The sequence below is a fragment of the Zootoca vivipara genome, chromosome 11 (assembly GCF_965207765.1).
Source record: "Zootoca vivipara chromosome 11, rZooViv2.hap1.1, whole genome shotgun sequence".
In the NCBI taxonomy this organism is placed as follows: Eukaryota; Metazoa; Chordata; class Lepidosauria; order Squamata; family Lacertidae; genus Zootoca; species Zootoca vivipara.
Genome location: NC_142594.1, coordinates 47,114,323 through 47,177,039, shown reverse-complemented (window position 1 = coordinate 47,177,039; position 62,717 = coordinate 47,114,323). Strand labels below are relative to the sequence as shown.

At 47.1% G+C, this 62,717-nt stretch overlaps 1 protein-coding gene and 1 long non-coding RNA gene across 2 annotated transcripts; one reads left to right on the top strand and one right to left on the bottom strand.

The window, feature by feature from the left end:
- Positions 1 to 3,116: 3,116 nt before the first annotated feature.
- On the bottom strand, positions 3,117 to 34,793 carry SHH (sonic hedgehog signaling molecule). The gene is made up of 3 exons (XM_035129645.3): positions 34,031 to 34,793; positions 25,556 to 25,817; positions 3,117 to 4,030 (listed from the first exon to the last, which is right to left on the bottom strand). The coding sequence occupies exons 1-3, from the start codon at positions 34,331 to 34,333 to the stop codon at positions 3,327 to 3,329; spliced, it is 1,269 nt and encodes a 422-aa protein (XP_034985536.3). The 5' UTR covers positions 34,334 to 34,793; the 3' UTR covers positions 3,117 to 3,326.
- Positions 32,046 to 37,887, top strand: LOC148684300 (uncharacterized). The gene is made up of 3 exons (XR_015946309.1): positions 32,046 to 32,168; positions 35,609 to 36,072; positions 36,983 to 37,887. It is a non-coding gene; the product is annotated as an uncharacterized LOC148684300 (long non-coding RNA).
- The last annotated feature ends 24,830 nt before the right edge of the window (positions 37,888 to 62,717 follow it).

Here is a 62,717-nt window from a genome sequence, read left to right as displayed (position 1 = left end):
GTTTGGATAAGTGCATGAGGACTCATGTAGATTTTCCTCCCCTTCTCGCTCATGGATTCCAGGATTTGTAGCTATGGTTGGAGCATCCTTGAAATGTCTTGGAAGAGGGGTGGGATGCAAATCATATATGAAATGAAGAGTGAAGACCACAAGGGATCAGTGATCTACTTACTCATACAGTGAATTACGCAGGAGTGTGGATGACTTCCATTCGTGGAAAGTATATTCACGGCTTCCAAATCAAGGTTGGATAAACTACAGCTCTCCAGATGTGGCTGGACTCAAACTTCATCATCCCTGACCATTGGCCATGCTGAACAACATCTAGAGCAGGCATCCCCAAACTTTGGCCCTCCAGATGTTTTGGACTACAATTCCCATCTTCCCCGACCACTGGTCCTGTTAGCTAGGGATCATGGGAGTTGTAGGCCAAAACATCTGGAGGGCCGCAGTTTGGGGATGCCTGATCTAGAGGGTCACATGTTCCCCATTCCTGCTCTAAATAGTGGTTGTCTCTAGCCCAGGAGGAAATGTGATCTTCAATGTTAAATTTATGTCTCTTGCTTGTCCATAGTATGGTCTACAAGTCAATTTATTATGGTCAATATGGTGCTTCTCAAAATAGCTTAATTCTTCAAAGTTTGGAAAGTGGAAGATTATACCACCAGTATACACCTGATAATGAAAAACCTCTATGGTGCCTATTTACAAAGACATTAGGGAGGGAATTTTCAATCACGAGAGAGAGAGAGAGAGAGAGAGAGAGAGAGAGAGAGAGAGAGAGAGAGAGAGAGAGAGAGCACCCCAAAATGTACATAATCTAAACTAAGTTTATAACCTCAGATGTATTAACATTCCATCAACAAAGAGTTTACAACCTTGATGATATTGACACATCACCAGGTGAACGGAGAATGATTTTAACAGGCCTAAAGGCCATCACTTAGTTTGGAGAGAGTTCTCAGTTCCCCACTTGAAAGTGGGTTTACAACCCTGAAATTACTGGCAGACTCAAAAGCCATGTGTGTAATAGCACACACAGTTAGAGTGGAAAGGAGAGATACGAGTCTTGCTATGGCCTGTAATTGAATTGAGGTCCAAAGGTCCTCTTCAGTGTGAACTGAGGATAATCCAAAAACCCTCCTCCATAGAATGAACTCGGGTTCAAACAGCACAGTACGTTAAGCATGTGGCTTCTGCCAAACCACAAGACAAATTCCTTCTAGGTGCCCATAAGATTTAGGGACCTTAGTGGCAGCCCTGTTTAGGGAAGATTTTAATGTTTGATAGACTACTGTATTTTAATATTTTGTTGGGAGCCGCCCAGAGTGGCTGGGGAAACCCAGCCAGATGGGTGGGGTATAAATATAATAATAATAATAATAATAATAATAATAATAATAATAATAATAATAATAATGTTGTTGTTCCGGATGTTGCTGTTGGATTCCATCTTCCATCACCCCAGCCAGGGATGATGGGAGTTGGAGTCCAGCAGAATATGGAAGACCCCGTAGTCTAGGGCAATACCTGCATCTTGATAGTAACCAAAACACAATTATTTGAAATTCACACATCTCCCAATCAGTTCTCCAACCAATCAATGTGTACAAAAATATGTATGCAGTATTTGGATAAAAAGTGTGCGTGCAAAGGGATACATTAGTGAGCATAATATAGGGGGGAAAGCATTGTGCTAGAGGAAACGGCTTGTGTATATTAGTCAAAATTGCATATAAAAATGTGTACATTTGAATTAATTTGCACTAAAATACTGATGGATCTTCATGAGGACTTTTTAATTATAATTTTTTTATAAAAAAATGCAGATGGCTGCAGAAATTTAGAGGAACTGAAATTGACTGATTCATCCACCCTCAGTTACCTAAAGATCAGAGATTTTAGCACAGCTCTGAAATTGGTCGCAGGAGTGTTCAAAGGTGACTACGTTTTTTGAGAAGGTGACTACGTAATAGCGAGAGAGCTTTGGCCATACAGCAGCCCTTGGAATGATGATGTCAGATATTCACATTTTCCTACCTCAACAACAGTTTAAAAAGAAAAAAACAATGTGATCCACCAGGAATCCTTTGTTATTATATACTAACCAGACTGTGCATGGCACATTTTATTTCTATAAAACTATTAAAACTATTACAAAATATTCAAAAATACATTTTAGTAAATTGACAGCGGTTATTTATCAGTTTATTAATGCAAAACATCCTTTTTTCCCCCTCCTCTGTACAAACTATTCTCCATTGTCACATAATAGCCAACATGTGCGCTTTTTAAAAAATATTTTCTCATAAATTTCTTCCTCTTGATTTTGAAGGTAAAAATAAGAGAGCTTCTCCCCACCTCCCCAGAGTTTTGCAAATGAATTAAGGTGTGTGTAACAGTCTTGCGTTCCAAGAGTGTGGTTGAAAGGGGTGGCTGTTATCTTTTATACAAAGCAAAATATTTCCAAAGACAGTTAGAAACAATACAGAAGCTGACATTACATTTGATACTATTTAAATTAAAATAATATATTCTTATATTTTACACTATTTCAAAAAAAATGAAATGTGACTGTTAAGTATTGATCTCTCTCTCTCTCTAAAAAATTGAATTTACAATTCTGTGTATAAAAATATAATTTACGGACCCCTCCCCCCCTCCCTATGGAGTAGTATGTCTTTCGTTTGTTCCAGGACTCGCTGTTGTAGAAGAGCAAAGCAACGTACAGATGGGAGGGACAGAAGTTTTACTTTTGGAAAGTCTGGACATGTGTCACACATAGAAAAATAGAACTCTGTGCACTTTTGCTTGGCCTTGCAAAATAATTTTCTTCTCCCCGTTGAGTGTACAGTTCACATGATAATAAATTATCAAAGAAACTATTTAAGGCTCTTGAAGGTCGGGTTCATATCCTTTAAAACATCTATTTCAAAATACCAAACAAATAAATATCCAGGAGATGAGGACAACGAAACAATCAAACAGACAACAAAATAGAAATCAAATAAAAAATATATATATTTATCAACTAAACTGGGGGGAAAAATATTCCTGGGCTCTTCCTGCTCCTTAAAGTCTACTTTGGACTTTCCTACTATTATTATAATTGTTTTAAAGTCTTTCATTCTCTTTCTTTTTTTCTTTCTTCATCTTAGTTTTCTCCCCCCCCCCTTTGTACTATTTTCATCATCATCATTGTTCATTTGCAGGCCACTTTCCCATGGTAAACCATGCTCCAAGTGGCTCACAACACCAAGAGGTTTACATAAGGTGATTATCTGTTCTTATGACAGGTCAAGGTGGGGTGTGGAGAGCCGTCCCCCTCAGCTGGCCATGCCCAGTGGGTGTATCATCTCAGAATCCAATACCCAGCGGCCAATGTGGTAGAGGAGGCGGGAATACCAGTGGACTCCTGCTGGGGCGTCGTCCAGGGCAGCGGCTGGGAAAAGGACCGGGGAGGAGAGGCCGCTGGGATACAGCATCGCCAGGAGAGCGTGAGTGACTCGGAAAGGGGCAAACGCCCAGTGGGCCCAGCTATGCTCCTCGATGACCGCATAGCACGACGCCAGCACCTGATTGATGAGGATAGTGCCCTGAGTAGTGAGCGGGGCGTAGGCACCCAAGGCTTCTTCCCGCAGGGACACGCTGTGCACCTCGGCCTGCAACAGTGTCTGGCTCCCTTTGCCCAGCACGTAGACGCGTTGCCCCGGCTGAACGCGGCTGGCGAAAACAGGCTGGGGCTTGGAATGGTTCTGCGGCGGCGCCACGAAAAGCAGGTGAGCCGCCGTGAGCAAGAGGCGTGCCTGGGGCTGCCGGGTCTCGATCACGTAGAAAAGCTTGCGAACTGGAGGCTCCTCCCGGTCCAGGAAGGTGAGGAACTCGCTGTAGAGCAGCTGCCCTTGCACGTCGGCTGCCAGGACCCGGTCGCCAGGGTGGAGGTCCTTCACCAGCTTGGTGCCCCCTTGCTCCAGGTTCACCCAGGCCGATCCAGGGAAGCAACCGCCTGATTTGGCCGCCACTGAATTCTCTGGATGTGGGGAAGAAGGGAAGGAGTGTTAGAAGAGAGCAAGGACACCAACTAGAAACAGAACAAATCAAGACAATTGTCAGGGACCTATCAAAATCTGGATCCTGAATCTTACCAGGAGCAGGAGGACAGTATAGATTTGGAACAGTGGTTTGCAGAGGGACATAGTTCAGAAGGCAGAAGCTGGGAAATATTAAATGGGGAACAGCTAGGAGAATAAATACTGCAAGAGAGTGGGTTAACAGATTCTCTGGACAGCTTTCACACACACCCTTCTCCAAAGTCACAGAGAGCTCAGAAAGCGGCAGAACAGAAAGCACAGAGGATACAAGCTCAGATTACAAGATGTAGGAGTGATGTAGATTAATAGGGACAGAAGGGGGTGGGATTCTTAATTGGGAGCACCGCCGTTCTTGGTGCCACGGGGAAGGAAGCCGATTCCCGGAAGCCTGACAACAAGCAATTCCTAGCAACAACACAAGTGAAACTTGGAGTTATCAGGGATACTAAACTGCCGCCACCCTGTATCTCTCTAGCTCCTCCTTCCGCACAATTTCTATGACATCACATGGTGCAACATGACATCATCCTGCCTGTGTGTTTCCCTAACCCACCCAGCCAGTCATGTTAGAATTGGGTGGGGAGGTGTACAGTGTGGCGGCAGAACTTCTTGCATTATGTTGTAAAGCATGGCGAACCTTGCCCACTGGAGATCAGATGCAGCCCTCCAGCCACCAGGGCTGTCCCTAGGCCATACACCTCACTGGTGCTGCTTTACACTCTGCCTGGGTGTTTTTGCCTGGCTGGAAAGCGTCCTTGATCCCCATTAATGATTTTTGCTCGAGGATAGAGAGCTTGTGTAGAAACTAGCCTACCAAACAAAGGCAAAATTCACATTCACTGAATTCATTTTTAACTCTCCTCTGACCACCACTGGCAAGTTGCCCCAGAAAAATTGCCCGGGAATAAGTGTGGCCCTCAAGCCCCGTTCCTGCAGTGGAATTTACAAGGAAGAGGGTTATAAGAGACACACAGGCTTTTGTAACTCTCTAGCCAATTGTTCTGATATAATGTGCACCAAAGTCAATAGTTCCCTCTCAAATTTGGCTCAATTTAAAATAAACATTGGAAGCATCAGAACTAATTCTACTGTGGCTTCTCTAAAAGTAAGATGGTAATGAGAATAATAATAATGTTGTTGTTGTTGTTAAACTGCCCTTCAACGCAAAGTTTCCCAAGACAGGGTACAAATATTCAAATAAAGCACAACAACAGCATTAAGACCAAAAAAAAAATTACTCAACAAGATGGCAACAAAGCACAGCTGAAGATACTTCCTACAAGATAGCCTGCCTGCAAGCTTTTCTGTCCCTCAAAGACAGAAACAACAGTTTCTGATGCTCAGGCTGTGAAAGCCAATTCTTACAAATCGAAAATGGAACTTTCCATGCACAAGTGGGCAATATCAGCAGGCTTGTGGGGTGAGGGGTACCCAATATTTGCAGAAGTACATAAATTCTGTAGGGAAGGAACCCTAAAAAGTGAGGGAGTTTTTTAAAAAAAAACACCCCAACAATTCTGTTTCTGATAAATCAATAAAATAGATATTTTAAAAAATGAGGACCAAGCATACTCAGAGGCCACAGAATGCTGACTGCTGGCTGGAGGACCCTGAGGTCAAGCCACACTCTCTCCCTCTAGTCAGTCCTGCCTCCCCCCTCCTTGAGTGTTTGTGGTTGCCTGGAATGTGTCCTTGAACTCAGTAGTGTTTCCTGGTGGTGATGATGGAGGATAGAGAGGGGTGAGAGAGAGAGTTTGTGTAGAAACCAGCCTGTGGTGCACTGGGAAGAGATACACTGGCTGCTCAGCTCACTTTTGCCCCTGGTACCACACACCACTTGGTGGGAAAGGTGCCCCACCTGTGCTCTAGACTAGAGCACTGGGGGAAGTCCAAAGGGTGGGTAGATACAGCGGTCCAGGGACTCAGCTACATTAGTAAAGAAAAAGCATTTTATATGCGTTATAACACAGCGACACCAGATGGCGCTGTGAGGGTCCGTCTTTCACCAACGTGATATATCCCACTTTGAGGTTTACAACGCATTTTCCTGAAACGCTTTTTTGACATGTCTAGATCCAGCCAAGCATTGCCTGAAGCGCTGCCACCACAACACACTGACGCAGCAGGATCCCCCACTGTTGCCGTTTTGCTCAGGGCTCCCGTCAAACCTGAAGCCGGCTTTCTGGCAGCTCTCTAAGAGACTTGGGCTGACTCATCCTTCACTACCCCTTCCTGGAAATGGCCCCTGACTTTCCATTCAATTATTGCCATTCAATCCCCTCCAGCAGAACACAGCCATCCTTTTGTGGCTGGGGCGGAGGCTCTGTGTAACTGCAACAAATGCACAGTGCTGCTTCTATTGCATCCCCTGTGTGGGGGTGCAAGATAACAGGTGCAGGAGCCTTTGGGGGGACCTCTGCTCTGCAGCAGGAGAGTGATGGGCAAATGGGCCTTCAGGTGGCCCTGCAAGCCGATACCTTCACTTTGGCCTGCAGCTTATTCACCTTGCTGCTAATCTGGCACTAAAGTGGAGCTGCTTCTGGAAAGCTCACTCTCCTCCTGGCTCGGGTCCATGTCTGCTCCTAGATCACTACTTGTAATTATGATTCTAATACATTCCTAAGTGCAAGGGAAAATCCAGGGCTTAATTTGAGTAGGGATCAGCCCAGGAACTTGCCTTGAATGCCAGAAGAATAATTAAGAAGGGAGTGCTTGGAACGTGCGTAAGGAAAGCCTTGTCTCCTCTCCACTGGACATAGATATTAAATATCTCAGGTTGATTATTTCCTGCCTGTCCTTTTTGTATTTAAATGCTCCGTGCCTAGGTGAGACTGGGAAAATCCCAGCTGCGGCCACATTACTGATTCTCAGAGCTTGCTGCCGTCATTTCTCACAACCACAGCCCTTACTGCTTTTATCCTCACTGGTACAGCGGAACAGGCTAAATGCTAAATCACCAGCTAAATTAAATGGGTCGGAATAGCCACGGTCTACGTCTGCGTATCTGGGGTGAGGAGACCAGCTTCCAGATTCAAGAGTGTAGCTCTGAGCCTCGCAACTACGACTTTTTTTTAAAAAAATAATAATAATTAAAGATTAAATGCTGGGAAAATCCCTACCGTTGGCAACAATGCTGGGCTGAGTGGAGGTGCATTATAATGCCAGACGAGGAGTTTCTAGCAAAACATGCCTGCCTCCTTCCCAGGACAGGCTAGGAAGCTTTGAAATCTAATCTCCCTCCCGCCTTGTTCCTTTCCCACCCGTGCATGTTTGTACACCTGCTCCCTTACCTATGAAGTTAGCACGCATCACAGTGGAATGAAAGAAGGAGCAGGGAAAGTGTTAAGGGGCTCCCCCTTCTTCTTCCTTTCTCAGCTGCCCAGATGCTACTCACACAAGTGATTACAATGAAAAGCAGGGGGAGGGAGGGGAACCCCACCCAAGGCAGCGTTGCCCTTTTCCCTTTGTCTTTAAAGTTCGCACATTCGAGACACCTGCCCCGGGCTTGTAAGGTGTGCGATGGGGACACAGATTGGCTTTCACTCGGGATGGGAGGGTGGACCTGTCAAGTTTGGCTTCATTGATGTCTCTTGTTTTTCCACTCTTAAGCTCAGCTCGTTTCTGCTGCAGTTCGTAACTCGTGGAAATTAGCCAGCATTTAAGCGTTCATATCTTTGGGTGCAGTTGTCCCTGTTGATAACATTTTGAAAATGTTTATATTCCCCCAATTTTAGCAACTCTTTCATATATGCCCTTCGTAGGCACATTTTTGGGTTGAAGAACTGCATTGCAAAATTCAGGGAAGTAAACATTTCTAAGGATGGCTGCATTTCAGTGCTGAAGGCAACTTAAATGTAAAGGGAACTGGATTTCTTTCCTATCCCAGGCTTGAACTCAAGGATGTGAAACCAGCTGTCCTTCTAAACAGTGCTGGACTTACGTATAAGCTAAACAAGCTATACTTAAGGCCCCACTCTCTTGGGGGCATACCTGCCAAGTCTCCCGCTGAAAAATGCGGGATCAGCAGCGGTGCGGCACCGGAAGTTGCGTAGAAGCAACTTCTGGGGCCTCTGAACATGTGTGGGCACTGGAAATAGGGCAGAGCGGCACCGGAAGTCGCTTCTACACATGCCCGGTGGCCATCTTGGTGGTGGCCGCATGGCGGCGGCCATCTTGGTGGTGGCCGCCGCTATGCGGCCACCACCAAGATGGCCGCTGGGCATGCATAGAAGTGACTTCCGGTGTCGCTCTGCCCTATTTCCGGTGCCCACACATAGGCAAAGCAGCACCCAAAATGGAGGCTCCCTGGCAGGTAGGAAATCTGGGGGATTTCCGGGATTTTTCTCCTTTCAGGAGACCAGTGGGAAACGGATTAAAATCCGGGGGTTTCCCGCAAAAATCGGGGTACTCTGCAGCTAAGCTTGGGGCCCCCAAAAATTTAAAGAAAAAACGAACCTGGATGTACATTTCCAAAATATAAGATAAAAAACAAATAAAATAAAAACCTACATAAAGCAACAGTGTTTTGTGTTGTGTAGGCTCCTACGATGTAAGTCAGGCATAGGCAGCCTTGGCTCTGCAGATGTTTTGGAACTACAACTCCCATGATCCCTAGCTAACTGGGCCAGTGGTCAGGGGTCATGGGAGTTGTAGTTCCAAAACATCTGGAGAGCCAAGGCTGCCTATGCCTGATGTAAGTCCTGGGCCCCGCCTGCTAGCCTGCTCCCTAAAATATCACTGGTTTGCTCATTTCTATTTATAGGGTGCCTACATTCTCCATGGACTTTTCAACAATTACTTTGATAAAATACATATTTTGTTATGTGCAAATGGTTTTAGATACCTATTAGGTCCATAAATTACCATATAGCATATATTCAACACAAAAAAACAGAGACAATTTGTTGTTGATGTTGACCAAGGACAGCTGGGCATATAAAGGGCCCCATTACCTTCAGTAGCTTAGGGCCTCATTAAACCTAAATCCAGCTGTGCTTCTAAGGCTGGGTTGCCACATTTCTACGCAATGGTGCTGTCAGGGAACAATCGTGAGGCAGAAGTCCTGAGCCCTCCTCAGTAGGAGAGCAGGACTCACCACATTTTTGAGTTCACTAAGTGAAGGAAAACACATCAAACGGAAGGGGTTGGGGTCTGTACATAAGCATTAAGTCCAGAGTCTTAAAATCAGCTCACTTAAGCTATAGTTTATAGACAGGGTTTCAACTCCTCTAAGTTCAGAGATCCATTTATCACACACACACACACACACACACACACACACACACACACCGTTTAATATTTTATTATCATTGAATTAAGAGTTGCATGTGAATGGATATGGTGAATCATATCAAAAACAGGCCCCGAGTGACCGGAATTTGTTGACTGAACTTATATTTTAAAATGTCTTAACAACAACAGCACAATGCTTAACATTGTCTGCCTTGCTCTGTGCATTTTTAAAAATTATAATCAGAAACATGTACATTGAATAGGTCAGTTTTTATATTCTTAAGGTTTAACCTAGTTATATAATGAACATATTCCTTCACAGTGAAATAATAATAATAATAATAATAATAATAATAATAATAATAATATTTATACCCCAGCCACTCTGGGCGGCTTCCAACAGAAAAACACAATACAATAATCTATTAAACATCAAAACAGGGCTGCCTTCAGATGTCTTCCAAAAATCTGGTAGTTGTTTTTCTCTTTGACATCTGATGGGAGGGCATTCCACAGGGCGGGTGCCACTACCGAGAAGGCCCTCTGCCTGGTTCCCTGCAACTTGGCTTCTCGCAACGAGGGAACCGCCAGAAGGCCCTCGGCGCTGGACCTCAGTGTCTGGGCAGAACAATGGGGTGGAGACACTCCTTCAGGTATACTGGGCCGAGGCCATTTAGGGCTTTAGAGGTCAGCACCAACACTTTGAATTGTGCTCGGAAACGTACTGGGAGCCAATGTAGGTCTTTCAAGACCGGTGTTATGTGGTCTCGGCAGCCGCTCCCAGTCACCAGTCTAGCGGCCGCATTCTGGATTAGTTGTAGTTTCCTGGTGACCTTCAAAGGTAGCCCCACGTAGAGCGCATTGCAGTAGTCCAAGCGGGAGATAACTAGAGCATGCACCACTCTGGCGAGACAGGCTGCAGGCAGGTAGGGTCTCAGCCTGCGTACCAGATGGAGCTGATAGACAGCCGCCCTGGACACAGAATTGACCTGCGCCTCCATGGAGAGCTGTGAGTCCAAAATGACTCCCAGGCTGCACACCTGGTCCTTCAGGGGCACAATTACTCCACTCAGGACCAAGGAGTCCTCCACACCTGCCCGCCTCCTGTCCCCCACAAACAGTACTTCTGTCTTGTCAGGATTCAACCTCAATCTGTTAGCCGCCATCCCTATATATCTCAACTCAGGAGGGTCAGAGCAATCCAGACTCCCTTATGGCGGGCTGGAAGGCAGGAGGGGCACTGGAAGAACCTCCCCACCTAAAAAAACCCACGGGTCATTCTGAGAGGAGGAGGAGGAGGGGCTGAATTAGCTCTGGATCCCAAGCTGATTTAACTGCAATCTAGTCAAAAGGAAACACCAGGTGAACATGTGCCCTACAACTCTTTTTTAGAGTTTTCAGTTTCAAGTCCATCAAGAACTGTAAAAAGGGAGAGAAGATGCAAAATGCCTAGTAATTGTTATCAGACACACAGGTATCTGATCGTGGTGGTGTCATGTGTTGTGGCTATATTTCAGCTTTAACAATGCTTTCTAAATGTGAATCTATACATATGAATGGGCAAATGTATCCTTTTTCTGAGCCATGCATTCCATCTTTTGCTAATGGAAAAGTGCCCCCCTCTAGTTAGCCTTCCACCTTATCCTCACACCCCTATAAGCACCCTGCCATGCTCACAATCATAAGGAGCTATTCAACTAAACCAGGCATTGGCAAACTTGGCCCTCCAGATGTTTTGGGACTACAACTCCCATGATCCCTAGCTAACAGGACCAGTGGTCAGGGATGATGGGAATTGTAGTCCCAACACATCTGGGGGGCTGAGTTTGCCTATGCCTGAACTAAACCCTCTGAAATGAATGAACATGACTAAGGTAGGTCTATGAATTTCAACAGGTCTACACTGAGCAAAATAGAGCTGAATGCCACTCACAGAAATCAAAAGGGGATTTTTTTTAATTTCCATGAACACTTCAAGCATGTAGATAGTGATCTTGAAAAATCCACCCTGAGCCAAGGAAACATTTGTGTGGGTGCTGCTTGGTCTGCCAAGTGGGTAATGTTTGGAACAATATCAAGGGCATCAGTTGCCGCTGATTATTATTGTTGTTTTTTTAAACCAGAAATGTTCCAATTCTAAAATGAAGCCCTCATCTTTAAACAAAAACTGTTATGTCACAAATTTTAAAAACTTCATTAGAATTCTATTCCACCTTTCTTCAAAGGTGGCACACATGGTTTCCCCGCTCCCCATTTTCCCCTCACAGCAACCCTTTGAGGTAGGGTAGCCTAAGAGAAAGTGATGGGCCCAAGATCACCCAGTGAGCTTCATGACTGAGTGAGGATTTGAACCCTGGTCTCCCAGGTCCTAGTCCAACACTCTAACCACCACACCACATTTGGGCTGTGTGCTTGTTTCTGAACATTCCTTAGCCTTCTTTTGTAGCTAACAGAACACTTTTTTCAAGCACTTCCCCACTAGCTGCGGCCTACTTTGAAACCCCACCCTGCTGCAATTAGGCTTTAAAGAAACCCCTTCTATCGACTCCAATAGAAGACTATTCAACTGTTTGCTGTCCAATACTTACACACACACACAAACACACACACGGTTTTGCACAAGACTCATGTTTGTCTTTCCAGTGCCCAACAAAGAAAACTATACTGCTGCCATACTTCCCGTGGCGGATAATATACATGGGTGACTCTTGGAATCAAGGAAATTTGGGAGGGAGGATTGATGTGGCAGGAGGATAAAAAACAAATAAATGTGCTATTCATTCTTCAGAACAACTCATACTTTAAATACGTGCCTCCTACTCTTCTCCATCAGCTAAATCTGTACTGTGAAAATATAATTCATACATTTGTGGTTCTGTCTTTGTCTCTGTGATTTATTTTGCTTTGGTTTTGGTAATAATTTTTATTATTATTTGTATATTTAATTCCAGATCCAATCCTATGCATATAAAGTTGCTAGGGTGGCCATTTACACATTACCAAAGAAGAGGAGATTTGCCAGCACAAGAAATGAAGACACCAACGGGTGTAAAATTTGCACAAGGACAGGTGACTTCCATCCCTGCTTAGTCTGTCGTCCAGGTGCTGAAATTGTTGATGGGACAATTTAAAGACCCTTGCAAGTCTCCCTTCTGATGGACCTCTATCTATGCAACAGACAGTCCTTCAAATTGACCATCTTCTGATCGCTCTTCAAGATAGAGGGCTGACCGTTGCAGATTAGGGCTCCAGTTCTGCTAAAAGCAGCATATGCAAAATTGATGCAAATTTGGATCATGGGCCCTGAGTTTTTAAGTACCAAGCAATGATCCTGTTTGTGTGTAAAATTAGAACTTACCATACTTGGGAGAAAAGACAGCTTCTTTCAAAAATAAAGTCTAAACATTCTTTTGCCACTCTGCAGGTGGCGCTGTGGGTTAAACCACAGAGCCTAGGGCTTGCCGATCAGAAGGTCGGCAGTTCGAATCCCTGCGACGGGGTGAGCTCCCGTTGCTCGGTCCCAGCTCCTGCCAACCTAACAGTTCAAAAGCACATCAAAGTGCAAGTAGGTACCACTACAATGGGAAGGAAAACGGCGTTTCCGTGCGCTGCTCTGGTTCACCAGAAGCGGCTTTGTCATGCTGGCCACATGACCTGGAAGCTGTACGCCGGCTCCCTCGGCCAATAATGCGAGATGAGCGCGCAACCCCAGAGTCGGTCACGACTGGACCTAATGGTCAGGGGTCCCTTTACCGTTGCCTTTAATGTCTTAAAAGAGCAAAAAGGTGTGGCCAATTGACCTCAGCGAGGCAACTCTCACCCTAGGGTCATTTTGCCATCTCTATCAGATATATCTGCTAGATATAAATTATCATCATCATTGCATCAGGCATTGAGTGCAGCTGTGTGGCAGGTGCAGTAAAAACACTGACTGTAGGGGCTCATATTTCTGTTTCTTCCAAAGCAAGCAAATCCATGAGCACCGCCTACACTTAAGGACCCACTGAAGTCAATAGACATGTTAAGTCATGTCAATGGTTCTACAGTGAGTAGGACTTAGCAGAATACAACCCTTACATTGTGTTTGTGTGTGTTTTTCTGTGTGTGTGTGTGTGTGTGTGTGTGTGTGTGTGTAAGAGCGATAAATTTTATAAGCATATATATATGTACATAAAACCTGTGCAACTGTTGCTGGAATAATGTAGGGGCAGTATAAAACTCGGGAGCTGTACTCTGCAGTAGCCACTGAAACTCTGTTACTATGGAAACGCAGTTGCCAGGGAGAAGAGGGACCTTGTGCCCTCGGATTTGCTTCAAACAGCAGACAAAATCCGTGGTCCTCCTAATGGCTTCACAGGTCCCATGTCAGCACACTTTTAATTTGACTCATTACTGGCCCAGTTTGAACAGGCATATCTCAGCTGATAGAAGATGAATGCAGCCACTAAAAGGTGTGCACGCCAAGATTTCTTCCTGCTCATCCCTGAAATAAAGAGACCACTTATCCTGGGCCTGTCATTTTGTGAGCTGTCCTTCACCCAACCCCAAGCCTGCATCACCAAATCAAGACTGTAAGATCTTTGGATCAGGGATTTTTGACTGAATGTTCTTGCATTTTGCCTGGACATGAGCTTTTTCACTCTCTTGTAACATAAGGCCAGGCCCAAGCTAAACTGACTGTGTTTCGTCTTGAGCTGATTCTCTTTCAGCCAGGACAATGCTGAAGGGCAGGAGAACAAAGAAAATAAAAGAGTCTTCTGTCTCTCCCAGAACCTGAAGCCTCAATTCCTTCTCATAAACATCAGCCAATACCATGTCTACTGTAATAGACCAACTTCCTTGGACATATTTATTGCCTGAAACAATTTAACACCTTTCTCCAAAGAATCCAAACATATCGGGTGGGTCTCTGGCTCTACCCAGGAAGTTAAACATCAGAGCTCAAACAAATGCTTTTCAAGTTCAAACAAGGAGCAGTTTTCAAATTCAGATTCAGATGTGGGTTTTTTGTTTCTTGCTGAATACTTGTATTCAGATCAAAAAACCTTTGAGGACTTTCTCTTGCTTATAGACACCCCAAATTCACCCAGGGTCAAGCTACTCTCTCACGGAGGACACAGCACCCCCCCCCAGGGATTGTGAGATGGAATCCCTGTTCCTTAGAAAACTTGGAGGAGATACTTAACCTTGTGCCCTCAATATAGCTTTGCTTTGGATCAGCATAGTTCACATGGGCCAGTTTTACAACATTAAAAATAAAATAAAAATTCCTTAGCATCCATAGGACCAGGAATAATAAGGTAGTAATAATAGTCCATCACAAGTTCTCCTTAGTAATTATTCATGGTCAAAGCAGATCTTCAAGGAAGGTGACAGATACTACAGTTTTATGAATGAGGAACTTCCTCAAGGGTACACAGAGAGTTCATGGATGAAAAAGGATTTGAACTCAGCAAGCCTCCCTACTTCAAAGTCAACACTCAGCTTGTTGCAAGAGTTGGACAAGAAAGAACATAAAAACCACGCCATGATCCCAAACACACTTGTTTGGAAACAAGTGTTTCCCCCATGACATAGAGATACCAGGATGTGGATCTTTGAAAGGCCACCACAGGATGATAACTTTAATGTATCTGGTGCCATAAACACTTCCTATTCCTGGAACTGCCTTCCGAAACACCTCTGTGCCTGTCTCTCCTACTTCAAAAAACCCAGCTCCAAAGCCACATTTTCTGCATAAGCTTTGGCACAACCAAGTAGCCACTGGTTGAAACACACCACTTGAGAGAAGCTTTATTTTCAGAACCACCTGGATCAGCCTGTCTGCTGGCAATCTAATTGGAGTCATCTCACAAGTCAGAACATTCCATCCAAGGAGATCTGGGTTCCAGCTTCATTGCCATGTTTAAAACTGCTCTTGGCTAAGTGGGTTAACTGGTTTAGATAGATGAAGGAAGGTGGGAGCCTGGCACCAGAAGGGAGCCTCAGGAACAGTTAGCAGCTGCCAGGCCTTTTCTCAGTCAACTGGAATGAAAGACTCAAAGGTTGCTTAATACCCTAAGAACTGGACCATCATCCTTGAATGCCATAGAAGCAGCAACCTTTCTACACCAAAGACAAACAGTGCGGTCCTGTAGGTGTTTACTCACAAGCAAGTTGTACGGCGTTGTAAATTGCTTCGGGACTTTTTGTTGTGGGAAGTGAGTCACAAATTTAATAAACCAATAGATATAAACGGTGTTCAGTGGGGCTTATTTCCAGGGAAGGGGCACCACTCTCAGTAGGTATCTGAAGGACTTGAGATACCTGTCACATTTGTGACATTGTCACAAATCTATATAAAAATTGCACGTGGTTGCAGGTAGTTTGGTTCTTACCAGAATTGCACTTTGCACGTGCATCCAAACTACAGAAAAATATTAAAGGGGAGGGAAGCAGGCAGATTTGGAACTTGAAACGAAAGATTGTGGCTTTAGTTTCCTGGACCAGCTTTGTTTCCATGTAAGTGTGCATAGTGTTGCAGTCTTAGACTGACTACTCCATCTCCCCAGAAATCTTGGTGAGTCAGAAAGGGGAAGAGGGATGGCTACTAAGGGTATCAATTAGAGAACTATCAAGCACCCCCATAAAACTATAATTCTCACCATCCTCTGTTGCAGTTAAACTGGTACAAATTTGGAATTCAACAAAGAGTTTCAAAGGGTGGGCTAAGAAGACCCTTCTGAAGATTGCTGGACACCCCAGACTCTCAGAAAATGGCACCAGAAGGCAGGATGTGGGCATAAGCTTCCCTCACAGCTTTCTCTCAAAAGGAAAAAGTAGAACTGAGTCCTTCTTCTGCCATACTTTCCAGACATGAGATATCATGGTAGATAATGAGTACAAGTCTTCCTACCCCAAGGGTAGCCAAGATGGGGCCCTCTAATGTTGTACCCCAACTCCCATCACCACCAGGCAGCATGGTCCATGGTCAGGGATGATGGGAGCTGGAGTCCAACAACATCTGAAGGGTGTCCTGCCCCACCTCAACATCAGGTGTAGGGTGTGCAGAGCCTCACTCTGAGTGAGAAGGAAGGCGCTCAGATGCACTAGGGAAAGATTCCCAGATACATTTTGCCAAGGATTCCCCATATGACCATTCGGTCCAGTATCTAAAATTACCTCACGGTCCCACCCTCCGACATCAAGAGGTTTTGCAAAATAAGCTGCGTGAGCTGGCTGAAGTCAAGTGCCATGATGGGTTACAATGGAGCCAGGATGTTGAAACCCATCTGCCTTCTCTGTCTTTCAAGTTCCCTCTTCCTTCCTGAGTGGGCTATTTCCAGAGCAAATTTCCTCCTAAAAGCAGGCTGGGTCAGGGCAGCTAGTGGCTCCCTCCCTCTGTGGCTAGCCGGCTGAGCAATTACATTTCGAAATCAACCCTTGGAACCTTTCCTAATGCCTTTTCTCAGGAAGGGGTAAAATAGGAAAAACAAAACAAAACAGATTGGTATTGATCAGCTAACAATTTTATCTCCCCGGCTTGGGAGCGGAGGGTGGGGAAGGAAGCGAACAGAAATCTTCGGAAAGGGGGACATGCCAACGAAGAGGCAAGGAAGCCCTTTGCAAGGAGGCGGAAAGAAAAGTCCCTGACACCTTCAGACAACCACCCTCCCCACCGCTCCCCGCCAGCCACCCGTTCCCCCCCAAAGTCCTGGCTTCTTCAGCCTAGGCTTTATTTGCACACTCAGAGGGGCCTGATGAATAGGTCCAGTTGTGTAGCAACTCAGTAAACATGCCAGCAAGCTGGCGGAGGTGTGAAAATCTGCTTCTTTGAGCAGGCCCTTATTTGGGTTCTCTAATTAAAATCCAATAAAAGGCCAGCATTGTCATTCTGATCTGTGCAATAAAAGGGAGGCACTCTCAGAAGAGAGGACACTTCCAACACTCCACCCTGGCCCCCCCAGGCCCCCTATTTGTTCAGGTGTGGGGGGGGCCTCTATGCCAATTCACACACGCATACTTTTGCAAAAAGAAGACCCTACACAACCCTGCCTCCCCACCAAAGGGCCTTCCAAGAGCTATTTGCACAGACCAAGACCCTTTTCCCAAACACTCAAGATGTGTATTTGAAATTGAAATGGAGGAGTTTGCTTTCAGTCTCTTCACCCCCACCAGCCCCCACGATCTGTCTTGTCTCTTATATGGTGCCTATCGCCTCTTGACAGTCATTCAGGCCTTGTTGGGGGGGGGGGGCAGCTCGCCTCTTTTGCATTCCAATCTCCGGGATCATACTTTTTGCAAACAGAGATGGCAGCTCAGAGAACCTCCCCTGCCTGGAACGCTTTGGTTTTTTTAATCTCCTCATCACATTCTCAGTCATGAAACCAGAGCTCGGCCATTGGAAACCAGCTGGAGCAGACGGGATTCAAGGCAGCGCTGGGGAAATCCACGTTGTATAGTCACACGACCTTGTGTGACATGCCCTCCAAGTTACCCCCCCTCCCTTCCCAAATCCTGAGCGTGCCCTGAATCTCAATGCCCAGATTGAGCCTGGTGGGGCGATTTGCTTCTGATGGAATTGAAGATGGAATTGGGTGGTGCTGGAGATGAGTATGGCCACCCAGCTTAGGCTGGCCAGGAGCAGCCTTTACCAACATGGCACCCTCCGTGCTACAAACCAGGGCTGATGGGAGTTGTAGTCCAACCATCTTTGGAGGGCACCCAGTTAGTAAAGGCTGCTTTGGAGTGTAGCGCTTGAAATGGTTGTTGAGAGCTCTATAAAGGGTGAATTCTTCCCTGATGTGAAGGCCCTATAAAACAATTTATTATTCTAGTATTGTTCCTTTTGTGTTGATCTTGTGGGTGGTAGCCCGGCTAACAGATAATTCATTCCAGAAGGCAGGTGAGATTGAAAACTTGGATTAGAGCTGATTTGACTCCTCTGGCAGGAACCAAACTTTAAAAAGAAATCCTGATTAAGCGGGGGTTTAGAACTGGACCTAGGAGGCATGGGCATGGCCAAAAGGGGGGTGGGGGGGCAGCTGCCCCCTTAAATCAAGTAAATCAATAAAAATACTTAACTCACTGAGGTTCTCCCTCTGCCCCCCCCCCACAACATAAATCCTGGCTATGCCCAGGCTAGGAGGCAAGCTGGAGCAAGATCTGTTGCTCAGACCTCGTAAGTTCTTCTCCATATCCCATCTGCCCCCGTTTCCCTTTCCTATTTCAGGTCTCACTATGTAACAATTTGGGCATGAAAACTATGGTTCCCTAATTCCATTTAAAACAGCAACAACATTATAGAAATTATAGAAGTAAGGTTTTTTTTCAGGGGTGAGAGTAAAAGTAATAACTTTGGCACCTTGGTATTAAATGGTAGTGCCTTAAAATTAAATGAGCAAGACTTCAAATCTAAGTTTCATTTAAAAAGTAATTCTGAAAGACGAATTTCAGTGAGAACCTGGAAATGTTTGAGAGATCCATAGAAATTCTGAGATCAATGGGAATTTTTAGTTCCAACTTGGACAAGATTTTGTTGCAGTTCCCCCAGTTGTCTAATTTTAATATTATCATTATCTTGTGATCCATCTTTGAACAATTATAGGGTGGAAATGCTGTATGTACATTTGTATATAAGCAGACTGTAAATAAATATTTATAAACTAAAACTATTTGGGTTCCTTTATTTAGAAATGAACAACTTCTTCAATACTTATTTTGTGCCCATGGTGTGGAGGAGACTCTTGAGCAGGGGTCCCCAAACTAAGGCCCAGGGCCTGGATGCAGCCCAATCGCCTTCTCAATCTGGCCCTCGGATGGTCCGGGAATCAGCATGTTTTTACATGAGTAGAATGTGTCCTTTTATTTAAAATGCATCTCTGGGTTATTTGTGGGGCCTGCCTGGTGTTTTTACATGAGTAGAATGTGTGCTTTTATTTAAAATGCATCTCTGGGTTATTTGTGGGGCATAGCAATTCGTTCATATTTTTTTCCAAAATATAGTCCAGCCCCCCACAAGGTCTGAGTGACAGTGGACCAGCCCCCTGCTGAAAAAGTTTGCTGACCCCTGCTCTTGAGAGTCCCATGGACTGCGAGAAGTTCAAACCTATCCATTCTCAAGGAAATCAGCCCTGAGTGCTCACTGGAAGGAAAGATCCTGAAGCTGAGGCTCCAATACTTTGGCCACCTCATGAGAAGAGAAGACTCCCTGGCATAGACCCTGATGTTGGGAAAGATTGAGGGCACAAGGAGAAGGGGACGACAGAGGACGAGATGGTTGGACAGTGTTCTCGAAGCCACCAACGTGAGTCTGACCAAACTGCGGGAGGCAGTGGAAGACAGGAGTGCCTGGCGTGCTATGGTCCATGGGGTCACGAAGAGTCGGACACGACTAAACGACTAAACAACAACAACAACAACATGTGCTGAGTTTTCCACATGTCACTGGAGCTAGTGAATGTGCACAAGTGAGACAAAGGGAACTGGCAAGCACTATTACATCATAAGAACAACACTATTATACCATTCCACATTATTGCACTGTTATACAGTGCAGTGGCTTCTACCCCTCCAATGAGCATCTATTCGGGTCATCTGTTCTGTGCTATCATTGTTCTAGCTCTTGTGGAGATAGAGAGAAATGTGATCCGAAGAAGAGGCAAGGCACTGCGGCAATTGTCCTTCACTTCAAAAGAGTCTTGGGGGAAGACCCTTTTAACCCCCACACCACCTAGATTCTATGGCTTGCCTCCAGCTACACTCTGTTCAAAGTAGACCAGCTGAAATTCATGGTTTCTAATCAAACTAGGTTCTACTCAGAGTGGATTCTAATGGATAAACCTACCGGAAAGTTAGACAAGTCCGTGCACTTCAGTGGGTCTACTCTAAGTAGAACTTAGTTGGAATTAACTCAGTAGTCCATTTTGTTCATTAATTCAGCCTTCGCCCACCTGGTGAATGATGTTGGACTACAACTTCAATCAGCCCAGCCAACTGGCTGGAGCTGATGGGAGTTGTAGTCCAGTAACATCTGGACGTCATTGCATTGGCAAAATCTTCCATAATCTACAAACTACAGTACAAGTCTGTCTGTCTGTCTGTCTGTCTGTCTGTCTGTCTGTCTCTCTCTCTCTCTCTCTCTCTCTCTCTCTCTCTCATTCATCTCCTGCACTATTTTTGTATGTATATCTTAAAGGACAAACATAGGTGGTTATTGGCTGCCACCACAAGATGTTCCATGCTCACTATGAGGATCATTAAAAGTATGTGAAACAGAAATTGCCGCAGCCCATTATTCTTCCTATCTACAATGAGGAAGTCTCTGTCCTAGACTTCTGGATGCTGTTATGGACCAATCTAGTTGTTATTAACTCTGGGTCCAGATTTTAACCATTTCCATGCCCTCTTCAGTGATTGAGTAAGGCTGCAATCCTAACCATGCCTTCTCAGACGTATGTCCTGTCGAATCTAATTGGGTTGACTTGCAGCCCAATGGCAGCCTAAATCGCAAGCATCTTTAGATGTTTAGAAACGGTACCTATACACAAACTTGACGTTGTCCAACATAAACCACCAAGTCCTTTGGACATTTCCAGTGATCCTACAGCACCCAACATGCACCACAATCATTATTAAACTATCTTTGTGTGTGTGTGTGTGTGTGTGTGTGTGTGTGTGTGTAGGGACTTAAGTTCCTGTTTTGGAAGCCAGGTTTTGGCGGATGGGAAAGTCTACACTATCGTATCCACAATACAAATGTTTAACGATAGATAATTTGCAAGAGCTACAGGGTGGAAATCCAGTTGCAGTGCCCTTTTGAAGGGAAATGAATAATTTAGGCCAGTTGTTAATTATAGTAATAATTATTAACTGGGAGAGGGCTATCAATGGCTACTAGCAACAGAGGCTACACTCTGCCACCATAGAGGGATGCAGCAATGCTTCCAAATAATGGTTACTGGAAACCACAGGAGGGAAGAGTGGCCCCTGTGCTCGGATCCTGCTTGCAGGTTTCCTACTGGCATCTGGTTGGGCACTGTGAGAATAGGATGCTGGACTGGATGGGACATTGGCCTGATCCAGCAGGTTCTTCTTATGTTCTTAAATCCAGGTGGATTTTTCTGAAAGTTATGGATGAGTATCCCTGAGCATTCCCTGCATAGGAAAGTTAACCCTCCGTCCTAAATATCTGCCACTTCCTCTTTGTTTAAACTTTCTTCTTCTTCTTCTTCTTCTTCTTCTTCTTCTTCTTCTTCTTCTTCTTCTTCTTCGGCGCGGCAGAAAAACAAGGAATATTTAGGTGCGTCCTCTGCCCGGGGAGGGCAACCAGTGACTCTCAAAATGTCCTTGGACTACAATGCCCATCACCCCTGATCATTGGCCTGGCTGGCCGAAGCAGACAGAGCTGAACAACATCCAGAAGGCTAGCTTATGCACATATTCTTACGCATACACGAAAATACACGCACCTTTTCATCTTCTTCCTGTAAACTAGCCTTGTAAGGCTCAGGTGCTTTGTTTTCACTGCTTAATTAAATAACTTGATGCTGCTCAAGACTTTTAAAATGTTACCTCTCATAGCCTGAAGCCAAAGAAATGTAGTATATGCCATCTCCACATGCCCACGAACCCTCTGCAGATAGTTATTTAAACAGGGGCAGTGAATTTCCTACTCATTTCATGGTAGGGTGGGGGGCAGAGATGGAGCTCTGTGTGTGAGGGTGTGGAAGGGGAGAGGGGGGGCATATATTTAGGGATAGGAACTCTTTTCCTTAGAGGCTAGTTAGAAGAAACCGGAGCTGCTTCCATCCTCTTCTCAATGGAATCATCTCCATTGACTTAAATGAGTGGCTGGTCCCCGCCCTCCTCCCAAACACGAGCACGCCGTTAACTCGTTTCTTATGTCAATCGATATATTTAGAGCAAGTTCATTATTTTTCTTTCGCGAATGCATGTTTCTTGGCACGTTTAAAGTGGTGGGGTTTTTTTTGTTGTTGGGGTGTTTTTTTTGTTTTTTTTTGCCCCAGCTGAAAGCTGCCATTGAACTACTGTTTAAACTCCAGGCAACAAACAAACGAGAGGAGGTGGCAAAACAAGCGGCCTGACTCCTCCGAAATAATTCACCGTTAACTGTTTTGCTAAAAAGCGACAATTTATGCAGATAGCTTGAGGGGGAGGGGGCCGGCCACATGAGTGCATTTCTCCGCCGGACCAGCAGGTGGCGCTGCAAGCACGGGGGATTCCCAGAACCGCCAGGTGGATTATAAGAAGGAAGCTGAGAAGGTGTGTGGGGGGGGGGGGTGCTTTTGGCCCTTAGGTTTTGGCTCATCTAAACGGTGGCCATTTGTGATCCAGATTAAAAGAATTTGCCTCGTGTAAATGTGCCGATTTACAATCCGGATTTGAGAAAACAACTTTTTTCATCGGAGCTAGGGTGGTTTTATTGCAGATGACAGAGAAGCAGGAACAAAAAGAATAATGAGGAAGGAGTTTACTAATTAACCTATTTTAGGATGAATATAGGGCGAGGCGTGGTGGGAAAGCATTTGAAATCCAGTCGACACAGGACTTGGCCTCTTCCAGCTTGTTGCGAAAGAAAAATGGGGTCTTGGCCACACCCCATCTGTCAGAAAACAGCACTGGCCCTATGTAAGAGCAATTATGCCGGGTAAATTAGTTTGTGGGTCGCACTGCCTGTTGGAGAGTCAAACGCATGAGAATTCTCTACTAGAATCTTTTTCTTCTTCCCAGAAGAGCCACAAAGGGGATTGCCCTTCTACAAGACTGAAGGATGAGCAGCAAAGGACTGAGCTGTCCCTGCCTGAGAGTTGTTTGCATTTGAAGTGAGGGATGGGCTTGAGTTGGGGGTGCCAGCTGCTTACAATCCCAATCTAGGTCAGGCCTGAATGGGCTGAGTCAGTTCTAAGTCTGAAGGAGCTGGAATTGGATTGTAAAGCCTCTAATCTTTACAATCCAAGCCTCTAATCTTACTACAGGTGCAGCAATGCACTACTATCCCGGTTTGAGCGCTAGCATCAACTTTCTGGTGCTCACCAGGGAGTTAAAAGTGAGCTGAGGAGTGAGTTAAACCGCATCAAGGGCGACCCACATTGTAGCCACAAGTAAACCAGCCTCTCTCACTCGCTGCGCCTAAATCCATCTTGCAATTTGACTGGCAGCCTCAAGTGCATTTGCCAATGATTCAGCAGAGAAGGAATCCCGACTGCTAGGGGCAAGCCTGGCCTATGACCAGTGAGCTTTGACTCTTCCTCGGGATAGGGTAGGGTGCGCGTGGGATCTAATCTCCTTCTAGTGAGAACCCAGCATCTCCCTGTCTAAACACAGTCCTGGAAAGTAAAATGCTGTTGCTTGCAAACTAGTCAAAATAAAGCTGCGCAGACTTCGTACTCGGGAGTTGGAAGCAGAAAAGCAAAGGGCTTAACTGGCTTGAGGAGAGAGGTTTTCAACGAGCTCTCTGTATTCAGATTCCTAGACAGTTTTCCTTGGCAGTAAGTCAGTGACTTAAATGGAGCTGGCTTCAAGTGGGCAGCAGGACTGCAGTCTTTAAATCTGACAGGCAAGCCTGGGATAGCCTTTTCTCAGGTGGTTTCCAGAGGAGGGTGGGAGCCGCAGCTCAGTGGAGTCTGGGGCAAGGTCTCCCCATGGCAATGAAGGGCAGATCCGTCCGTGAGAGGTGGATTCTCCCTTACATTGTGGGTTCAGTGGACATTGACTGCAGATTTCACATTGGAGTTTTGTCCCTTAGGGCAATTGGGGCCCTGCCCCTCCCGGCCCATCTGCTTGCCTTGGTGGCACTGCCTGAACCTCAGCCTCAGCGTTGGGCTTGTGCAATTCAGCAGAGAGGACAGTGGAGACCAAAACTAGTCAGCTCTCCTTTCATTGGCTCTGGCTCCAACTATGGTTGGGCTCCCTGCCTTCTGACCTACCATTTCCACTAGACACCAGCCACTGCCACTTCTCCATAAGCCTGGTTGGGGAACCTGTGGCTGGCTGGCTGGGCCCGGAGGGAACTGGGGTCCAATGAGGTTTGGAGAGCCACAGATTCCCCAGTCCTGCCCTAAGCACCATTCATTCTCCACACAAGGCACAATGAAGTCAAGCTGATGGTCACCAGCAACCAAGGATTTGGCAGATTTGTGGAGAATGGGCCTGCCAGTGGCTTGGCAGACTGGCCAAGATAGCTAAGCAGAAACCTCTACACATAAAGGCAGTCTACCTGTGGATTGCTGACTGTAGGCTAGCTCAACACCTTCACACCTGCTTTGTGAGTTTCTCAGGGGCATTGGCGACAGTATGCTGGGTTAAGATAGGCCTGTTGGGTTGCCCATGAAATCACACATCACAACAAAGCTCTTTGTCTTTTAAGGTGCTATAGCTCCACTGGCACTTCTTAAATTATCTGGCCAATTGCCATGGGATTGTTCCACTTCTCCATTCCTTGCTTGTCCCCCTAATACAGAGTAGGCAGTATGGGGAATACTAATCCCAAATAATTGTAGTTGTAGCAACTGTCCTATAGCAGGACTGATTGTTGGCTGTGAGATCCACTGACCCGTCCTTTTCAATACTGTATTTCAACTAGCAAGTCCCTGGCACAAAGTGAATGTCAAGTACTACGGTACTAATACTAGGATTTGCTTACTACTAGCAGCAACAGTTACACCAAGCTGTTATGATCAAAGACCAATCCCTTTTGTGTGATCTATACACTACCTGCTATGTTGTTTAGAATAAAGAAACAGATGTGAACTACTACAGTACTGTACTTACTACCTGCTTACTACTAGGAGTCTGATCTTAACACTGCCCCTTCTCTTTCTATGCAGGCCAAGCTATGTGTGGGGTTGGCATCCGTCTGTCTATAGAGAGACAATGGAGTGCGTTTGGGGTGTGTGTGTTCAAGTCAAACCACTGCTTTAGCAAGCCTGGGCAGTGTGTCTGGAGGTCCTGGGCTGCCCAGGCGACAAACCTTGGACTTCGCTGATACAGTAAGTCCAAAGGAAAGCACAGCAAGACTTTTGGCAGCAGCTTGGCTGCAGGAGTTGCCGGAAGGAGGCGCACAAGGCACCATCCAAACGTCTTGGGGACTCCAACCATTCTTCAGGACCGAGCTATCATTATTGTGAAATGCTGCGAAGAGGTTAATAACAGAGCAACATCTATATATATTCGGATGGGGTGTTAAGGGTCGGTTCCTGAGTCGAATGTGCCTCCCCCAGCCCGCTTCTTACCGGCCTTGACCGAGCAGTGGATGTGCGCCTTGGACTCGTAGTACACCCAGTCGAAGCCGGCCTCGACGGCCAGGCGCGCCAGCATGCCATATTTGCTGCGGTCCCGATCCGAGGTGGTGATGTCCACGGCGCGGCCCTCGTAGTGCAGCGACTCCTCGGAGTGGTGGCCGTCCTCGTCCCAGCCCTCGGTCACGCGCAGCTTCACGCCAGGCCACTGGTTCATCACCGAGATCGCCAAGGCGTTCAGCTTGTCCTTGCAGCGCTGCAGGGGGGAGTGGAGGGGGGGTGTCAAGCAGAGCACAGGAGCATCGCGAGGGGAGGAAAGGAAGGCCAGCCGCTCCCTGCTTCCCCACTCCCGCCATCCCAGAGTAGTAATAGCAGCAGCAGCGAGCGACCCATCCACACCTCCCTTCCGCGCGCATCTTTCTGGAGACGCGCGAAGACTGCCAAGGGTTAAACAGCCCTCCGGTACCCGAATCGTATCGCTTCCCCACTCCTCGCATCTCGAGGCGATAGATCAGGAATGGAATGGGCCCCCCAGGAGCTGCTGGGCCCCCTATTCCCCGCCACTGGCCATTCTGGCTCGGGGTGATGGGAGCTGGAGCCCAACAACAACATGATGGAGTTTCTCCATCCTAAAACAGATCGGTGCATTCATTGATATGGATCTGGTGCGCTCCTGTGAAGGTCAGGATCCGGAAGGGATGTCAGCTAGGATCGTGCCCGCTCCTCTTCCTCCTGCACTCCTAAATGGGTTCCAATCCCTCCCCACCCCACAGCAGTCTCACAGCTGTTGGGCGCTGATGCGCTCTCCCACTCTGCGTGGACCCCGGATTTCCACGCAGAGCTGAGGAAGACTCAGACTGCGAAGGCATCCATGGCAACCATCCCAGCGGCTACCCGTGTCTCCCGGCCTGTTGCCCAACTGGCTAAGCCCACCCCCCTCCCACCTCAAGGATACTGACTCACGCACGCACACCTTTACCCACGTTGCTTATTTCTAGGGACAGTTTGAGAGCAGAGCGAGTCGAATATGAGAACATCTTAGAAGGCAGGGCGGGGAGAAAGGTACGATCCACAGATGTTTTGTGGGTGGTATCCTCCAGTGACCGAAGCATTCCATCGCAAACTTTTTTTTTAGAACAGCTCTTTTGGAGGTAAGAAAGAACCGTGTTGATTTCGAAACCGGGACGGGGGGATCTGCTTAGGATCGCAGCCTTAAAGCTTCCTATCCTCTTTCCGAAAACCAACAAGGCTTATTTGCTTCTTAAGCCATCTCCTCTGCCCACTCACCACGGAGGAAAACCCGTGCGCACCCATGATTTCATCCTGAACGTTTCTGCCTGTTTAGGATACATCGCAAGTCGGTTTTGCGAGCAAAGGTTCCAGTTGGGGGCGGGAAAGAAGCAGGTGGATAGAAAAGACGGGAACAGGAACTACCGGACAGAGACCAACGGCATGAAAAGGAGGCTGTGGATCACGTGGAAACTTCCTTGGGGATAGAACTTGCTCCTGTATAAACGTGGATAGGATCGAGCTGCACGAGACGTGTGTGTGTTGCGGTCTTAACCCTTAACCCATCACGGAGAACGTACACTTAGGCTCTAATCTCTGCCCCGAGGATCGCTCACAGGCACAAAAAGATGCGCCACTGCGCCACCCTACGGTGGAATCTCCCGGGAAGAAACGCTTTGGATCCCATAATTGGAACGTGGGGGTATAGGACACTGAGGGTTCTTGTAGCTCCATACCGTCTGCACTGATTGGCAGTGGCTCTCCCAGAGTTTCAGCAGGAGTCTCTCCCAGCCCTCCCTGGAGATCCGCGGAATTGAGTATGGAAGCCCCGGCAACGCTTCCCATTCGCGTCCCCGGCCCTTCCAAGCGCCACGGGTGCTCGTTCCTTATGCCTTTAGTGTGTTGCTGGAGGGCAAGACCCCTTTCTCCACACTGGCAGCCGAGCAAAGTTTACCGGAGGACACAATTGCCTTCTAGACCTCCCCGCACATGATCTCGTGTGTCCGATCCAACGGGATCCAGCTGCTGTAGGGTCAAGAAACTAACGCGCGGACCCGCACGTTTAAAAATGTGCCTTTTAGATAGGAGTCCCAGGACTGAAACAACTGTTTTCACGGCTCCCAGAAAACAAGCAGGTGCAGAGGCGGCTTAAGCTATGCCCCATTGGTAAATGCTCCCGCAAGGTCGCAAGGTGCAACAGCCTTACCAACAGCCCCCGGTTATCTGATAACCCAGAAGGACACCTCTAAATGCGTTTACTCCGAAGCAAGTTCGCTTCCCTTATTGGAACCTATTTGCAAGTAAAATTGTGGTCCTTACATGGGAGCAAGACTTGCTGAACACAATAGGACATACTTCTGAGTAGACATGCCTACTAAGTTCCTGCCCTTTGTATGCTTAAAACAGCAGCCACCCCATAACCTAATATTTTTACTCCCAAGCAGAACTGAGGTTAAAATCAGGGTGCTAAGTGGGGAAAGTCCCGTTTATTTCAGTGGGGTTGACTTTTGAAGCAAACTGAAGGCTGACTTTCTATAAAGTTAAGCCTTCCAATATATCAAGCGCATTGACTCCAAAGGTTCTTGTGGTCTCTTCCAACTCTATGATTCTATGGTTCAGTCAGAAGCACACAAATGGCCAATGGGACTTACTCCTTGATTCGCAGGATTGATGACTCAGCCCCACATTTTCTGCTCTTGGATCTACTCTACCTACCACCTTACTCAGAAATAAAGTTATAAACCGTAAAGCCTTTGCTAGACTGTGCCACTTCAAGCTGAAGTTCTGTGCAGACGGCTTCTTTCTCCAAACAAACCAAAACCTCTCGGTGCACTCAGAAAAATAAGACCAGGCCAAACCCATCTTCTTCCTGAAATGCTGTTTCTTATCTGCATGAAGATTATTTATCTTTTGTGTGGAGGAAATTCAAACATGCAAACCCCCACCTGTAGCCTGAGATTATAAAATCCAAGAGCCGCTGCGCCACTTGATTCTGCTCAGTGTCTATACTGGCCTCCTAACCATCAACACAACTGGCAAGTGCCAAGACTGCCGTTTCCTTCCTGCATCTTGCTCAGCAGCTACTGCTGAATGTGCTCTCTGGGGCCCATTTGGGTGCTGATGCGTGTTGGGTATTCTTCGGTTGCTTTTAGGGATGGAGAGAGAGAGCCGTAGGTCGTCAGAAGAGCACCTGCTTTGAATGCAGAAGGTCCCAGGTTCTGACTGTCCCCAGCATCTCCAGGAGGGAGGGACTCTTGGCCGAGGTCTTTCTGTGTCATCTACAACCCTACAACCCCTCCGTTGTCTCTCTGCATTCGGCAGCCGGGGAACCTCCTGGCGCTCGCTTTCCCCGACCTCACTATAGCTATCAAAGCCCCAACAAGCTTTGCCACAGGCCTGGACTGGCCAGGGGAGGAGAGATTGCTTGAAGGACAGAGAAAAGTCCGAAGACACATACCAAAACACAGGTCGTTCTTTCGATTATATTTTTCCTTTTTTCCCCAGACATGGAAAATGTATAATCTGCCCCCAATTAAATAACAACAATCCGGGCAACTCGCTTTTCTATGCATTATGATGCATTCCGAATTTTAATAAGACACTGCCTTTCTCCGAGGAAAGGCACTTCACCCTACATTGCAGGGAGCTTCCACTAAGTAGCAAACTTTGCAATAAGTAGCAAACGCCACGAGTGCCCTTTTCAGGTCCTTCAGAAAGGAGGGAGGTGGGTTTTTTGGAGGGGGGGGGTTTCTGCTGCTCAGAAGGAGCTTATCCCGCGTCTGTTCCAGCCTTTCCAAGAGAGAAAGCAGTCAAGCAGCCAGCCGAGGCCTAGGTTTTCGCTTCCTACGAGCAAAACGCCACCACTTAGCATTGCCGGGAAGGGCTTTGTATTAACAGTGACATCATCACCGCCGTTATCATAATTATGGAAGGAGAGACGAGAAGCTGATCACGCAATGAGTAGAAAGTGCCCAGACTTGGCGCAAACTTCTTGCGCAGCGTGGCCCGGGTCGTGGCGCATTCCGCCCCACTGGCCGGCCTCTTTCTTTTCCCTTTGCACCGCGGAAGAAAGTAAGAAAGAAAGAGCAGGAGGTGGGGACCTGAAACTTTGACAATCGCAGGCTAGGCTGAAGGAGGGGGGGGGGTCGTAAGGAAATTCGTACACCCTCCGAGCCCAGACACCTGAACTTCCAGGGCAGATTCCATTCTCAGCGGGAGGCCTTGGAGGGACGAGGCGCACGGTGGCCGGCAGGGAAGAAAGGGCAGCTTCGGGGATTCTCTGGCAGCTCCTCCGAGCAGCCTCTTTGCCAAGCGCAGAGAGGAGAGGGAGGGAAAGACCGGCTGAGCCGGGATTGTCAGAGTCAAAAGCCGTGAAGCCTCAGCTATTTATTAATTCATCGGGTCGTGTGCCGCCGATCAAGCCCCGCTCTGCTCAGCCACCGTGAAGCGCAGCAGGACCGCGTCGGTGGGCGCCGTGTGCGTCTGCGCGCGCACGCCAGAGGGGCCTGGCCGAGGGGCTCAACAAACCGCCCGTCGCCTCCGCGCCTTCCTCTTCCCCCCGAGCCAGCCGACCCACACTTCGAACATGCACCTGTCGTCGGGCCCGCCGCAGCGCGATCATGTGCGTGCCTATCCCCAAGCGAGGCAGCAATCGTTTTACCCGAGAGTAAGCCCCGCTGGCGGTGGCTTCTGAGTAGGCAGGCAGGCATAGGATTGCGCTCCTATACGCCAGTCAATACGTTCATAGCGAGGCTGTGGGGAGCCGTCCCCGCCCCACTCTGTGTGAGATTTACTCTCGAGTAAACCAAGTCCCGGGCTGCGAAAAGGGAGTAAAGCCGCAATCCTATATATCGCTGCTCAGAAGTAAACCCCACTGGGCTCAGTAGGATTTACTCCCGGTAAACAGCAGTCCCTGTCCCCCTGAACTCGGTGGCACTGACTTCCAAGAAAATATTCATAGGATCGGGCTGCGAGAACGACCTTCCAGACTAGGTCTGCGTGCCTCTCTTTGGCTCCCGGGAGCTCAGAGTTCCCGGGAGCTATGAAGGGGGCGGCGGTTCCTTAACGGCTCCCCTGGGGTTTATTATTATTATTTCAGACGAATTCCAACTTTATCATAAAAGAGCTGGCACCCTTATCTTGCCTGCAGATCCAGCCAATGGCTGGCCGCGTTTGTGTGTGTAGGGCTGGGTGTGGGAGGCGGGGTGGGGAGAACCCTTCAACCAAGAGCTTCTGTCACCTGTAAACTTAGGAATCACCCGCCAGCTCCGAGCTCTCTCTATTTGCGCTCTTCTCCCCCTCCCCACTCGCGGAGTTAATATTAACCAGCGGCTAATGCATTCAAGCAACTGCTCTGAAAGTTTAACAATTCCGTCCAGGGCGTCATACCTCTCTCTCTCTCTCTCTCTCTCTCTCTCTCTCCCCTCCCCGCGCCTTCCCCCCTTTTCTTCCCCCCAAGGTTGAATGGAGCAGGCTGAATCTCGGCTGCGCCGGGACGAAGCAGGAGGCAAGGCGTGGGGGAACAGATCTGATGAGGTGACCCACCAGACTAGGATTCATTCATACCGACAATTCTGCATATCAAAGGCACATCCCGCTCCACGCTTTCTACCCCTCCCTCCCCACAACCTGCAGCACCGCATCCACACTTGGGATCGCAGCAGATAAGCTTCTGCGGATGCCCTCGAGGCTGCCTTTGGGCTCCGCCTCGACGGACTTGGGCACCGAGGTCTGCTTATCCGGCCCACCCAAACGGGGTTCTTGCTCTCTTTTTAAGCCACCCACCACCAAAATTCTCATCCCCACCCAGCGTCCTTCCAAGTCCATTGGACGAGTGGCATCGCTGAGGCGCCTGCCCGGCGCAGCTCTCCTCACCCTGCCCTTCCTCGCATTCCCAGGTGCCCCCTTTGTATACAAGGGAATAAGAAGCACTGTGAAGCGTGTGTGTGTGTGATGTTGTTTTTCTGTTTCCTTCGTCTGAGGGAAGTTGACAGAAGGTCAGAAGTTCAAACGCTGCTAGCTAATGCAGCAAAGGAGGCCAGCCGAGTAGAAGGAAGGGAAGCTTTGCTATGCGCTATGCGCTGAGAGAGAGAGAGAGAGAGAGAGAGAGAGAGAGAGAGAGAGAGAGAGAGAGAGAGAGAGAGAGAGAGACCCCAAGGCGCTTGGGAAGAAGGCTGCGGGGCTGGAGGGGTGGTGGTGGCGTGTGTAGAGAAGCAACCTAGAGCCGAGCAATAGAGGCCGGCATCTCCTCCTTGCTGCCCCCCCCCTCCAATTGCTCATACGTATCTATGCCCTGTTCCCAAGCTCGTCCCATGCTCTCTTGGGGAGGAAGGAACTTGCTTGTGATTGCTTTTCTGATTGACTTCGCCTAAGAAGATCTAGACATAACATGTTAGGCTCGTGCTGTGGGGATGCGCGCACAGAGGGAGAGGGAGAAGGGGGGGGGTAGGGCGTCTGTTCCTGGAGCTTCCGCGCCACACAGCAAGTCAGCAGCACCAGAAGACGGCAGCGGCGGCGGCAGCAGCAGCAGCAGCAGCCTCGGCCGCCTTTCAAAAGGATACAAACTGAAATCCTAGCCGTTGCGATCGATACAAGAGGAGTAAGTGGAGCTGAAAATGCGAGATGGGCTGGACTGGCCGCCGCACAGCTACCCCCAGTTCTTGCGTCTTGGCAGATGAGGAAAGTGTGCGCGTATGGGGCGGTGGAGGGGGGGGGAGATGATGGAAGGAGACTGGGAACTGGAGCAAAGGAGGAGGAGGTCGCCCACAATGGCACCCCTCTTCCTCGCTGCTGGCCTTGCCCTCTCCATTTGCGCTTCGCCTTCTTTCTCTCTCGCCTTCCAGGAGGCGGGATCGGGCGCTGAACTCTCCCCAAGCCCCGTGCGCTTGGCCTGTCCCTGGTTAAGGGAGGCTCGCGCGTCTCGGCGCGGCGCGCGCGTCAGCACCCTCCTAAGGTGCAGTCAGATTTAAGGTGGTCGGCTGGAGATCGCGGCCGCCGCTCTTCCGTTTGGCCCGGATAAATCTCCTAAACGTGCGGAAAATCAGGCCGCGGGAGAAGAATGGGGAGGAGGAAGGAGGTGGGGAAGAGGAGCGGAGAGGGCAGAGTTTAGGAAATCCCCCCCCCCTCCTCCTGGAGTCTCCAGCTGAGCTCTTATTATAGAAACGAAGGTGGGGCTTAAATATATTAATAGCGACTGAGGTGCGGGGAGGAGGGGGGCAACGACTGTTGACCTATATTTGGAAGGAAACCCATTTCTAGGGACGATGACATTGCAGGTACTTGGAAGGAACTCCGAAACTAGGAGGCTGGTGCGCGGGGGCGGTGGGGGCGGTTGGAGGTTATGGCAAATAGCACCATCACCCCTGAGCAAATAGCAATCATTAGCTATGATTCAGGATGATCAGAAGAATTCTTAACCTAGTAAAAGGTTGATGGTTAATGGATAATAGTTCCAGGATCCAATTTTTAGCCCATATCCAAGGAATCGGGCGCGTTTTGAATATGTATATACAGTATATCTATATATGCATGTAGATGATAGATAGATGCGCCAGCCATACATCGGATATTCTTCCTTTCTCTCAAACAAGTGATGCAATGCTGCTTAAGTTACTTGTCCCTCCCCCTCTTGCGGTGGGGGCGGGGAAGGAATATAGCTCTGCTGGTGAGCATCCTTAAAGGAAAATCGATAGATTAACGCTCTGTTTGGCACAGTTGCAAAAGATGGTTTTGCAGCACGGCTATAAGTCGAACGCGCATAATAACGGTGATCACGCTGTTGCTGTTATTATTATTATTGTTACTGAACTTCAAGCTAGCCTTTCGGAAGTGCAAGATCCCGACCTTGCCAGCAGAAGCTTGCAAGGTGCAATTAGGGAAAGGTGGTTAATTTAAACTGTATGTATCTAAATTTTAAAAAATAAAAATAAAATAAATGCCCAAGGGAAAGAAGGGGTTTGGCACAGTCAATATGCACTTAAGGGCCCCATTAGCGTCACCCTATTCGTTAGATCCAAGTAGGTCCCTTGGGGGGTGGGGAGGGGGCAGGATGCACTCGGAACCAGCTAACCAACCAACTCCCAGGGAAGGGCATAGCGTGGTTCTCCCTGCAACTATCACACCATTTACACACGCGCGCTCCCCCTCTCTCCAGCCTCCCTGGTCACAGCCCAGGAGAAGGAATAAATGCGCACAGATAGGCAGACAGGTAGAGGCGCCCACCCGCCCACCTTTCTTTTGCAAACTTATGGAGACCCATTGAGAAAACAGAGCTAAGGACGAGGAAAGGGGAGGATGTGGGAGGAGGATGCCGGCATGCCTTGAAGGAGAGGACGCTCCCACCGCGACTGCCGCTTAAACTCAGGGGGTCCCTCCCCTCCCAACCCCACCCCGCATACACGCACACACAAAGCGCGAACGTCTGAACGAGAAGAAGCGGAAGGGTGTATTTTTTTTCCTGACCTGTGTCATCAGCCTGTCGGCTCCCGTGTTCTCTTCATCCTTAAAAATAATGTCAGGGTTGTAATTGGGGGTGAGCTCTTTAAAGCGCTCCGAGTTGCGGCTGATCTTGCCTTCGTACCTTCCACTGGCGCCCAGCGTCTTCTCTGCCACGTTGGGAATGAACTGCTTGTAGGCTAAAGGGGTCAGCTTCTTCGGGTGCCGCCTCTTGCCGAAGCCCCTGCCAGGTCCACAAGCCAGCCCGCAGGAGAGCAGCAGAGCGCCCACGAAGACCAGCAGGAGACCAATTCTCCGCAAGAGCAGCATTCCGTCCGTGGAGGAAACGGCCACTTTCCACGCGCGCGCACGCACACACACGCGCGCACACGGCTCCCTGCCTGGTTGCTGTGTGTGTGTGTGTGTGTGTGTGTGTGTGTGTGTGTGTGTGTGTGTGTGTGTGTGTGTCCTCTCTGCCTCTTTCGGTCTGTCTGTCTGTCTGTCCCCCTCTCTCTCTCTGGAGATCTGCGGTTCTTTCAGAGCCTCCTATCGCCTTTTCGCTGCCTGCTCCTTCGGATACTCTCCCCCGATCCCTAGCCAGACAGGTGCTGGAATGGCAGCTTCGAGGAGGTCGCTTGTGATAACGGAACTCATCGGAGTTTGGATCGTGGCACCGGGAGGCAGAGACCCCCCCAAAAAAACGTTCAGGAAAGCAAGAATGAAGGCGGAAGGAAGGGGGAGGGAAAAAAAAGGTCTGGATTCTAATGGGAGCTCAGCTACAAACGCTTGTGAGTGGAGCCTGCCTTTAGTTCTATATTATAGCTGCCAGGGCTGAGTTCTGATTGGCCGAGGCGGGAGAAGCTCGCCTTCTGATGTATTAACCCTACAGAAGGCAAAAAAAACCATCAACAACAAAAAAATATCTTGGAACATCTCTCATTCTCTCGCTCTTCTCCTTGTACCTGAAGGGCTTGGAAATGAAAGGGGGTGGGGACTGAGCTTTCTTGGGATAACATCAATTACATCTTTTCTTTTCTTTTCTTTTTTTCTTCTTCCACTCCTCTTAAACTTTTTTTTTTTGGCAGAGTGGTAAATTTTGTTAGGAAGAGTAACAGAAGCTGGTGTGGAATATATAGAGCGGAGTGGAAGCGAGACACCTTGATATCTGCCCATCTAGACAGAAACACAATGGAAAGGACCTTTTGAAATCGCGCGGGGGGGGGGGAGTGACACCTGGAAACGGCGCACACCAAAAATAGGATCTCGCCAAGCATTTTGCAGATACTTGGTGGGGGCACGACTCGAGGGGAGAGGAAGAGTTCAGTCCCAGTTGATTTGAGCTTCCAGAACTTAAGGGGGCAACTTCCCAAGAAAGTTAGACTTAGTACCTCCCCCATCCTGGCCTCGAAGACAAGGAAGGGGGGTATTTTTAAAAGGATTTATTTTTACATAATAAGGTTGAACAAAGCTGCTTCTGTTGAAATAACTTTGCGGATGAGGTTGTGATATATGCAAATATAAAATACGGATTGTAAAGGGGGGGGAAGGAAATCTGAAAGTTTTGAAAATAAGTTTTGCTTTATCAAAGTTTATTTCTTACTCCAGTTGCCGTGGGATTCCTCACACGTCATCAAGTGAACGGCGCGGATGGGGCTAAGTTTAAAGTGAAATTAATGGTTGTCTCCCGCTGGCCGGCAACGGTCGCCTTTATCCCGGGCTGCAGAAAGCTCCTGGCCGGACAAAGGTGTTGAGAGACGAGCAAAATCGTGGAGAGATGGGCCTGGAGATAAGGGCAGCTTCAACGGCTTTTGCCGAGTCCCAACCATGAGCAAACAGGTTGGCCATGCCTGTCGGAGAGACCTGTTGTTCGCTTTGGAGGTTTCCAAAGAAAGCATCCCACAGGAATTCAGCAATGTCAACTCACTGAAATAACTAAGGACATTTTTTTCCTGAGGAGGGGGGTATAAAAAAAGTTACCACCTATTTATCAAGCTACCCACTAGGATCTACAGAATGTCTCCAGACTTTTCACAAGACTCTCCTTACTTGGAAGCCTTGCTTGGGAAAAAGTGAGTTATCATAAAATCCCAAACAGACCCCAAGTTTCGAAAGAAGTGGGTCATTCTGCAAAATTATAACAATCTGCAGCAAGCATAGGTTCATAGCTGCCAAGTTATCCCTTTTTTAAGGGAAATTTCATTATGCTGAATAGGCTTCCTCGCGAGAAAAGGGAAAACTTGGCAGCTATGTAGGTTTTCCCCCCTACTTACTCCGGAGTAGTCCCATTGGTGTAACAAGATTGCTCACCGGAGGTGAGCTGTATATATTAAAGCACAGATCCCTACAGGAATTGCCACGTTGAGACCCAAGTCCCAGGTTGGTTTTGAACTTCGTTTCTTTCCAGAGGTTTACCCGTGAGAGACGTCATGTCTACCTTTACTTGCAAGTAAAGTTGCTTAAATAAGCTCTAGGGCGAAGCCCCGATCCTTCCCGTACTTCCTTAGAAAGTAAACTCGGCGGGAATCAAGGGACTTACTCCTAAGTAAACCAAACGTATTTACTGGAATCGTGAGCCCCAGAGTGAAATGACTCTCTTTTATCATTTTAGTGCATCAGCTTAACTAGTTTGAGGATCGGCGCTTTCTAGGGCAAACGCTGGGTTGCCAATCGAACCTGTGCAACCAGATGCATCACGCTCACCCGAAAATTCAAAAATAGAAGTCAGACATCCCCCCCCGCCTTTACATTAATTTATTTTAATGCGTCATCATTGATTTTCTGTCAACAACCACCCAACCCCAACTCTCGACGTCTTGTTGTGGTTCCTAGCTAGAATGGACAGCCTTTAAAACTTTGTGACGTCCCGTCTAACTTTTCAAAGAGAAATGCGAGGGCTGAAAACTGGCTTGGCATTTTTTTTTTTAAAAAAGAATAATAATAATCACACGTCTTATATATGCTCCCTCTGTGTGAAAACAGATCCGAAGCATCTCCGTCTACAGAACCTTATTAGACAAGAAAGACGGGTACGGCCTTTTGATGTGGCTTTTCTTGGAGCTCGTCGATGAAACGGGGCCAGGAGTCAGAAGGAGCAGCTACTCCTGACTGGCGAGGAGGATCAGGGCTATTGCAAAACTTGGATCGCTCTCCACCCCACCCTCCTCTTCAATGTACAACGGGGCTCGAGCCATAGGTCTGGGGGGGGGGGCGCGGGAAGGCGCAGAGGTTGCGCGCCCAGCCAAGCGCGTCTCCTGCAGGAACAAGGAAACGGGCCCCCCATCCCGGCCTCGCCCTCCTCCCACCCCGCGATCGCCTCCTTTTCATTATCAGCTCGCCATATGTACAAACCAGTGACCCAAAGATCACTGCAGGAGAGGAAACGCGCCAAGGAGGAATTAATTACTACGCGCGAGTAATAAAAAGTGGGTGGGGGCGGGGGGGCCGGCGAGGGAAGGAGGAAGAAAAGTTGTAACGAGGTAGGAAGTTCAGATCAGCTCCGCTATCAAAGGGGAGATGAAAGAAAACAGAGCTGCTCTTCGCTAGGGCTGGGTCTAGTCAGCTTCACCTAAGCTCTGGGGCTGCAGCTGTTCCACCCTCCTGTTCTATCTCCCCCCCCCCCACCTCACCTCTTAGAAATGATGCAAAGGAAGGTGGAAGAGAGAAGCGCAGACGGAGCCCCAAGGTGTCATTTATTCCAGGACTTTCTCCTGAAAGGGGACACTTCGTACACACCCCGACACACGCACAAAGAGGGGTGCATGCCCAGTCATTCTTGAGAGCCACCCAAGGAAGGAGCGATTGTGCGTAAATGTCACTTTTTAAAACTGCTTCTATACGGGAACTTTATAGACAGCGTGCTACTTGAATAAAACCTCCCCGTCCCATATGCCTACTTCATGTTGTCCTACCTAGGAGTGGTGGCTTTGAAGAACGCTTTTCCTTTTTTCAGAGGGGGCACCACAGAAGGGAGGCGTCAATGCTGAGTTCGGGCCTACACTGCAATGCTGTTGGCTTCAATGACTCCAATATTCCTCGCAGGCTTCTGAAGGCTAAACATCTCAAGTGGGGGGTGGTATTTGGAGCTTTTGAATGTTTTGAATCGCTTTCAGCATGATTTATGTCTTTGGTTTAGACCAAAGAAAGGTGTACAGCGACTAAAAAACCTGGAAAATTACCAATATTACCAAATTGGTAATTACCAAAACAATCAGAAGAGCAGTAAAAAGGAGGCAAAATAGGGTAATGTACAAAAATGACAGGGTGCAGCTGAATGATCAGGGATGGCCTGACGGTGGTGGTGGTGGGATTTGCCTTCAAAGGACACCTGAAGCAGGTAATTGCTGGTGTTTCCCATAGGGTAAGGGAAAGCGTGTGTGCATATGTAATATCCACAGTCTTTGAGTCATACACATAACGTGTGTGCCTGCCCTGCCTGTGTCCAAGCAACTCTAACCATTCGATCCTGGGCCTAGATGAACTCTGTATGGGGATTAATCTCTTAGGCTCTTGAATTAAATAATAATAATCGATGGGAAACCAGTTGCCTTTGAGATCTGAAACTCACGCTATGGTTGGCTCTGTCTTCTGAAAGAGCCCAAGAAAGCTGCCCTCATATCTGTCGAATGAAGGGATGAAAAATATACCATAGAGACCTAGTTGTTCAGATGAATGGCTCCCTACTCCAAGACCCAGGATGGAGGCCACGTGTCACCACTTAACCTTTCATTGATGTATATGCATATATGTTTATGTAGATAGCGAGATAGATAAAGAGATAGATATTTATGTATATGGAGAGGCAGTTAAAGAGATAGATGTTTTGACACCACTTTCTTTGCTCTCGGCGTCTTGAAGGCAGCAAAATCCTCCTTCCCTCACAAGGCGGACTGCCGTCTCTCTCCATGTGGTCCTCCATACCTGAGTTCTCCCCCCCAACCAAGCAAAGAATACGACCCTCTCTTCCTTTCCCTGCCCACCTGTCTGTTCGGGCCACACATAGTTCTGGACTTGAACCCTCATTAAATTTCCTACCCAGACAGATTTTTAATGGAATAATAATGGTCGCTTGCAGCTCAGTAGCTTTTGCTAACCTGCAGTTTCAAAATGTGAATAGTCCACCAGGCTTGCTTTCTTCTCATGCCATTCCTCTCGTGGCATCTGGCTTGCCTGCAGAAGGCTCCAGGTTCAAGGGCTGACACTTCGAGGTAGGGCTGGGAGAGACCTCTGCCTGAAACCCCGGAGAGCCACTGCCGGTCAGTGTGGGCAATACTGAGCTAAATGGACAAAGGGTCAGTATACAGCTGCTTCCTCTTTACCACAGCCAGGCGATAGCTCTTCTCTTTATTACACCACACAAGACTTACCGCAACCTTCCTCCCACCCCATCGCAGTAGCACCGAACGTCTCATTGCCTGTGAACTTTCTAGGATCCCGTAATAGAGGCGCAGATCCTAGCTAGCAAATCTGGAACCTCTGTCCCGGTATCCACATCCCGGAGGCTTCTGAAAACCCCTCAGCCCAGACATTTGCATTTATGTCCCCCCGACTTCTGTTTTATTGTTCCCCTTTTATTGCAAGGCACTTTTGCGCTGAATAAAAACGACTTCTCTCAGAAGTGAGTTGCACTGATTTAAAGTTGCACAAACATCACAATGTCGTGGTGGGGAACGCAGCATTTTAACATTTGAGCTTGAAAAGGTCTTCTCTGGTGCAAAGGCTCTTTATCTGGCCCCCCCTTTGTCCGCAGGTAGGGGCGTGCCCTCATTAAAAAAAGAAAGCTACTGGTCCTCAGTGTTTCTCCCAGCCAGCCACGCACTCCGCATCTCTACCTTCCTTCCTTCCTCTTTCAGAATCCTCCCCACTACCCCCAGCAACGCTTCCATTTCCACTGCTGAATCCTGACCTTGATGGGGAAACGGCCAAGCTCGGAGTCGCTTCGGGTTCTTCTCTCCTCTATTAAGTCGAGGAAGTTGGGGTCTCCCAACTCCCAGCACTCCAACCCCTCGCTTTCTCCCAGGTCCCTGCCTGCCAGTTCCTTCCCGAAACGGTAGGAGGCTCCCTGGCCACGGCGCGCCTTTTACTTGGAGCAGCCGTAGCAGGATGGCTCGGGGCGCGGGGGCTAGTCTGGTGACCTGCGAAGTTTCTCCCGGGGCCTGGGCAGATCCTACTCGTCCCAGGAAGCTCCCTCGTGCTCGTCCCTCCCATGCCGGTGTCTCTCCTTGACATTCAGGCCGGGGAGTTTACAGCAGCGCCCTCCGAGAGGTTCCGCTTCCAAAAGCGTGCGCTCCTACGGTAAGCGCCCTTATGGCGCACAGCGGCGCTGCCAGGCTACCCTTTCCAATCTATGGGGAAATCCACCGAGAAGGGCCTTAGCTCAGTGGCACAGCACCTGCCTTGCGAGCATAAGTGAATAACAACAACAATAACAATAACAACAACAACAACAACAACAAAAATATCATCTCCAGGGCGGCTTGGAAATGATCCCTGCCTGAATCCCTGGAGAGTCGCCGCCAGTCAGTGTAGACATTCCGAGCCCGATCGATGGCCCAATGGACAAGCAGATGTGCGTGCTTTGGGGAATGTGCAGAGTGCCTTTCCTCCCCTATTCAATTTGCTTTGCTGCACCCAAGCCATCTGGAATCAAATGGCTCCGGCACAGTAGAGTCCTTTTCTAGGCTAAGGGGCGCTTTGTGGGCTTGTCTTTCTCAGGGACCACCTGACTGGCTTTGGGGACTCTTGGTTGCACCTTGACTGGGTAGTATTTCCTCAGGCAGCATAACATCCTGGGCCGGACGGCCATACGAACAGAAAACAAAAGATTCCCTCTCCGTTGCGCACAGCTGCGCAGGGTCCTTTTTCTACGCTCAGGGCGAGGAGAGTGGCGCCTTGGCCATCCTTCCCCGCGAGGTCCACCTTTCCCTCCTTGGTGCGCAAGGAGATTCCCTCTCCAGCGAGCACAGCGCGCAGGGCCCGCCTCGTCCTCCTTTGGGGATGCGCGAAGGATGCGCTTTCTCGTCCTCTCTGGTAGGGCCGGCGGGAAGGGCTTCGCTGGATCGCAGTCACGGTCAGCAGGATCAGAAGCGGGAGAACTCACGAGTTTTTAAGAAGCACTGGAATGTGTACAGGTGTAGTGCCTGCCTTCTGTACATAGGGATGGAGCTTAATTAAATGGAGAATACTCAGCTGGAGGCCACATTATAGCTAACCAGCCTACTATGAGTTTCTTTTGTCCAGACATTGACTAGACCCAGAACTACTGAGTTTCAGGAAACCTAAAAAAGCCCCCAAAAGAATAATCATGTGCCTTAATACCATTTCCTGGAACCACCTTCCCAGGTTGTTGTTGTTTAGTCGTTTACTCGTGTCCGACTCTTCGTGACCCCATAGACCATAGCTCCTTCCCAGGTACCCAGGGCAAAATGAATAGTCTTCCTGGATAACAACCCACCTACCAAACCTGCTTTGCTGCCTTCTAAATAACAATCCTTCAGTTATTTAAATAGTTCTCAGTTTTCTCTTCCTCCAGTGCCACATTTACTGCACTGCTCATCTTTCTGTGTATTATCAAGAGCAGTGGTGGGAGACCTCCATACTGCAGGGCTTATCAGGGCCCATGGGGGTGGGGTATTTTGGCCAAGCCATTGCCATCTGCCCTACAGGTAAAAAATCTGCTTGAGCCAAAGGGGGGGGGTTGCAGATGCAGATCAGCTGATCAGTGGTGCCTGCAAAGCATGGTGCAAGAGGGTCCTTTGAAAGATGCTCTGCAAGACCTGATAGTTGTTGGGTCTTCAGAATGCTGAGCATTATCTGGAGGTGGCCTTAGCACGTTTAACCAGGTGGATTTGCCTTGTTCTTTCCTCACCCAACAACCTTGTGAAGGAGGAGATTAGGCTGAGAGACAGTGGCTGGCCCAAGCTCATTCAGTGAGCTGGATGTCTAGGTAGAAAGTGAAGCTGGGTCTCCTTAGTTTTAGTCCAGCACTACATCACACTGACTCTCCTCTTGGCACAAGGCAACATGAGGTGGCACCACCTCAGATGAAACAGTCTGTATGCTATGAAGAAGTTAAGATTTTTACTAGGGTGAAGATGGTCATGGAGATGGTAGCAGCAGCCATTCTCCACCAGTGATAAGGAAGAGACTTGAGTGACATGACCTTGTGGTCCATGTGATCCCTGCTGTTCTCCAAATCAACTTGCTGTTCTCTGAGCGTTAGGACTCTCAAAGGAAGCTCTGCTCAGGCATTTGGCAACCTGGGCTTTTTTGTTTCTGGGGGTCCACAGCAGGCTTACACAACCATGTGATATCATCCTGCTTTCTTTGTATTTCTTGATTGGCTAGGACAGGGTTGAGGGGAGTTGTCATCAAGCACCATCTGAAGGGTACCATATTGGCAAACACACTGGGTTATGATGCCTCCAGAGTGCTTTAGGGTGATTGAGAACAATGGAAACAAGACCACCTTTCCTGTGGAGAGCCAGATCTGCTTCTAAAGTTGAACAGTTCAACTTAGTTCTTCACCCTTTCCAGCCTAGCTATAGTCAGTCAAATGAGTTTTCTGAAACCAAAGAGAAATGGGGAAGGAACACATACGCCATGAAACAACCCACATTTCTGGGCTACTGCTGTGCAATACTTCTGGAAAGCTGGCATCTCTTTCCTCTCTGTAGCCTCAGCCCACGACACATGGTGGAATAAGGTGGAAAGACCTTATAGAAAGGTTCATCTGAACTGAACCTGGTGGCTTTGGTGGGACTCAACAAGTTGCCCCATCAAACGCCACTGCTCATTTTCCCAGTGAATTTCCACTGCTAGCCTGACTGCATCATTGCAAGAGTCTCCCCACCCTGCCCCTCGGGTAAGCCCAACTGGGAAAGACCTCAGCAGCTATACTTTGCCTTCATTATTCCACATCATGATTCGGTAATAAAAAAAGATGAGAGATCTCATCTATTTTTATCTGTTTTAGTTTAAAATAACTGAACTGGTAGCCTATTACTTTGCATTATTTAAGGGTAGGGAGAGGCGCTGGAGCATCTTCCCTTGTAGTGGAGTTTGCAAAAGTCTTATTTTTAAACTCTCTAAGGTTCAATGCCTTGATGTAATTTGCTTTTATGAATGCAGTGGCAACACAGTGGATGAAGATGGTTTCTCTGCAGAGGGAGGGGGGGCAACCCCAGACACTATATTTGTGTAGTTCTAAGACTGGAGTTTAATTGCTCTCATAACAAACACTCCTTCTGCACTCACCTCCTATAGATAACAATTATCACTTTAAGTGAGTGTTAAAGCTGGGTTTTTGGAACCTTTAAAAAACTGTGATATTTATCATGAAAAGAGCTTGGCCAGATTCTTCTCTCATTTGAAGTGAAAGCAATGTATTAACACTGGGCACAACCCTTTGGAAATGTCTCCAGTACATGCTCCATTGAAGTGAATGGGATTTGTGAAAGGGGCACATGAATGGCCTTGAGAAGCTTTTATTTATTTCAATGGGACGAGTGCGATCATTTCTTAATGAGTTGTGTCCAGCTGTGTAAAATCTAGCACGAAAGAACCATGCCAGAAGCTTAATCTCCAAATAATTATTTTCTTCACCAACAATATTAGTTTTAATAGTCACTATTCACATTTTTTCACAATATTTTTTGAGAGTTTCAAGACATGTCTTCCTTTTTTGGCCTATGTGATCCTTGATTGGCTACGATGACCCAAGAGACGAGGAATATACAACAGCAAGAGAAAAGGCAACGACACTGTTTAGGAGTGACGAGAGAGAGAGAGAGAGAGAGAGAGAGAGAGAGAGAGAGAGAGAGAGAGAGAGATGGATATTCAAATAATTGAAGTATTCTTCAGGATATATTTCTATTCAACTGAAATTTCTGTTTTTGAAAACTGGAAAGGGAGACTATTCAGTGGAGTCATAAGTATTAATGTGCTATCCTTACTGACAGTAGCCAAATAGTTCTTTCATAACAGTGATAAAAGAGACACCCACAGGCACAACCCATTTTATCCTCACAGTAACCCTGAAAAGTTAGAAAAAGAGAAAGTAACTGGACCAAGGTTTCCCAGTGATGTTCATGTTCCTTCTCCTTGGTCCAGTTCCAGTATGCTACCCAGTGCACAACATTTGCTCTTTAACATTCCTGACTTAAAATATTACATTATTGCAGGATATTAATTAGAGTGACTAATACAAAATGTCAGGTAATACCTTTTGCAGAAGACTAGTAAAAATGAATGCTTTAGCTTTTAGCTGTGCTGGGTGCACCTCTGAAATGTGCCAACAGTTGTACAGCACATGATGCAGTAGCTAACTGTTGTTCCTTGATATCTTCACTCACCTCCCCCCCCCAAGAAATATGTAGGCTAAGCAAGTCACAAAGTACCCCATATATGTTCACACAAGACATGCCCTCTCCCATGACGACACTCCTGTTGACCTCACCACACAAAAATAGCCACTTAAAGGAAGCTTGAGGATACGCGTGGCTTATGTAGAGTTCAGACCCTGGGAAAGATATCGGTGTGTGTGGATTTGGAGGAAACGTAGGATGTGAGGGGAGATGTAACTGTGTAGGATTTAGAGAAGCAAGCACATGCTAGGAATCCTTTTTGGTGGTTTGGGTTTGGGGAAATGAGTCAGGCAAGATTTGAGAGGATCTAGGGATGATTAGAGATGTTTCACAATTGTGAACATTTCAATGTTTTGATTGACTTCCTGCCACACATGGGAGGAGCCTGTGCTCCACCTTACCAACAGGATCAGGGGTTGTTAAGAGAAGAGGAGGTTGTTATGGATCTCTGCAGGTGTCTAACCAAGAAGGAAAGCAAAAGGATAGGCTGGAGAACATAGCCAAGATAGGGGCAGACTTTGGTCTTTTAACCATACCCTGTGTGAGGCCAAAATTTAGCACCACCACATGTATGAATACAGCTCACAGGGCCAGAGTGAAGAATGGAGTCTGTGAGCCCTACAAGTGGAGTGCTTTGTTTTGGAGAGAAAGTCTGCTAAGAGGTTTGGGGAGTTATAGAGAGCTAGGGAAAGGACAGGAGGCCAATCACAATGAGGAAGGATGGAGCAAAGCAGAGAGACATGAAAAATACCTGGGTCCAAGAAGCCTATTATACCTTCCCAAAGAGATACAATGGCTCAGCTAACATCCTGGAAGGTTTATGATCTGAGTCCATCCATAGATGCTGCTTCCCCTGACAACTCCATCAGCAAGTTGTTCTCAAGCACGAGGTTCTATGGCGTTGGCACCTTGGCTGGTAACAATATGCACATTCAAGGAAACCACTGCTTCCTCTGCATGCTAAACGGCAAAAGCCCCCCCAGGATAGATGGCAGCAGGGTTTGTTTATTATTAGGATCTACATTTTAACTCCTTTGTCTTCTTTGGTGAGGGAAGCCACGGTGGGCTTAGCATGCAGGTCATGCTTCCAGTTGCATTCGATTAGGCCAAAAAATGTTTTCCGGGTCACATTTTGGATTTTCTGAACGATGAGATGTTACCACGTCTTCAGCACACAATCCCTCAAAAGGGAGATGCTAAGAGAAACCCAAAGGCATGAGTTACATTCAGCCCGAAACAATCTTCTTAGCTCTAGCAGGGCAAAGTTGGCTTGCCTAAAGTACACAAACCTGCAGACTGGATCAAGACTCACTGTTTGGGTAAGGAGGAGGAACAAAGCCTGCTCTCTGAAGTCCACCACCCAGCCATGGTAACCACTGTATTCACTGGCCCATGGTAGCAGGCGAGGTATGTGCAAGATTGTCTTGGGGTTTTCTTCTTCCCGTATGTTTGCAGACCATTTCTGAACCTGGCTTCCATGATTTCTTTCACCTCTTGACATATTTACACCCTTGCATTTCAAGATACTTTGCCGGATTCAGTGGAGAGGTTAGCAACCTGTTTGTGTGAAAGTTGCCTTTTCCTATGTGGGGATGTGAATGGGAAGGGCTTTTTAACGGAGGGTGTTCCCATGTGACTGTGCTTTTGAAAGCCCAACAGCTGGGCTGAAAGTTGCTAGAACCACACACTGGGTTGGTTTGTGGAATAAGAAATTGGATAATGGAGCAATTTCTGTGTTTTGCAAGAAGTGTTGGCTTACTTTATTACTGCAGGTGGAACAAACCCCAACTGGAGTCCTGGCAGCATTTGACAAATACATGTTTGCGCACACATCTCTTCCACGTATGCAAGATACAGTTTAATCTCAGTTGAATGCACATATGCCTAATCCACCCCCCCCCCCTTTTAGAGGGAAGGATTGTGGGGGGCAGGCATATGCAGATGCAGATGTATGTACGCCTCCGCTACCACACTGTCTCACTTTTTTAAAAAAAATAAATGATTATTTTACTTAGTTTGGTGTCTTTTTATATTTATTTATAATTTTCTATTATAACAAAAAAGAAAACATTTCACAAATCTATCAATAGTAATTCTGTCATTTTGAATCTCAACTTCCCTCCTCCTTTCTGTGGTTCCTTAAACTTGTTCTCATCTTTCCCTGCATATCCCAAATTGTCTCAACCTATTCTTTTTTTTCAAAAAAATCTGTTATTATATATTTTTTTAAAAACTGCAAGATTTTACAATAGTCCTGCGAATGTCTTGATCTGTTTGCAGTTTGTTGTAGGTATTCAATAAACCATTTCCATTTCTTAATAAAAAGTTGTTATCTTGATTTCTTATTCTCCCGGTAAGTTTCACCATTTCTGCATATTCTATTAATTTCTGCAGCCATTCTTCTTTCGTCGGGACTACTTCTTTCCATTTTTCTGCAAATATCATTCTTGCGGCTGTAGTTGCATACATAAATAAGTTTCTATATTGTTTAGTTAGCTCTGATCCCATTATCCCAAGAGAAAAGCTCCTGGCTTGTGTTTTTTTTATATATACAAATGTTATCTTAAACATCTTTTTCAGTTCATTATATATCATTTCCCAGTAAGCTTTAACCTTATTGCAAGACCACCACATATGGAAAAAAGGTACCTTCTTTCTCTCTACATTTCCAATACTTCTCTGATTTTGATTTATACATTTCTGCCAATCTACTAGGTGGTAAAGAGACCCCTGACCGTTAGGTCCAGTCACAAACGACTCTGGGGCTGCGGCGCTCATCTCGCTTTATTGGCCGAGGGAGCCGGCATAGAGCTTCCAGGTCATGTGGCCAGCATGACTAAACCGCTTCTGGCGAACCAGAGCAAAGCACGGAAACGCTGTTTACCTTCCCGCTGGAGCGGTACCTATTTATCTACTTGCACTTTGACGTCCTTTCAAATTGCTAGGTTGGCAGGAGCTGGGACAGAGCAACGGGAGCTTACCCGTCGTGGGGATTCGAACCGCCGACCTTCTAATCAGCAAGCCCTAGGCTCTGTGGTTTAGACCACAGCGCCACCTGCGTCCCTCCAGCGCCACCCACTCTGTGTGTGTGTGTGTCTGTGTGTCTGTGTATATATATATATGTTATATATTAAATAACATTTATATAATATATAAATGTTATATAGGTACCATTTATATAACATTTTCATATAATTGTCTCTTATACCATAGTATGCTGTAAATTTTAAACACTGTCTCACATGTTTGACGGTAGGCGTATGCACCCCAATGCTTTGCTATGAATACATGAATTCTGACTAGCCACAGTGTGAGCCAGCCTTGATCGCAATTTGTTGGTGTATATTAACTGTGGCAATGAATGGATTAACATGTGAGGGGTTGTAATGATCAGTGGCCCAAGACAACTGACTGCAAGGAATATTTTATCTACATTGCAAGACTGCTGAGAACATCCATGGTAGCATAGCAGATCACTTTGAATGCTACTCATCTGGATGTGTATCTAATAAATCTACATCTAATAAGAACATAAGAAGTGTTGGGCTGGATCAGGACAAAGGGCCACATAGTCCAGCGTCTGTTCTCACAGTGGCCAGCTGGATGCTTGTGGGAATCATTTCTGATTCCCAGCCATTGGTACTCAGAATGCTATTCATTCACTCATTCATTCACTCACTCACTCACTCACTCAGCAGTGGAGCTAGCCACTCAGGCATCCACTATTCATTCATTCACTCACTCACTCAATCACTCAGCGGTGGAGCTAGCCACTCAGGCACCCAGAGCGGTAAACATGCAGTGCGCCCGGAGGCGGGGCGATCCGCCCAGGGGGTGGGGCGATTGCACCCGGGGGAGTGCGATTGGTGTGGCGGAAATTGCACCCGAGGGGATTTTGTCAAACCCCCTCAGGGGTGACACCCGGGGTGGTCCACTCCCACTGCCGCCCTTCCTACGCCCCTGCACTCACTCACTCACTCACTCATTCATAATTATATTTCTACGCTGCTTTTCCACAAGAAAGAATAACGTTCAAGCTGGCTAAATGAAAACAAGAATGTATCATCTCAAAACCAGCCATTGCGAGAACAATTTCATAATAACATAATAAAACAACAGCACAGCAGCAAATGTGGCAGCATGCGAAATACAGCATTTCAGCACTATAAATATAGCAAAAAGCACAAGGGAACTTAACAGTTTCGCATTGGTCCTAGAAACACCCCTGCCAATTAGAGGGGGCATTTGAGAGTAGGGAGAAAGTGGGAGGTAATTCCCCTTTTTAAAAAGTTACTGTTCACTGTTAGTGGGAGAGGCCTTCTGTCATGTTGCCCTTTTCATTCCCTAGTGTGATAGCACAAAAATGGGATGGGGAACCTATGGCCCTCCAAAAGTTGCACTCCAGCTCCCATCAGCCCCAGCCAGAATGGCCAATGGTCAGGGATGATGGTAGCTGTAATCTAGCAATATGTGGAGGATTGCAGGTTCCCCTTCACCAGCTTAAAAGATTCATAAGAACTTCAAAATTAAATAAGTGTGTCCTTAACTCTCTCAAGGCCCATCAATGAAAACGGCCTTTCTGCAATTATCCAACTAAAGTGATTTCATTGATTTGACTATTGATTAATGCTTGTTGCAAGCATCCTAAAAAATATTAAAATCTCTTAATATTAAGAGGAGATTATCCTCAGACTGCCCACAGAAGGGTTCCCTTTGTTTTGTTCAGAAGCAGCTGGGCATGAGATATGTCCCAGGTTTGGTCTTGAAATTCTCTCTCTTTTTCTTATATTTACTCTAAGGGATAGAATGCGATAGCTTAATGCAAGCAGAGAGCTGTTTGAGAACCTCAGCAAAAGCATCCAGTCACAGCAAGTGGAAAGCAGGGATTGCCACAAATTACATTAACTTTTGAGGCAGTGATACCTTTTGAGTAATTATAGCAGTGTGGCTCAAATCAAGGGTAATGTGACAACTAATGCATTGCTCAGATTTGTTTGGAAGATTTAGTCAAATTTAATTGGTAATTGCATTTAGGCAGCAATTCAGAAATGCCCTCATCTTTTTTGGCTCCAAGTATTATTATTATTATTAGGGACGCAGGTGGCGCTGTGGGTTAAACCACAGAGCCTAGAACTTGCCGATCGGAAGGTCGGCAGTTCGAATCCCCACGAGGGGGTGAGCTCCTGTTGCTCGATCCCAGCTCCTGCCAACCTAGCAGTTCAAAAGCACGTCAAAGTGCAAGTAGATAAATAGGGACCGCTACAGCGGGAAGGTAAACGGCGTTTCCGTGTGCTGCTCTGGTTTGCCAGGAGCGGCTTTGTCATGCTGGCCACATGACCTGGAAGCTGTACGCTGGCTCCCTCGGCCAATAACGCGAGATGAGCGCCGCATCCCCAGAGTCAGTTACGTCTGGACCTAATGGTCAGGGGTCCCTTTACCATTATTATTATTATTATTATTATTATTATTATTATTATTATTATTTTATCCAAAAAAGTCTTTTGGGCAACATGATAGCATACTACCACTGCAATGCAATCTGGACAATACTTGCATAGATGATGTTTATTGAAGTCACACCTCTAGAGGTCCACCGCTCTCTTCAAGAGCTACATGTCTAGAAAATGCATGAGGGCTCAGAGGATCATTGATGTTGTTTAGTCGTTTAGTCGTGTCCGATTCTTCGTGACCCCATGGACCATAGCATGCCAGGCACTCCTGTCTTCCACTGCCTCCCGCAGTTTGGTCTAACTTAGAGAAGTTATGTTTTGACCAAATGTGATCCACCTGGAGAAGGAACCGGCAAGCTACTCCAGAGGATCATAGCATCATACAATTGTAGAGTGCGAAAGGGACCCAAAATGTCATCAAGTCCAACCCCCTGCAGTGCAGGAAGCAGAATAAAGGTTGCTGTCTGGGTCATGTGACCAGCATGACTAAACAGCTTCTGGCGCAACGGAACACCATGACGGAAACCAGAGCACACGGAAACGCTGTTTACCTTCCAGCCACAGTGGGACCTATTTATCTACTTGCACTGGCATCCTTTTGAACTGCTAGGTTGGCAGAAGCTGGAAGAGAGCAACAGGAGCTCACCCCGTCATGGGGATTTGAACTGCCAACCTTCTGATCAGCAAGCCCAAGAGGCTCAATAGTGAGCTAGACTGACCAATGGCCTCACTCAGCATAAGGTCATTTGCTATGTTCTTAGGATGCTCATTAGGTTGCCTTCAACAACGGACCCTTTTAGCTGATGCCAGCTTTCCAAGATGGATGCTGATTTGAACAAATAAATACGGTTTAGACACATCCACCAGTGGCTATTAGTCATGACATCTGTATTCAGCCACTGTTTGCTGCTAGAATGCCAATTGGTGTAGAGCAGCCTTCCTCAACCTCGACCCTCGAGGTTGGCCTACAACTCCCATGATCCCTAGCTAGCAGGACCAGTGGCCAGGGATGATGGGAACTGTAGTCTCAAAACATCTGGAGGGCTAAGGTTGAGGAAGCCTGCTGTAGAGCAACAGTGGGTGATGGCTATTTCCTTCAAGCCCTACTTCTGAGATTCTCAGAGGCATCTGATTGACCACTGTAGAAAGCGGGATAGTGGACTTCAGTTTAATCCAGCAGGGCTCTCTTTAAGTCCTCATTGTAACCCAGCCTGTGCCTTTGGAATATAGTTGGGGCAAAATCTGAAAACTGACTTGGCTTCTCCTCCTTTACTATGCTTTTTGCAGTGTCCCTTTGGAGGAACTTTGCTTAGGTGCATGAAAAAGCCTTGTGGATTGACAGCTTGCATGGTTAATGATCTCAAAGAAGCCATCTTTAACGTCTCATACCAATAATTATTAAGAGCGATGTTCCAAACCCGGCACATTCATATAATCTATCACTGCAAAGTTCTGCCCAGGCATATATTGACAAAAGGCATTGACAGGGTCTAATGAGACAAAATCGCTGCCTGACAAGGTCCTCATACTGCTTCTTTTGATGATACATTGCAGCGGCTTTCAACGGCAGTAGTTCTCCTCAGTGTAGTGAATCATGTTGAAGTCATGAACCCTACTTTCCCACTTCAGCTGTGGATCAACTAGGGCCTGGCTGTCTTCCAAGGTTCAAGTTCCCACTCAAAGCTCAGTGGCAGATCACCTGCCTTGCCTGCAGAAGGTCTCAGGTTCAGTCTCTGGCATCTCCGGATTGATCCTGACTTAAGGATCTTAGGGTAGAACAACTGGGAAGGAGCTCTCTACCTGGAACCTTGGAGAGCCGCTGTGTTGTCCATCAACAGTTGCACAAATACAGTATATGCATTGGTTCATCCAGCCAAATTTTGCCTCCACCAGTCTTCACCAACCTGTTGCACTCCAGATGTTTGAGAAGACAACTCCCATCAGCCTGACTAACTATTGCATTTGTACATTGTTGTAATACACCCTGGGACCTGATGATGATGATGATGATGATGATGATAATAATAATAATATTCAGTGAAGTAATGGTTTTATAATGTCCTGCAGAATGCCATTAAGTTGAAAATAACAAAAGTATGCACAGCACAGATAAGAAGACAGCGGACCTTCTAAAAAAAAATTTAATGCAGGTTTGACAAATATATACATTTTTGCAAGCAATGTCCCTAATATATTGCATTTTCTATGCTATTTTCAATAATATATACATTTTTAGGTTACATATACATATGTCCGGAATCTCCCGGACATATACAGAATACTGTGGATGGAAACAATGTCCAGGCGAAAATTGCTAAAATGTCTGGGGAAATCTGGACGTATGGCAACTTTGCAAAAAAAAAAAAAATCTCAATAACTTTTTTGTCCGGATTTTCACTTTTTGAAATATGGCAACCCTAATTTATATTCACACTTTACCCTGTCATATGCATTTTTGTACATACTACTTGGCTAGAGAATTGTGTTGCGAAATTCAGAGAAATGCAAAGCGCAAAGGATGGCTGTGTTTCAGTTTGCATATTGTTTCAGAAAGTACAAATTAGACAAGTTCACTTTCAAATGTGAATTGAAATAAATTTATCCCCGATGCCTAGTTGGTAGTGAGCAATTGAGCTGATGTTCATTTTACCTTTGTACAAGGAGGCTAGTTTAACAACCCACACTCAGAAATTGCTCTTGATCCTCCATCCAGGCAAGCAAGCAAGAGGCACCATCAGAGTTCGAGGACACATTCCAGCCAGACAACTACATTCCAGGAGGGGGTGAAGCAAGGCTGGTGAGGGGTGTGGCCTGGGGTGAGTGCCAAGGGCCAGAGAGGGAAACTGCATTTGGGCCCTGGGCCTAATATTCCCAATCCCTGAAGTATAAAGTCAGTTTAAAGGTAAAGGGACCCCTGATCATTAGGTCCAGTCACAAACGACTCTGGGGTTGCGGCGCTCATCTCACTTTACTGGTGAGGGAGCCAGCATACAGCTTCCGGGTCATGTGGCCAGCATGACTAAGCCGTTTCTGGCGAACCAGAGCAGTGCACGGAAACGCCGTTTACCTTCCCGCCAGAGCGGTACCTATTTATCTACTTGCACTTTGATGTGCTTTCAAACTGCTAGGTTGGCAGGAGCTGGGACCGTGCAACGGGAGCTCACCCCATCGTGGGGATTCGAACTGCTGACCTTCTGATCAGCAAGCCCTAGGCTCTGTGGTTTAGACCACATCTAATTCGGTCTTCTGGTTTATGAGTTGTTCTCAACAGTGCACCTCATTGGTCTGTTTTAAACTGCAGTAATAATCACATTCTTTTTAAACAAGAAGAACAACAAAATCCCAATGTTCTTCCAAGAACTGGCAAACCATTGTTTACTGTATCCTAGTGTCTGTAAAAGATATGAAATGAATATCCTTTAAGTGACTATTGAAGAGGGTAGCAGTCTTGCACCTGATGTCAGATCTCTCTTGTTTGCATTCTTAAACAACAACAACACACACATACACACACACCCCTTGAAAAGCTCACGTACCAGAAAAAAATGACTTTCATGTGCATTAAATAAAGGAAAGGTAAGACACATCCAGGTATAAAGCTGTAACCATCAAATTCACTCTTCATGTCTATGGGCTGCTGTAACGGTGTGATTCCTTTTATGATTGTATCCGTCACGCTGTCAAAAATGAAATCTTATCTTCACTCATTACTAAATATACAAAGGGCTGGGATTTCCACTTGGCAAATGCTCCTGTTTACCTGAAGGCTTGAGCTCTGCCTGAGCTTTGATAAAGTTCATTTACAGCTGTTTGCAGAGATAGATTCAGCTTTTAAAATCTTTAAGCTGCTTGAGTTTATAAGCCAGGGTGCGTTCTGAATTGCATGGGGTGGGGTGGGGAGGGTGGGGGTCTGCTTTGGAAAGGGAAATTCGAGGGGAGGGGAAGGGCAGAATGAAGTTTAATAATACTTTGCATTTGTGGAGTGTGCTGCGAGTTGAAAGTGCTCCCCATACATTATCTGATGTGGGAGGCAAACAATGGTTTTTAAGAGAGTTGAAAGAGGTTTGAGAGACGCTTTGCTTCTCATTGTGTACACACACACACACACCTTTTGGCACACTGTTGCTTCTGGTGAAACAGGTTTTGCAGGTTTATGGGACTATGAAAAAAACCTGGCAAACCTGCATGTCCAGGAGCAAAAGTGGGAAGTCTATGTTGTTAGTTATTTCTCTCTCAAGATGCCTTTAACCCTCCAGAGGACGGGGGGCAGGGATGGAGGAATGGTTCTTGTTCGCTAGCCTTAGGAAGCTGTTACATTAGCCTTCACCAACAACCTGGTGCCCTCCAGCTGCTTTGGACTACAGGTCCCATCATGCTGCCTGGGACTGATGGCATTTGTAGTCCAAGACATCTGGAGGGCTGCCTTACACAGAATGAACAAATGGACCAAAAAAAAAAAAAGCAAGAGGCAAGAGAAGTGATACCTGTTGAATGTATTTATTTTATTTATTGCATTTATAGTTAACCTTTCCTCCAAGAAGCTCAAGGTGACATACCTGGTTCTCACCCTCCTCATTTTGCCCCCACAACAACCCTGTGAAATAAGTTAGGCTGACCCAAAATTGCCCAGTGAGCTTCATGGCCGAGTGGGGATTTGAACCTTGGTCTCCTAGGCCCTAGGGACCCAGGTGGCGCTGTGGTTAAACCACTGAGCCTAGGGCTTGCCGATCGGAAGGTCGGCAGTTCGAATCCCTGTGACGGGGAGCGCACGTCAAAATGCAAGTAGATAAATAGGAACCGCTACAGCGGGAAGGTAAACGGCGTTTCCATGTGCTGCTCTGGTTTGCCAGAAGTGGCTTTGTCATGCTGGCCACATGACCTGGAAGCTATACGTCGGCTCCCTCGGCCAATAATGCGAGATGAGCGCGCAACCCCAGAGTCGGTCACGACTGGACCTAATGGTCAGGGGTCCCTTTACCTTTACCTTTACCTCCTAGGCCCTAGTCTGACAAACTAACTTCTTCAACACACCTGTGAAAGGTGCCCTCTTTTTCAGCTGGCCACCCTGACCCTCACAACACCTCTGCAATATAAGCTCATGTCATTAGCCTTATACTGCAGATGAGAAGCCGAGGTTTTGCCAAGACTCTAAGGCTTGCCAAGTGAGTTCCTTGTCTCATGCCACACTCTTCCAGTCTGATCCTGTGCATGTGTAGCTACTCAGAAGTAAGTCCCACAGCATTCAAATGAGATTCCTCCCAGGTAAGCATACACAGGGTTGCAGCCTTAGCCACCAACTTATTTTGGCTCATGTTGTGTCAATGTCTCAAATCTGGGAATCAGATGACTCCCAAACTGCAATATCTTCTAGCACAAGGATGGAGAAACTGTATCCCTCCAGAACCTGCTCGACTACAGCTGTAATCATTCCTGACCATTATCCATTGTTCGGAGGATAAGGCTACCAATGACTTTATTGTACACTTTTATGGTTGTGCTTTACATAGCACCGAACACTTTTAGTAGTATTAGTAAGTATACATAAATTCAAATGCAGATAGAAGCAATAGTTTTACTTACACACACACACACACACACACACACACACACACAGGCTAGGCTGCTGCCATCTAGCTGTTGCCCTCTAACCAGGCTGACCGGGGCTATGAGAAGTAGTCTCAGGAAGCTGGAGAGCACCAAGATGAGGAATACCCAATCAGAGCTTTTCACCCGCCCAGACTGCTCTAAGACCCTATCACAAAGCTACTGGGTTGAACTATGGAACTTGTTTCCATGGGAGGCAGTGGTGGCCACCATCTTGGAATGGCTTTAAAAGAGGATTATGCAAATTCTTGGAGGATAAAGCTATCAGTAGCGACTAACTCTGATGGCTGTGTTCTATGTTAACTGTGGGATGTGGTATGCCTCTGAATGCCAGTTGCTGAAAACTGTGGGAGGGAGAATGCTGTTGTGCTCATTTCCCGATAGTGGGATGATAACAATAACAATAACAATAACAATAACAATAACAATAACAATAACAATGTATCCAGAGCCTGGCTCACCTTTCACATTTACAATGTCTATTGTAAGGCTATAAGTTAAGGAGTCTGCTATGCCCAGGCATGATTGCTCTGAAGCCCTGTTGACTATCTTGGGTTAAACAATAACTTTCTAGGTGTTCCCTGCTCTCCTCCTGATTAATGTTCCAAGTAACTTCTCTACCAATGGAAGAAATTGAAAATTTAAGACCTTTTAATTTTCTTAAAAGAAAACTTCCTCTTTAAGAAAACAATTCAAAATATACAGGAATACAAGTATGTGCTCTCTTGTGAATGTTCTGTAGTAGAGTAAATGAGGCCTTCAGAAGTCTGTAAATGTCTGCATGGGCTTGATAACCATACAGTTCTGATCTTTGATTCCTTCCTACCTCCCTAGTTCTTACTTTTCCCAGTTTATCAAATTCACACCCCATTTTCTTCCAAGTTCCCCAGACATGGTGCTGCTTATCCCATTTTAGCCATGCAACAACCTTGTGAGGTCAAGCAATGCTTACTTGCCCTAGGTAATGCAGTGGGCTTCCAAGACTTGAATCCCAATTTGATTCACTTCACCACACTGGGGCCTAAATTTTCTACCATCTTTGCTAAACTTCTCTAAACCCTTCTGAAGTTGAGTCCATCAGCAAGATAGGAACACATTTGTTTTGATATCTAAATATGAATGTAAAATCTTTATTATTCACAGAGCATGTGGAATGCAGAGTTAAAATTCCATTACTAGAAAACTCCTAATTGGTTCTCTTTGTCCAGATTTTGGATAATAGTAGGGCAAGCATGAAAAGCACTTTTTCGGAGCCTTTATTCAAGTCTACTTTTCATATTTTATGATTTTCTGTACTATAATGAGAGCTAGAAACTTGGTTTTTGTAAACCACTAGTTCCCAGATTCTCCAAGTTCAAAAACACCTCACTAATTTATTTGCTCAAAAGTCAGCTCTTGTGAATTAGCCATTCTAGGTGGATTCAGAATTTTTGTTGTTAGTTATTCTCAGTTGTCCTGTGGCTGTAATCAACAACATGTGGCAATTCACCAGAGGGAGCTAGAGGGCAAACTCTTCATTAGATTATGCTAAAAAGACTTCAGATGCATATTTAATTATGGGGACATAATAATGGTTGCTGTCCTTATTGTGAAACTCAGTGCTGAATCGTTTGCCCTCATCATGTGTGGTTTTTAAATCTACAAATTGTGATGCTTTCCTATTTCTGCAGTTTCGTTTGGTTGGGTTGTCTGGGGATAAACGATTTGCATCTTCCCTAAGGGAAACTTATTGGCATGAATGAATATGACTGAATTTGCCCTCTGCATCTCTCTTAATGATGTTGCTGTTTGAAACGAACCTCCTGTTGCTTATGCTTTGCTTATAGGGAGAGGTTTGCTTGGCCCATGCCTGTGTTTCAGTGTCATAACATGGAGGTTTGAGGCAAAGCTTGTGATGAGAAACTATGGACTGGAACATGTATGGAATCAGTGCTGGAATTGGTAATGGGTTGAATGAGGGCCAGCAAACTGAAGCTCCATCTCAACATGATGGTAGAAAGTTCAAGTTTGCAACTTGCGGATGCTCTTACATTGGGCCCTAGCTTTGAATGCCCATCTCAGTCCACCAGACCAGATGTCCAGCCCATTCTTTGCTCTAGGAACACCCATGTCCCACTGTTGTGATGTATTCTGTTGCCTTTGAAGACTTCCCAGCTATTTCAGTAGATCCAAATTACTGGTGCTGTAAGGTTCTTGGCCACAAGAAGATACATGGAACACATTTCACCTTGGCAGTTGCTCTGGCTGCCAGTATGACTCTAAGCACAATTCACAGGGCTGGTGTTAACCTTTAAAATCATGCATGGCTGGGAACCTAGGTACCTGAAACCCCACCTTCTCTTGCATGAAGCTGCTTGCTATTTAAGATACATCAATAACTGGACTCTCTTGCCTTTGGAGATTCGGCTGATGGTGACCAGGGAGTAGGCTGTCCATATTTTTTTGGTTTCTAGAGGACAACACCCTGTTTCAAATAAATCCCCTATTTGAATGGCTATCTGTATGTATGTATGTATGTATGTATGTATGTATGTAATTTAGAAGGGACATGGGTGGCACTGTGGGTTAAACCACAGAGCCTAGGGCTTGCTGATCAGAAGGTCGGCGGTTCAAATCCCCGCGATGGGGTGAGCTCCCGTTGCTCGGTCCCAGCTCCTGCCAACCTAGCAGTTTGAAAGCACGTCAAAGTGCAAGTAGATAAATAGGTACCGCTCCAGCGGGAAGGTAAACAGCGTTTCCATGCTCTGCTCTGGTTCGCCAGAAGTGGTTTAGTCATGCTGGCCACATGACCTGGAAGCTGTACGCCGGCTCCCTCGGCCAATAATGCAAGATGAGCGCCGCAACCCCAGAGTGGGTCACGACTTGACCTAATGGTCAGGGGTCCCTTTACCTTTACTGCTTAATCAGAAATGATAATCAGTGGGCTCCTTTGGGAGAAAGAGTGGTATATAAATTCAAGAAATAAGAATATATACATACAAAAAATATTATTTCAAAAATAGAAACAAAAAGACAAGACAGCAGACATAATAAAACTATAGTAAAAATGAATGCCAACTATACTAGCAGGGTTTAAAGTCTATTTCACTTTCCCTTGAGAATTGTATTTATGAGATTCCTACTTTGCAGTGATGAGGTTACCTTTATAACTTGTCAGGGGCAAGTCAGCAAGAAACACCCAGTGTCAGTGAAGTTAATTCTTTTTTTCCCCCAAAGAAACCAAAACAGATCAGGCCTAGTGATCATAGCAACTCTTCCCAGGAGGCCTTTGCCCCAATGAAGGTTCCCACCTTCTCACCGCTCTCTAAGGCTCCTCCCCTGGCTCCTTCCCCAGCAGCCTAGGGCTCCTTCATCTTGTCTCTCTTTGCTCCACCTTCTTCATTCCTCTTCATGTTCTGGTAGGTCAGCAGGGAGGGGAGCTGGTCGCAGCAGGAGGGGGAAATTCCCTGGCTTCTTCAGCAGCCCGCCTCATCTCTTTCTCTTGGCCCCTCCTCTGTTGCCTCTGGTTCTCGACTGTCCTCCGCCTCTTCCTGCTCACAAAACCCAGTTACCTCTTCAGCTTCCGACACCTCCTCCTCCCAGTCTGCTTCCTCTTCTCATCCCACCACCAATCCCCTGGCTCGGAGCCTTCTTCCCCTGCAGATTCCCTTGGGGCTTCCCCTGCTGGTTCCCCACACCACTGGTCTGCATCCAGCCAGTCCATGACATACGTAACTTTAGGTTTAAAAATGAAAGACCTGGGGGTTACTTGGGTGAATTCCATTTTCTGCCCAGTTGCTTACTGGGAGGGAGAGGCATGAGGCAGTGAGGAGATCAGCATGCTGTAAGCACAGCAGCAGAAGTGCTAGATTGGTTCCACGCCGACCTACCCACCACCTAACCTGTCTCCTGCTTCCCAGTACAGTGGAACCTTGGTTTACGAACGCAATCCATTCCATGGAGGCGTTCGTAAACGGAGGCATTCGCTCCCTGAAGGCACGCTTTTGCATGTGTGTGAAGTGCCAATAGAGTGCTTCTGTGCATGTGCGAGCTGTGCAGAAGCGATCTGCGCATCCGATTCCACGGAACCAGGATGTAAACACTTCCGGGTCCGCGGCGTTCGCAAACGGAGGCATTCATAAACAGAGGTAATTGTAAACTGAGGTTCCACTGTAAACAATAGCAACGCATTTGCTGGAAAGCTGGTATAGTACGTCTGTTCTATCTGGTGGGCCACTTCTGTGTGTCTTTCATGTTTCTACTCTCTTGCCTTCCTAGTTTGCTGAATACGAGCAGAGCCTCATGCCAACTCATCAAGATGAAACCGGTTCTTGAAAACTGCATGTCTGCTTGCAGAATGGATAGCCCCACAACATTTTATTTTTAAACAGCTCATTGCTGTGTCGAGGTCTAAAAGGTTTGCAATGATTTTTATTGTATAAACAGGAGCACCGTCTTTCCCTAAGATTCCAGCAAGCTGAAAAACGCTGCATTGATTTTATTTTTCTAAATCGTGTGTCCAGGAAAAAACCAACAGAACACCACAAAGCAAATACCTGGATTTCTGATAGCTGATATCATCTTAATGCACTTGTTCCAAACATACATTTTAAAGGTAAGACGATATGGTCAGTCTCTACCATTTAGGGTGTCATTGTGTCCAACTTTACAGAGGCCAGCCCTCTATTTGAAGGGCTGTTGGAGGACATTCCTCTATGATTGAAGATATTTTCTATTTCATGGGTTGTCTGATCCATGTCTGGCTTAAAGATGAAAGCAGAGGGCACCTGGAATTACCTATCGACAGCACCTAGACAGTAAATCTAGTCACTTGATCTTCACACTATATTTAGGGGAATGCTACCCCCCCACTTGGGATGCAGGTGGCACTGTGAGTTAAACCACAGAGCCTAGGGCTTGCCGATCAGAAGGTCGGCGGTTCGAATCACCGTGACGGGGTGAGCTCCCGTTGCTCGGTCCCTGCTCCTGACAACCTAGCAGTTTGAAATCATGTGAAAGTGCAAGTAGATAAATAGGTACCACTACAGCAGGAAGGTAAACAGCATTTCCGCGTGCTGCTCTGGTTCGCCAGAAGCGGCCTTGTCATGCTAGCCACATGACCTGGAAGCTGTACGCCGGCTCCCTCAGCCAGTAAAGCAAGATGAGCACCGCAACCCCAGAGTCGGTCACGCCTGGACCTAATGGTCAGGGGTCCCTTTACCTTTACCCCCCACCCAAGTATATGCTGTCTGAGGCAGTTGCCTCATTCTGGCTAATAGTAGGGCTGGCTGCTGTTGGACCCTGCTTGTTCCATCAAAAGATAGACCAAAGGGAGGATCAGGGTAGGCAGGGCCATCCTAAGTGTATTGGGCTCCGTGGAGCGATAATCCCTCTGGCGCCCCTCACGCTCTGCTCCGCTGGGCAGGGCCAGGCGCAGCGGGCAACCGGAGGGCGTGGCACGATAGGCAGGGGCCTCCACCCGCTCGTTTGAAGCGAGGCGGCAGCGAAGCTGCCTCTGCCGATGGAAACCTGGACCTGGATCTGGGCTACCTTCTGCCCACACTCCTTCAAGTCACAGCGAGCATGCAAATGAGGTGCCATGGAGCATTGTGGGGCAGCTCTGTCTGTGCTCGTGGTGACTTGAAGGAGTGTGAGCAGAAGGTAGCCCAGGTCCAGGTCCAGGTCTCCCTCAATGGAGGCATCTCCGCTGCCACTGCTGCTGCCTCGCTTCAGCCCAGGGGCGTAGCCAGGATCAAAACTAGGGGGGGGGCAAGCCATGGCCGTTCAGGGGAGGGGCCAAGGCATGGAAGGGGAGGGGCCACGAAGTGGGCGGGGCTAAAGGGCCAGTGGGCCTGATGACATCGTGGCGGTGGCAGCAGCGGCCACCTTGTGCTTCTGGGGCTGGTAGCGTTGGCGGCTACCCTGCTTGGTTGGAGAGGACGGGAGGGTCGGGCAGGCGAGAGGGGGTGGCAGGGCGAGGGCGAGGCAAGACACGGCTGCAGCCACGACGGCTCCGAGGCGTTGCTGCATATCAGCATAATATTTCAACCATGGTTCAAGCCCCACCTTAGGAAAAAAATCCTGCATTGCAGGGGGTTGGACTAGATGACCCTTGTGGTCCCTTCCGACTACAATTCTATGATTCTATTGATATATTACCATAGCATATGCATCATTCTGCTTTCTTGAATTGTCCTACTCCTAGGCATAGCATCCAACTCCTAGAGGCCTAGGTGCCCCCCCCCCAATTACTGGTAAATACCGTATTTGAAAGAGTCATCCCCCCATGTTGATGGGCTTTCTATGTGGGGCTTATCTGCCTCCCCCCGTATTTTATTAAGGATGGAAGAGGGAGGGAAGGAAGGAAGAAATAGAGAGAGAGATAACTCATATTTGTGGGTGTCTCTGGATGACGCTGTGATGCTGGAACTCTGCAGCAAGAGGACGGGAGGGTCGGGCAGGCGAGAGGGGGTGGCAGGGCGGGCGAGGGCGAGGCAAGGCATGGCCGCAGCCACGACGGTTCCGAGGCGTTGCTGCATATCAGCATAATATTTCAACCATGGTTCAAGCCCCACCTTAGGAAAAAAATCCTGCATTGCAGCGGGTTGGACTAGATGACCCTTGTGGTCCCTTCCGACTACAATTCTACGATTCTATTGATATATTACCATACCATATGCATCGTTCTGCTTTCTTGAATTGTCCTACTCCTAGGCATAGCAGCCAACTCCTAGAGGCCTAGGTGCCTTTCCCCCTCCCAATTACTGGTAAATACCGTATTTGAAAGAGTCATCCCCCTATGTTGATGGGCTTTCTATGTGGGGCTTATCTGCCCCCCCCCGTATTTTATTAAGGATGGAAGAGGGAGGGAAGGAAGGAAGAAATAGAGAGAGGGATAACTCATATTTGTGGGTGCCTCTGGGTGACGCTGTGATGCTGGAACTCTGCATGTACAGGAGCCTTGTAAGCAGCTTTCTCTCTGCTTGATTTACAGCAGGCACGTCCAACAGGTAGATTGTGATCTACCAGTAGATCACTGGATGTCTGTGGTAGATCACTGGTAGGTCACTGGCACCCCTAAAAAAAGCTCACCCAAAATTTTCCTCCTCCCTCAAAAAAGTTGAACTATGACCTGAAGCCCTAAACAAAAATGGGCCTCCCTCCTTCCTAAAAGAAGCTCAACAAGTTTGACCTAAACCCCAAAAAACAGGGCTTCCCTTCCTTTAAAAAAAAACTCAACAGCTTTGACCTGAACCCCCCAAAAGGGGGTAGATCACCCCCAGTTTTAAACTCTGAGTAGATCAGAGTCTCTTGGGAGGT

Coding starts and splice junctions, on each gene's coding strand:
- SHH (XM_035129645.3), bottom strand. CDS start 34,333: ATGCTGCTCTTGCGGAGAATTGGTCTCCTGCTGGTCTTCGTGGGCGCT. Junction 25,818..34,030: donor CCGACAGGCTGATGACACAG/GTCAGGAAAAAA, acceptor TCCCCCCTGCAG/CGCTGCAAGGACAAGCTGAA. Junction 4,031..25,555: donor CCACTGCTCGGTCAAGGCCG/GTAAGAAGCGGG, acceptor CCCCACATCCAG/AGAATTCAGTGGCGGCCAAA.